The sequence below is a fragment of the Juglans regia genome, chromosome 13, assembly GCF_001411555.2.
Source record: "Juglans regia cultivar Chandler chromosome 13, Walnut 2.0, whole genome shotgun sequence".
Lineage (NCBI taxonomy): Eukaryota > Viridiplantae > Streptophyta > Magnoliopsida > Fagales > Juglandaceae > Juglans > Juglans regia.
This window is the reverse complement of record NC_049913.1, coordinates 31,750,256-31,822,344: the sequence shown is the minus strand read 5'-3', so window position 1 is coordinate 31,822,344 and position 72,089 is coordinate 31,750,256. Positions and strand designations below refer to the sequence as shown.

Below are 72,089 nucleotides of genomic sequence, written 5' to 3'. Positions count from 1 at the left end.
CTTGCAATACTTGTCACTCACATGCCTGGACATCTCTTTTGTGGTAAATAAATTGTCCCAGTTTATGCATAAGCCAACAACAACTCATTGGACAGCTGCAAAAAGGTTATTTCGATACTTGAAGCATACCATTTTCCATGGGATTCATATTCAAAAAAGCTCAACCTCCAACCTTACCACATATTCCAATGTCGATTGGGCAGGTAACTTTGATGATCGAAAATCCACTTTAGCATACATAAGCTTTCTTGGTTCTAATCTCATATCTTGGAATTCAAAAAAATAAAAGGGTTGTTGCACGATCATCAACTGAAGCTGAATATAAAGCACTTGCAAATGCTGCTTCTGATCCATTATGGCTCTTAGTACTTTTTTCTAAACTCGGCTTCTCCATTTCAGCTTCTCCAAAACTGTTATGTACTAATTTGGCAGCAACACAATTGAGTTTCAACACAGTCCAACATTCAAGGATGAAGCACATTCAGATTGACTTACATTTTGTCCGCGACATCGTGCAAAAGGGTACACTAAATGTTCATCATGTTAACACACAAGATTAGCTTGCTGATCTATTAGCCAAATCCTTGTCACGTCAGCGCACAGAGATTCTTAGAAACATGATTGGAGTAACTGATGGCAACTCCATCTTGCGGGGCATATAAAAGATGATTTCTCAAATCATGCTGAAGATCACACGAGTAGCAAATCTGGCAACAATCAAGGATGTAACAGCTAGAAAATACGCCCCGCATATCATTGCATGCGGGATGAAATCTGAAATTGTTGAGGAACCTGGATGGTAGACAAATATGGATTTTTTTTTCCTGCATATCATTGCATGCATCTCATGTTTATCATGAATCATGCATATCTTATCTCTGTGCAAGTTGGTTATTTAACTTACTAAGATTTCAAGTAAATCTCACCTTTGTGGATCCACTATCATTCCCCTCAGAATGATAGAAGTTGTGTCAGAACTAGTAAAGGAAGAACGTGAAGGACCGCTGGATATAGATGGTTGAAGAGGAGCTGGACAATGAGCGAAGACTAGATATAATTTTGATGCTCATAAGTATTGTTTCTTCATTCTTCAGAGTGTATGAAATAATTGATCTAACCATGTAACTTAGATTAAGTATTTACTATTAAGCAAATTCTATCCTTAAATTTGAACTTATGATGGTTATTAATGCTACTGGGATGTTTTAGTTCATTATGGCACGAGTTATAACTAATCAGCCTTATTTCGCTATGATTATTTCATACTGGTAGTTGCATACTAGGATGCATTTCATATTAACTGTTATGAACGAATGCTCCAGCCACCTTCCAAAAATGCATGCTCAATATTTTCAGTGATTTAATTGAGAATAGTTTAGAGATGTTCATGTATGATTTCTCTTTATTTGGAAGTACTTTTGAGAATTGCTTAACTAACTTCCAAGTTGTTTTAACCAGGTGTGAAGAGAAGAACCTGCTACTTAACTGGAAAAAATGTCATTTTATGGTTCAGTAGGGTGTAACTCTTGGGCATATAGTGTCATCTAAAGGCATTGAGGTCATCAAATCAAAAATTGACTTGATATCTAAACTCCCTACACCCAAGGCAGTGAAAGACATTAGGTCATTTTTAGGGCATGTTGGTTTTTATAGGAGGTTCATAAAGAACTTTAATTCCATTTCCAAACCCCTATGTAAGTTGCTCATGCATGAAACTGTTTTTTAATGGACCCCAGAACATCAAGATGCATTTGATTAATTAAAAATCATGTTCACTACAGCTCTCATCACGCAACCCCTTGATTAGTCCCTCCCTTTTGAAATCATGTGTGATTCTAGTGACTTTGCCATAGTAGTTGTTTGGGCAGCGTAGAAACAAGCTTCTCTATGTCATTTACTATGCTAGCAAAACTTTAAATGGTGCCCAAAATAATTACTCCACCACAGAGAAGGAATTCCTTGCAATTGTTTTTGCTTTAGATAAATTTCGAGCTTATATCCTTGGATCTCCTGCAGTTATTTTCACTGACCATGTAGTTTTAAAATACTTATTGACCTAGAAGGATGCCAAACCAAGGTTGATCAGATGGATACTACTCCTCCAAGAGTTCAATATCACCATCAAAGACAAAAAGAGGGTGGAGAATATGGTGGTGGATCACCTTTCCAGACTTACATTTATAGAAATGGAACCACACATTCGCATATCTGATTCTTTTTCTGATGCGCATATACTTTCAGTTGAGTCAGCCCCTTGGTTTGTTGACATTGTGAATTTCCTGGTGACAGGCAAAATAACCCTCTATTAGACTGCTCCGAATTTAAAGCAATTCAAAATAGAGGTTAAGTATTTCTTTTATGATCATCCATATTTGTTTAAGTACTATTTTGATCAAATTATCCGTAAATGTGTCTCAAACATTGATATACCCTCTGTTCTTACTATCTGCCATACTGAAGCTTGTGGTGGACACTTTTCTACCAAAAAAACAGTGGCTAAAATCCTACAATCTGGGTTATATTGGCCACACATGTTTAAGGATTCTTACAATTTCTGTAGAGTGTGTGAACCATGTCAGAGATTGGGTGGAATCACTAGGAGAAATATGATGCCACTACAACCAGTTTTAGTTCTTGAGATTTTTTACTGTTGGGGGCTTGACTTCATGGGACATTTCTTTCATCTTTTGGGTATTTGTACATTCTAGTTGCAGTAGATTATGTTTCTAATTGGGTAGAAGCTATTCTATGCAAAGGAAATGGTCATCAAGTGGTGCTTAAGTTCCTAAAAGAAAACATTGTAGCTAGGTTTGGCATGCCAAAAGCTATCATCAATGATAATGGAACCCATTTTTGTAATAAATCATTGGATATCCTCCTGAAAAAGTATGGGATCCATCATAAGGTGTCCACCTCTTACCATCCCCAAACAAATGGCCAAGCTAAGTTGGCAAACAAAGAAATTAATCAAACCCTTGAAAAAGCAATCAATCCAAATAGAAAAGATTGATTATTAAGGTTGTCTGATGCTTTGTGGGCCTATAGAACTTCTTATAAAACCATCCTTGGCATGTCTCCCTATAGGCTGGTTTATGGTGAGGCATGCCATCAACCTGTTGAACTGGAACACAAAGCATATTGGGCAATAAAAAAGTTTAATTTTGACACGGATCAGGCTGGATCTTTGAGGAAGTTTCAGCTTTTTGAATTAGATGAGTTAAGGAGGGATACCTATAAGAATTCTAAGTTGACCAAGGAACATATGAAGGTTTTGCATGATAGGAGTATTCTCAAAAAGTCTTTTGAGCCTAATCAGCAAGTCCTACTCTATAATTCTAGACTTCATTTGTTCCCTGGTAAATTGAGATTTCGGTAGAGTGGCCTTTATGTGATAAAAATAATTTTTCCTCATGGTGCTATTGAGGTTGTAAACCCTCAAAATGAAAATATTTTTAGAGTCAATGGCCAAAAACTCAAACCTTCTCTGGGAAACGTTTCACCCGAAGACACCACCATCCCTTTGCATGATCCTATCTACACTACAACCACCTAGCTCCTTACTTTGCTTGGTGCTTTCTTTTCTGCTGTTTTTTTTTTTTTTTAATCTCTTTCTTTCTTGTTGTTTTGTTTTGCAGGTTCTATTCCACCTTTCTCTCTTTCTTTTCTTATTGTCATAACCCTTCATATTCCCCCCCCAGGCCGGAACTACCTTGTCCCTATTTAGTTATTCTTTACTCATTGAGGACAATGCTTAATTTAAGCTGGGGCTTGTAGAGAAAATCTGTTTCTAAGAGTTCCCATGGTGTTTCTTTGGTTTTTAAAGATGCTTGACTGAACTGTGCAATATCTGTCTTCAAAAGTCTAAGCTTGAGAAATGGTTGTTTAGATCATGGGTTATATTAAGTTCCAATAGCTTAGGTGTAGCTTAACATAGAAGTTCATCTAATAATCTATCACTCAAGCAAGAGAAACGTTTAATTAAGTTTCAGGCTGCTAAACCCAACTATACACAATCTAGGACACCTTGGTTGCCTTCTTATTTTACTAAGTCTAACCCAATATTGCAGCTAATAGGAGCTCTAATAAACCATATCTTAATGGTTTAATAAAAAATAAAAAAAGAAAAAGAAAAAGAGAGCAACCAATGCATTTCTCAATTGAAAATGAGCAAAACACTTGAGAAAAGAGACAAACCAAAGATCAAGAAAAGTTTAGGGTGCTTTGGAAAAGGCTGCTTATCACTGGGGTTTAGAAAGGAAAAAAAAAAACTTTTAAAGTGTAATAGCGTGAAAGTCACCATTGCAATGGTTTTGAATTCGAGCAAGATCAGTTTTGATTTTTCTTGATTAAGCTGTTGATATTGGGAGTACTTAATAAAATTTGATAGCCAACTTTGGTATTCTTGCCACCCACTTATTACACTTGGTGAACTGCAGCCTTTTTACACATTTCCTTTGTTCAAGTGCTTGAGTATTTCATCAGCTTCTGTGAAGAGCTGTACTCTGATCTATCTCAGCTTTAATACCCATGCTTTTGAAAATCTCTAGTTTTGGCATAGATTTTTTTATTTCGGTAACTTTGGAAGGAAGTTAACTTTTTTGTTTTTCTTCCAGTGGCTCAATTTGTTAAAGACTAGCAAAAGACTAGCTGGTGGGTGTGATGAGATGATAATAATGTATAATTAGGCATTGTGAGTATTATACATTAGAATAGAGATAATTGCTTAAACTCAAGTCTGATAGCATTTTGGGTCTTTTATCTATTTTAACTTTTAAATTTTTAAGTGTGTTAGACCCCTGTGGTAAACGATAAGTGATAATTGAGCCCACGTGACTTCCTACTTCCATCGTGTGATATAACAGCAGGTTTCTAGAATGGAAAATGCTAGGGCTCCTGCTAGAGTTTAGTGTATTTTGTTATGTGTATTTTTTAATTTTTTTTATATAGATTTTTTTAATAATTTTAAATATTTTAAAAAAATAAAAAAAATTCATAATATTATTAAATAATATTTTCTTAATTATGAAGTAAAATATAAAATATTTTTTTATAATTTTTTATTTTACTTCGTGATTAAAGAAATATTTTTTAATAATTTTTTTTTTACTTTTTGGTTAAGAAAGTATTTTTAATGATGTTCTAAATTTATTTTATTTTTTAAAAATATTAAAAAAAATTTATATAAAAAATAATTTTAAAAAAAACACATACAAATACATGCTACAGTCCCAGCAGAAGTCCCCAACTATGAAATATGAGAGTAAACGAGTAAAATTGTATGTTTTTAAAAGGTGTGCAGGAACGAGAGACTTCTGTATAGAATTTTTCTTCTAGAATACCCAAATCTGTTTCTAACCTTACACCATCACTAATTTACACCTACCCTGCCACAGGGAGGCCTCGGCTGGAATGGAAAGGGCTGTAACCGAAAGGGACTTGGAGCTGAGTGGGAAGGAGATTGAGGAATATTTACACACTTCAAGCCTGACGGGAGAAAAACATAAAAGAGGAAGGAAAGATGAGATTGAGGATATACTCGGCTGGGGCATAAATTCCAAGAGAGCAGAACCTCATCCATTCTTCTTTTCCATTTCTTTGTTTTTTATGTTAAAATCTTATGCATTAGTTAAAGAACTTTATGTTTTCGTTATGCAAAACTAATTTCCGTGCCTAAGCTCGGGCATAACTTGGATTGGGTTGTGGTTTCTATAAGTTGAATTTCCTTTGGTTTAGTTTCATAGTCTAAGGGATTGTAAATCAGTTTACAAAAAGAATCAACATGGGTTCTTCCTTCGACCCTTGATTTATTGTTGACAAGAGGCAAAATGAATGCTTGGGTTGCAATGAGAATACATGGTTGTTATGTTTATTCCAAAACTGTTTAACAATTCAGTAGAGGTTTTAGTGTTGATTGAATTTGCATTTCATTGTTGAATCTTCCGAATGCTTATATCTCGACAGAGAGAGTATTTGAAGGCGTTAGGGAATCAAAATTTATTTGAGCACAATCCATGAAAAGTGAACCCGTAGCTTAGGTGTTTGATCTTTTGTCCCTTAGATACCAAATATTGCACACATATTTGATTTTCCGCCATTGTTCTTTGCTTTGACGTTTTCTTCTACTCTACAAACATCCTAAGAAATCTGAGTTGATATATTTATATTTAGCATACTTCACATTTGCTACATTTCATTCCTTTGAGTACATATAAGACTAATTACTTCGTTTTGAAGTCTAGATCAGATTTACACATCTAATTGTTACATAGCACATTTACACCATTTTCTGAAATCAAAAGCATCATCAAGCATTTTAAAACTGAAGTGATTTTCTGACCACTATAGTCCCTGTGGAATCGACCTTGGGACTTTCCCTTGAATCAACTTGACACCTTCTACACTTGGGAGGCAGCTTTACCAATGGATCATCAATATAGGGAATTTGCAGTAGTGAAAATGTATTTTCTACCTGCACTAGTGCTTAGCATTATCTGTCGATTTGTTATCCAATAATGCTAAGAAGGTTTAATTAATACATTCATCATATTTGCTGCTTAAAAGAAAAAAAAATCACTTGGCTGAAAAGAAGGGGCTAACATTATCCATTCATGATCAAGAACATGCAGGGACAAGCGCATGCGGCCTGAGTAATCATACAACCTAATTTGTTGCCGTTCCTAATTAGGACCTGAATTTTTCTGGTTATACGTTTGGTAAAATCTCAAGCTTTGTTGGTGTGTTGCTCTTTAAATATTCTTGTGGAAATCAAAGTAAGATGTCATGAGTTACTATCCCAATTTCAAGAGTTCAAACAGATCAAATGCACGTAATATGAATTTGTCAACTGTTTTATTTTGAGATTTATAGCTTGGGGATAAAGGTGATGAGGGGTCACATTAAAAGTATTCACTCAATATTTCTGATTTAGTTCAAGGGTTAATATACAATATTTTGCAATATATATGTATATATACATATAATATTTTGCAACTTCCTTCTGCGTCATTAGGTTTCTTAATTCGTATCAAATATTTCTGGAAATCTTTTAGATCTCATGACTTGCATGCCTTGTGTGAGTTGAACATATATATTGGATCCAAACTTTCTAATATCCGCCTAATTTTATGGCCATGATTAATGATCTCAAGGAACTTTCCTGTTGCATGTGTTGGTGGGTGGATTCAACTCAACGTGAATACTCATATATATATATATATATATATATATATATATTTCTATTATATAAGAGCCTATCTCAAATGAACAGGAATGAACAGTATTTTTCTTATTTTTCCGTGTGACATCCGTGTAGCACGTATACTGCTTTTTATATTTTGTATCCGTAAATGTCTTTTTATTATTTTAATATCTTTTTATATATAGATGTATCAGTATATATTATTTTAATTATGAAAAAGGATGAATTGTGTCAGTAAATGCTTGTATCAGTATAAAATGTCAGTAATTTTATATTCCCGGTATAAATTTTTTTATTATCTTCTTTTGTCAGTATATCATTATAATTATGAAGAAAATTACTTGTATATATATGTGTGTGTGTGTGAGAGAGAGATTAAATGAGATTAAATATTTTGTTAATAATTAATTAAAATATTATTTTTTAAAATAATTTTTATTTTAAAATTTAAAAAATTGAATTATTTATTATATTTTGTATAGAAATTTTAAAAAATTATAATAATTATATAAGATGAGATAAAATGAGATAGTTTGATTTTGTGTAACTAAACCAGTCCTAAATTTAATTAAATTTTAATTAAATCTTCTCAATTTTTTTTTTTAATTTTGTCAATCTTTATTAGATTTCATGTGTCCGTATACAAATTAAGTCTGAATGAAAAGCATAAAATTAAGATAAAAATAATAATATTAAGTAATATAATATAATAGTAAGAGGGTTGCATAAAGAGTATTAATAATTTAATTCCAAGATTAGTTATATATATATGATATATTATTGGCTTATTATCATTATATCCATTATATATGTTATCTAAAGTTTTTGTGTTAATTATTTTATTGGACGAATGCGGTTAAAAAAGGAGAATTATGTTGTAACATATTTTTTTATTAATTTAATTATATTTTTATGTGGAGGATAATTGATAGTGAAGTTTTAAAATCTAGTATATATATATGTATGCAAATCAGCCGTCGCTTCCAACCTCAAATTAGCCTGCATCGACCTCTGTTGGTCGTTTGGCTCCAATTGAATTTGGCTGGAAAAACATGTCAGAACTATGTGAATGGACCTGGGAGGAGAATAAAGTTTTCGAGAACTCTCTTGCAATGTACTCGGAGTACCTTGGGAAAGAAGAACTATGGGAAAAAATTTCTTTATTGATTCCTACCAAAACTCCCACTCAAATAAGCTTGCACTTCAAACATCTTGTTGAGGATATAGAGTTAATCGAATCTGGCGGCCTCCCGCCACTCCGATATTATACGAATGAGCATGCAGAAAAGAAAGAACAGAAGATGGATGAAGGTGACGAAGATGGCAATAATCACATGAGATCTTGAAGAGGAAGTGAACTCTTCTACAAGTACGTACAGTGGAGTGATAGATTTATGTCCATGCAGAGACAAGTTACAGCATATGCTACAATTTAACGAGCTTATATAGTTGCTGGTTGATATTGCACATGAGTATGTAACTTGTTTTCTTGTTTTCCTAGCGGTTGGACATAAGAATTAAGAACTACTACGTAAATTGTTGGATCTTAGATGTCTTCTTTTCTGTTTTATTGTTTTCTTTCAATTTTTATAATAATTGGATGATTGTTGGACGAAAAATATTGTTCTCTGTACTTGGCATCTCCCATCACACTAATGTGAGAGACATTCAGTTATTAAATTAAAAATGCATCACATCAAGTGTATGCATATGAAAACCTAAGATGAATAGTAACAAGAGAAATGATTTTTACAATTCTTAAGTATGCAAGCTCAATTTACGTTCTTTAAAAAAGTAGACAGATATGAAACCCACATAAAAAACTTATTTTTTAATGATGGTTTTACTTTTTTTTAAATTAAGTGCGCGAGACTTACATATCCTAAAACTAATATGTAACATTACTCAAATGACAATGCTTCAATTGAATGAAAAATAATATATATGTGTAATTAAGTTAACATGCTTTAATTAAGTCATTATATAATAAATAAAATTTTAAGAGAACGTCAATGTTAGAACCCATTATCTTGGTAATTGGCACCGTAGTCGTATCTAGCACAAAAGCAACTTAAGCGCCATAGCTTGTAGGATTTTTAACTCCGTAAATTAAATTCATTAACCTTTTATAACTTTAATTGGCTGAAGAACAAGTGGAGAGAATCAAAAGAAAAATACAAGGACAAAACTAAAAGACCATTATGTGGTCAATTTAGGATGGTTAGTGATTTACACAGAAAATTCCCACAAAACGAAATGGGTTTTATAATGGATACCTAAAAACCTTTTAGTTAAAAGGAGGCTAACGTCCCGATCCGCCCAAGGAGTCATTCTACAGAAAGCTCAACTGAAACCAGCTGACCAAATGGGTTTCCTATTTACTAGCTGAGGACATTAGAAAGCCTACCCCAGAAGCAGACTACAGCATAATTCCAATGCGATGTGCGCACTCACTCCCTCCCCAGAATGTTCAACCATCTTCCACCTCCATCAACTTCTACTCCCAACTCGCACTTCTTCAAACCACCAATCTGCTCCCTCACCTTAGACCTTACAAAGTTACAAACCCACCAGAACTCTCACAAAGCACAACCACTTTGTGTGAACAAGGCAGTCTCAATCAGTTTGTTATCTCCTGCTAGTCTGACAGTTATATTAAAGCCATCAGGAATAGACAGAAATCAAGTTTCGTTATAAAAAATAGTGATCAGCATATATTATTCAGAATACCACATTCAAGATCATAAACAGTATCGTTTGAGCCAATTAATAGCACCAAAACTACTAAGGCTAATTTAAAGTGATTTTTCTTTCCTTTTCTCTTTTTCCTTTTTTTTTTTTATTTTTTTTATACTGAGAATTTAATCTGTTAGACCACAAAAATTGTCATCTCATTGCAGGTAAGATTCCTATCTTTTCTGAGGTTTAACAGGTAAAACAGTAGTGGCAGACAACTGGTTTGACAGTAGGTAATCAACGACCACTTCCTTGCCTACTTCTCATCTCCGGGTCCCTGAAGTCAAATATATCCAAAGGTAAGATGGATCCAATTCTGGAGAAATAATTAAGATACATATATAATGAGTCAGACCTCTGAATGTGATCAAGAATTAGAAGTCTTGGTCCAGGAGGGATTTTTGCATCTCTAAGAGCACTGAAACACATCGCGGCCATTACAGTATAAATTTAGGGCTAAGACATCTTTGAGAGATAGACAGAAAGAGAGCTTAAAAAGATGCAAATCCAATTACCTGTCAGTGAGCAGAGGTAATGTGCTATCCGTTAACAAGCCTTTCTTGAAATTCTTCTCGAAATTCTGGAGGCCAAGGTTATACAACATGGATCTTGTTTTAATATAGAAGACATCTTCAACTGGAGGTTTAGAGAACTTTTCCCCTAGCTGCATAACCACATGGATAAGTGCTCAGCATAATAAGTGTGTGCCAATAGAACACTACATGTTACCATCTCATACCACAAAGGGAAAATCTAACGTCTTTTTTTTTTTTTTTTTTTTTTCTAACGTGTCACTAACCCCATTGTCACCCATTATAAATTAACTTGTGAGACTGTATTGATTCAAACCACTCACATCCATCCACTTTGAGAATATTCTCAAGTTCTCAACATTGATGTAGGGGAATGGTATTTATCTTTAGCTTTTTCAAATGAAAACTAAGGCCATAGATAGCAGAAAAATATTTAAATACATTTTATAAATGAAGATGGTCATATTTTCATACTTTTGATTTTTTATCACTCTCGGAAGGAGTCAATATATGCCAGACATCTAGAAATGCTAGACTTGAATCGGGAACGCCATGGAAGTTCATTGATGAATGACAAGCACAACTTGTTGATGTGATGTGTTTGACGATTCTACAATATTCATCGGTTTCGCAGTTATTGATGGTTAAGGTCTAGAATATAAGCACACTGTTGAATTTCAGCCACTTTTGAAATGATAATTTCCTTCCTCTAATTGCTCACCTTGAAAAGTCCACCTTGGACAAGAGCAAAAAAGAGGCCAGAAGTGATTGCATTTGCTGCTTGATTTGGGGCACCCGCGCCCATGCCACTCACCAATGTAAACATAGCTCCAGAACCAAAAGCTGCCACCATGCTGCAATGATAAACTCCACTAATAAGAAAGTACATGGAATAAAAATAAGGATAACACGCAATTTTTTTTTTTTTTGATAAGTAGGATAACACGCAACTAAAACACAATGGTGATCTATGACCCCAATATTATACAGAAACAACGCGTATGTCAAATCCATGGCCCCCAAATGAAAATAGAGCACTCTCCACATGAAGTAAGCGAGCCATTCCCAGTACCTCTTGTCAATACATCAGAGTTTCAATGGAAATATTTATTTATATCACCATCCAAGGTTGTCTTCCAATATACATTCAGGAGATTCTCGTATCAATTTTCAAAAAAGTAGACTCCTCAAGTTCCCTCAGATTCATAAAACATGAAGATCACATCTAGATTCAAAATAAAATGATATATAAAGTTAGAGTACATGTTAAATTGATGTCCGTTAGCGTTGTTTATATAAAGCCACAGTGCAGATTTGCTGCCGGATATGCATCAAACTACCAAGTGCATCCCATAGTCATTTATTCTCACTGTTCAATAGATGTTGTAAAAGTTGGTTTTCATGATTGCATCCTTATCAGAATTGAAAAAAAAAATTAGTAAAATCTGTTTGGGAAATATGTCCTTCATGAAATTACATGCAAAATGAATGGACTGACAATATCACATTCCACACTTGGATGATGTAAAATAGCTAACAGATCAAGCATAAAACTTCTGGTTCCACCCATGATTCTTTCACTTTAGACCCAAGAGCAAAACATTTCCAGATTGGGCCTCAACATTTTCAAATTCAAATCAAACAAGTGTAGGTGAACTACAATCTTCCCAGTAGACTATCAACGTTTACCAGTACCGAAACATGCATCCACATTGAAATGGTCCAAAGGCTCACATTTATTTTCCCTACATCATTTAAAAATAATGTAGAAACACATAATATGTAGCTGGTGCCATTAATGAGGCCACCTAGATTCATCAGAAATAATTTATCCATGGGTTACATTAAGGGAGGACAATCAGTCTTAGATTTACCACTTTAGTCTTCTTCTTATCTTATATAAGTGAGGAAAAAAACAAAACTGTTGCGGAAATGAGGACTTGAGTTGGTTTCTGATTCCAATAGTAGATTTCAATCTATAATCTCTGTGAAATATTTCCGACCTACCAACAAAAACAACAATAAAAGCTCAGAAAATGTAATTTTGCTGGAATAGTCTGTACTGCAACAGTAATAAACAGTAAATTTCATCTTGCAAAGAGAAGTCTCTACACCATAATCGATTACAATAATTGGATTGCTAATTTACTTGATATAAAGTATATGTAAATTGAGTTCTTATATCAGCTAGATCAGCGAACATCTAAAAATATCCCAACTAATAGAAGTACAATGAGTGAAAAACCACCTTCGCTCTAGGACGTATGATGACGAAAAAAAATTTTTGTATGAGCCTTGGACACAAAATTTAAAACTGGGTTTGGGGAATCTGGGGGCTCCCCTGGTCCCACAGCACAGCCCAAATATAAAATCTTTGCCTTACATCCTAATTGTCAAAATCCAGGATGTAGATCTCAGCAGCATCATTAATAACATATCACCAGAGAAGGACACTTGCACACTTAAAGGAATACCAGCTAAATTTTTCCTGAACATACAAGAAATTATTTCACATGAAGCCGGGACAGGGTAAAACAATGCAACAAGTTCAAGCTGATTAAAGTAAGTATGGATTTCATAATCACTAAAACAAGTCCACTAAGCACAAATTCCAGGTAGTGGAATATGCACATCCCAAAGAATACAGCAGAAAGAAATCGTAGAAGAAGAAAGGAGTAAGGAAATCTCACCTAGACTGGACATCCTCCTTGCCTCTAAGTCGTCTCATGACAGAGGTGATGCCAGCATTGACACCTGTTATCACAGCAAAGTTGCGAGCTTGTACCAACGGACCCCCAGCAAGAGACTTTAATCAAAGCAAACCATTTGTAATATTATCAAGGAAACACCATTTTTTCTATAAATCAACGAGACCCCTTACAGAAAATGAGAAAGTGTTTACAATGATATCACATATTATCTTTTAAGTCTTATTAGTAAGTACAAAGTTGTTATCCATAACTACAACCATAGTTCATAATATGGGTAAAATTACCAAACCCAACAATAAAAACAACATCAAGGCTTTAACCTACAATCGTTTGATTTCCTTCAACTTTACCCTAATCTACCAAGCCAAGAACCTTTTTTAGTACTACTACTACTACTCTGATATGAGAAAGCTATAATGAAAAGAGTATAGAAGAAAAATGAGGAAGAGGGACTTGAACCTGTGCTTGTTGGAAAGAGGCCATGGCTTGGGGGCTGCCCTGGGGTGGAGTGGCTAGGAGAGAGGAAGGCATGTCGTTGGTGAGAGTGCCCATGAGAGCGCCTATGGCAGCGCCCTGAGCGGCGCTGGTGGCGGTGACCAAGGCAACCTCCACCGGCAGCGACTGCTTGGCCAACCACCCCTTGAACTGAGTCTCCAACTCCTTGAAGCGCGCCTGTAACTGCTCAATTGGGTTCTGCTGCGGCATCATCTTCGCCACCATCACTCCCTCTTTTCCTTGCTCCATTCAGAGTATTCAATAGAATGGCTCTTTCTTTCTTCCTTACTCTTCGTGTATAAAGATTCTGGTGCCTCTGGTGCCCAAAGCCAGATGCTCTCCTGCTCCTATGGAAGTATTGTGGATAACCAACTACAGTGGCACCCTGTCAATATATTGGGCCATTGGCTTAGTTATTGTCGTTGTTATTATTATTATTATCATCATCAACCACCAAACGGCAAACCTTGCTCTTCGATTCTCTTGGGTGCAATAAAATCTAGGCCCGCATCTCCGAACCGGGGTGCCCTTCCTGCACACCGTCTTTGGCATGGGGTTGCCTCTTGGAATTCGACCACGCACTTCGTGGACGATGCCTCTGTCCATGAGCCGAGAGACGAGTTGGATCTTTGATCCGTCCTTCGCCCCCCCCATCCGGCCCAAATGGATCCCTGGCTCATTAGGCCCAGAACTTGTCAAATGGTCCGGAACAATTCTAAATAGCCTAAATTTAAAAAAAAAAAAAAAAAATTGAAAAACAATATGACAAAATGAAATACAACTTGTCAAAGCATAAAACATAAAATTCTAAGTTCTAACTAGTAAGATAGTAAATATTAAGTTGTAACTAATAATTCTAAACTATTATAAATTAATCTAAAACTATTATAAACTAATCTAAAAATATTACAAATTTTTAAATAATTTAAATGAATAAAAATCTTTCAAAAAAATAATAAATTGTACCAAGATGACATCCTTTGATATTGACTTTGAGTTTGAGATTGGAATTTGGGGGTGGTGGGCAAGTGAGCCTGTGAGATTATAAAACCTAAAAAAAAGGAAAACAAATTAGAATTACAAATAATATATACATATATAAAAAAAGTTAAAAACTGGAATCTACAAGTACAAACTAATGTGAGATCATAAACTTCTTGTAGGCATTTTTGTCAAGATTAGATTATTGGAGATTTGGGATTAGGGTTGGGCAAGTGAGACTATAAAACTTGAAAAATAAAGTAAAAAAATTAAAAAATACAAACATTATATAGATATGCAAAAAACTTAAGTACAAACCAAGATGAGATTGAGATCATTGGGATTAGAATTGGGCATGTGACAGTGAGACTATAAAACCTGAAAAAAAAAATAGAATTACAAACATTATATACATATGTAAAAACTACAAATAATTAATAGACAAATTATACAAACCAATGGCAAAGGTGGATCAAAATTATATTGCGGCCAATATAGACATAGCCTAATTTCTTGAAGTCATCCCTGCAACAATTGAATTTGAAATTAAGTGCGCTCAAATAAATATAAGTTATAACACAATATATTAAAAGCAAAAGCAAATCAATGAATTAAGAGCGATTATCAAATCCAGGCCGATCACCACCTTCCTCCTCGCCAGCCTCCTAAAAGTCTACCAAATCTGGAATATAAATTGGCTTCCCTTTATATTCTGAGTGCAAATCAATGCCTCCATAGTGATAGGAGACAAATGAACTCTGGAATTGATCCAATATTTGCCCCTGGTGCTAAGGTCGACTCTAAGGTTATTGTAGTAATAGGGATGGCCAAAATACTACAAGCTATATCTCCAAAGATGAGATACTTGACGGTATTGACTTCCACCATGATAAGATATCAAACTGCCACATAAATGGGTTAATCTTCGCTGCTAAGTATCTATCCAACTCTGATTGTCATCTATAGGCATCGAATATTGGAAAGGGCCTCATATATCTCAACCCACCTACGCCTTTTGAAACCCCCGACTTTAGAGTAGGGATCTTATCTCATTTATACTCAACATATCTCAACACTATTCACACATATCTCAAAAAATCTCATCTCATCTCTAAAAACAAATGAGGCTCTCGGATTCCCCTAAATCCGATTCCAACTCCAACTTTGTCAGAATTCAAATTCGAACTCTGACTCCAACTATAAGTCAGAGTCGGAGCGGAGTAGGACTTGGGCTTTCTTTTAGCTTCATATTTAACCCATTTTTTTAAAAAAAAAACGTAGCCTTTCAAATTTCAATTTTTCTAAAAAAAAATTAAACTAAAACTAAATCATTCACTACTAATTTACTTATATATTAATATCTAATTTATTTTTATACTATACTTCTATTATAGTGTCTAATTACATGTTATCATACCATAGTATTACATATTATTTTTTGTGTTTAATTACATGTTATTATACATTAGTATTACATGTTATTATAATAATATTTAACTTATTTCTATCTTAATTATTTACTAAAATTTCTAGTGTCTAATTGCATATTATTATACTTTAGTAAATTAGTATATGTGTTATTAATTTATTATACTAGAATTATTTAAATACTAGAGTCTAATTCATTTATATACTTGATTATATATGATAGTAATACTATGATATTTACATATACTAAACTATCATTAGTTTATTTACATTATAGTGTAAGTATATTATTTAATAATAATCAGCTCTTACTAGTATATTATTGAATTTAACTATATAAGTTCTAGTTATATAACTATATAACTATACTAATATGTATGATAAATATGTAAATAAATACATATTTTTATAACATATGTACAATATCGGAGTTGGAGCCAGAGCATAAAGTTGGAGTCGAAGTCAGTCTAGTAACACCTCCGACTCCGATTGAAAAATTAAAAAAAATTCCAAGTCTAACAACGTTTAGTCGGAGCTAGAGCGGAGCCGTAGTGGAGCCGGACTCAAAGTCAGATTTTCTAATTTTTGCGCAGCTCTAGGAGGAAGCAATGCGGTAGGTGTCGGATCAAGAATATTACCACCCATGAGTGCGGCAAACTCATCAAAGAATCTATTGATGGTTTCCTTAACCCTTGCCACAATATGATCCACCCATGCCTTCTCGTTGACTATTTCTAGTTCATATACCATACCATCAATTTTGTACTAGGGGTCAAGAAAAATAGCCACATATAGTAAAATGTTTATCCTACTGAAATCTACCCAATACTTGTCATATTTAGGCCGGGTTTGTTTTCACAAACTATCTCATCTCATTTAATCATTAACACTTTCTCAAACTTCTACACAAAATACAAAAAATAATTCAACTTTTTCAAATTTCAAAACAAAAATAATATTAAAAAATTATATTCTAACAATATTTTATTCAACTTTCATCTCATATTATCTCATATGTATAACCAAACAAGGCCTTAGTCCTCATGCTCATTGTCATATCCCGCAACCTACTTTGGTCAATCCTGCACATTTCATCTAATTGGTCTTTTACCTGATATACTTACTAACAATATTCATTGGATGTAATGTACAACCCGAAAATGGTGTTTGTCATAGAAAAGCCTAAAACATTCTGCATAAATCCCCACCACTGCCCAATCATCATCCCTAGGCCTCCCCAATGGCCCATCATCGTCAAAGTGTTTGACATATTGCATGTCCTCGTCAGCCAATAAGTCAAAGGCCTTTTTTTCTATACTGTTGGATCGTCTCCATCATCAAGAACGTTGAATTTCATCTTATAGAAACATCAAAACGCAATCCCTTCTTGCATTCAATATCTGCAGCTCTCACAACAATCTTGAATTTATCAAGCCTATTGAGTGAAAATCTCACCGCACTTCTAACCTTTACAACCGAATCATTCACATCTTTTAAACTGTTAGTTACAATAAGATTTAGGACATGTGCCGCATGTCTCACATGTAAACACACACCACTCATGATTAACTTATTGTCCTCTTTAAGTTTATTTTTAAGATACTCCAAAGCAATACCGTTAGAAGAGACATTGTCAACTGTTATTGTCACAATTCGCTCCAACTCCCACTCTTTTATTGCGGCCTCCAAAGCCTTTCTAATAGTCCCACCCTTATAATTTGCAATTAAACAAAACTTGAGATTTTTTTTTTGTTTAATTGCCAATCACTATCCATAAAATGTGCCGTAAAAAAATATAATTCAAAGTTTGGACCGATGCCATGTATCGGTCGTGAGGCAATTGACCCCTCAATTGGTTTCTCAATTGTAACGCACCCAAGTCACCGCTTGGGATGTAACAGAAACTTTGAGTGTAATAGAGACTTGGAGTATCGGGACATACAACACAAAGTTACATACCCCGTTCATGATAATTAATGCGCCAATACATTCTATTATGCAACTAGCAGTATGCAATAGTCGTAGCGGGAAAAAAAATGTGACTTTAGAAAATTTGTGCCAGAATGAACTAAACATCTCAAAATATTAATTAATCATAAAGAGGTACTGCCTCACAAAATAAAGCATAGGTTCAGACATAAAGATAGAATCTCCTCAATACAAAATACTACTTCCAAGTTCCATAATCAGATCAACTCTCTCATACGCTCTATAGTGTATAGAGCCATAGCTATGAACATTAAAATTAAATCCAACATTCGCTCAAGATCTGGCTCTTCTTCAACCATATGTATCCAACGGTTCATCCTGTTTGTCGTCTACCGGTTCTGATACAACTTCTACCATTATAGGGGAATGGTAGTTAGATAATCTATTTGCACAAAGATAAATTATGCATAATAAATGATAAACATGAAATATATGGAGAAAAATCTGTATTATTCCCTCATCCTGATCCAGGTTCCTCAAATTCCTTTAAAACACATTTTCTTATTGAGAACATTTTGAAACTACGAGCATACATCATGTTGAAACTACGTTGTTTGTGGACTCATTCTCAATGCATTAGTAACATAACATAACATAACATCATAATGTATGCACCCACCATCCTTAGGTGCTATAAATTACTTCGCTCTCGGGTTAAATTTTTACTATTTGCAATTCACCCCTAATTACCATCAAGTGGCAACCATGAATATGATCTTAGGGACATGGTTATAACTTAGATTCAGGTTTCACGAATTCATCCCAAAACTTATGCAATGATTAAAACCAAATCATCACAAAACCATCAAACCGAGCATATGCATGATATTTCTAGTTTTTTCTTGTCAAATAGAGGTTTAAAACCTAAATAAATCATGCATTCTTATTCTTATCCTGGTCACAAAACTTTTCTAAATTTTGAACTCTCATGCTTTGGAAACCTAGCCAAGATTTCATAAGATATATTTCAATTAAGTGAAAACCGAAACATGCTTAATTATCAACACAAGATATGGATTCATAACCCTATCATGACATGCTTTTTACCTTAGATTTAAACCTTTAAAAATTCTTTCAAGACATTAGTATAGCATACAAGATCATATCAAGACATGTCATGGCTAAAACTTTATCCCAAAACAATTTATTCAAGCAAGACTTCAAATCTAAACTGAAATACATATCTTCAAGTTAAACCTCATATAACTCAATCAAATCTTCATTCCCATGTCATAAATCAAAACCTAACATGTCATTCTAAAACTCAATAAAATGTAGAATAGGATTACTCACCAAAATGTGGTTTTGATGCTTCAAGAACAAACTCACTCCAAGAAAAAACTTTCAACCCACTCGATTTCTCACCTTTCTCACACTAAGAGTGTATAGCTCTCAAGAACACTAAGAGAATGCTTGAGGGAGTTGTGTGAGGAAGTGAGGAGTGAAAGGGAAATTTATAGGACTGCATGAAGGGTGAGAGGCAAGGAGGGGTTATTGTTTTGTTGAAGGGTCAGGCTTGTGAGTGGTGGAAGCAGGCAGTGGAGTGTTGAGTGCAAATTTCCAGCTTTTGTCATGCTTGGTCAGCTAAATAGTGGTCTACAGTTTTATAGTTTCATCATGGTTAGGTGCTAGAATGTGTTCATAGGTCCAGGTGTTGCCTTGGTTCAGAAATTGAAATAAAAAATCAAAATGATTTCCAATGTGAAATCATGCTAGTGGCCAACAGGTTGGGTATCAAAACTACCCAGTTCGTTTATCATCCTTTTTTCCTAACTTGTGATTTGTTTTGCAGGTATGATGACCTCCATTTAGTAGCTTTTCAGGTGAGGAAGAGAGGGGTGATTGGTTGTCATGTGATCAAGCATGAGCAGAAAATGAAGGAAGGTGAATTGGTGATGGTTTCAACCGTGTGACCTATGCATTCCTCACCTATTGCCAATTGATTTTGCTTCCTTCGGGAGAAAATTTGGACAAGCAAGCACTTGAGTAATTTGAAGCACTTTTTTAGAGTGAAATGGCTGAGGTGGTGGCATGGGGAAGGTGGTTGTTTTGGTGCAGAAAATTTCTTGAAGATGAAGGTGTAGTCGGCTAGTCAAGACCTTAAGTTCCTAGGTGAATAGTTATGTTTTTGGCTTGGCTTAGGGAACTGTTTTTGGCCTTTATTTAGGTCTGATTTTAGGGAATATAATGAGGGCTGAAAGTTACAGAAAATCCTTTGAAAAATTGTGGAAGAGGCATGGGTTTAGAGGTAGTTTGTTGAAGTGTTGCATGGTGATGCACCAAAGGTGTCGATTGATGGGTTGTGGTGGCATTGACATGCTTTTGGTTCATGAGACATGGGTTGGGTTAATTATAATCTTCAATGGTTGTCTAAGAGTGATGCAAAACAAGTATAAAAGCCAAAAATTTCAGATAAAAAATTATGAAAAAAAGAGTTTCAACAAAACTATGCAAATCATGATGCTTAGATTACTATTCATGGGTGAGATGAATAATGATCTTTAACTCAAGTTAAAAAAAACCTTACCATGATTGGGAGGGAACCCTAAGGGCGTGTGATTGAGCTTGGGTTAAATAGAAACCAATGGTATGGTATATGTGGGTCCCATTTGGATGAATGAAATAAAATATAAGGCTTGGGCTTCAAGGGTTGGGCCTTAATGAGCCAACTATTTAATCCTCTATGTGTGGGCTTAGAAGTGAATCTTTTAGGTTGTGTTTGGATATTAAAGTGAGTTGAGTTGAATTGAGTTGAGATGATAAAATATTGTTAGAATATTATTTTTTAATATTATTATTATTTTGAGATTTGAAAAAATTGAATTATTTATTATATTTTATGTTGGGATTTGAAAAAGTTGTAATGATGAGTTGAGATGAGTTGAGATAAGTTAAAGAACCAAACGAAGCCTTATGGGCCTCATGTCCAGATTTATTGGGCATTTCCTTGGCTTAAAAATTCTACTAAGTTGGGTCTAGACTTTGGGTCTTTCTTCAATTGGGCCTATAACCTTGATTCTTACTAAGTTGAGCCCAATAACCTTATGTTTACTATGTTGGGCCTATTTTCTTATATCCAATAAGTTAGACCCTTAGTCTTGTATCTAACAAGTTGAGCTTAAGTCTAAGTGTCTCTCCTTAGCCCTTATACCCAAAAAGTCTGGGCCCTTAGAGCACTGGCATTGGCTTACCCAAATGCCAGTGCATCTAAATTTATGGCCTTTTATCTCTTAAATTTGCTGCATTGGAGTAGTCATAACTTGCTAGCTTGACATTTGAGCTACAGTATATGTAAACTTATCTTCATCTTTGAAGGAATACTATTTATAGTCAAAAGAATATTTTATTCTAATAATTTAGGTTGAGGAAAAATAATAGTTGTGAAACAATAATTTACGGAAAAAATAAATTATTAATTAACATATTGTTAGTGTAGTTAGAAAATATGAAAAAAAATTTAAAAAAATAATAATATTATATTATTATTTTGACTAATCCAATGTGGAGTTATGGCTTGAATGGTTTTGAATTTATGGAAAACATATATTTTTAGCTAAATTTTGGAGATGACTTTGATGAAACCAATTCTAATGCTCTTAAACAACCAATCTCTTGGGTCTTTCCAATTCTAACTAGCATTCAACCCAAATTAGTTAGCTCATTAATGAGGCAAGCCTCCAATATGCCATGTGTCATTCCCTTATTGGCCTCTTGGCTTCTAATCCTCAAAATTAAAAAAATATTTTCTAATAATTCAACTAAACCCAAAGTGTACACTATTTTGCCTACTCAAGTTAAAAAAATAAATCAATAAATCTTACTGTCAAATAGCCCAACTCCTATTATGGCTACTAAGGTCATGGCCTAAGGGTTTTTAAGTGAGGTGTTACATCAACATTTCTCTATGTACATCATATAATTTAATAATATCTTTCCCCAATGTGTGGCGAGAAGAAATGTTCAATCTAGATTCCAAGTACTTAGAATATGCTTGGAACCCTTGACCCTCCACAAACTGAAAGTGTAGCTCGTGTATGATGACCACACGAGCTAAGTGTCTGCTACACTCCTTCAGATCATACTTTGTATACCCCTTCAACATCCCCCCCACTCCCATCTACTATTTTTTTAAATCAAATCTCTAGTCTAGATTGACTATGTTCTTATAAAAAAAAATATTTAATTGGACTCTTTTGCATTATTCTTCTAAGTGAACCTTCAATTGGGATGCACCATGTCTTTTGTAGTGACATCCATACACCTTACCACAATGGTTACACTTAGCTTGGGGTCATTAGGATCATGACCCTCTAATTTGATGAAGTGAGTTCACATAACTAAAGCCTGTTTTTTCTTTGGTAGGCCCTTGGGTGTAGAGGTAGGGGTTGGTGTAGGGGTAGTGGTATGAGTAAGGGTAAGGGAGCTAGCACTAAAGCTAAAGGTTGGACTTGACTCTTTATCCATTCCCGTTGACTCACAAATACTGAACATGATGAAAAAACCACACAACAACTAAAATCATGCAATCATGAACATCACACATGTTTTGGGATTTCAAAATTGGAACCTCAAATCATATTAGAAACCCTAACATAATTTAGAGTTTCGGATTGAAACCTCTAAATTAACATGCATACAATACAATCACAATCCATTATCCAATATAAACAAATCATAATCCGATCTCCATAGCACACAAATCACAATCCTAGCCTCCATATCTATTGAAAAACTAAAAACTTTTCTAGAGAGGTTTTGGATTTGGGGATACTTACAAAGGTTGAGAACTTTAGAGAAGTACTCGAAGACAGCATAAACTGCAGACTTGACGGCGACAACGACAACATGAGGGTGTGTGTGTGTGTGAGAGAGAGAGAGAGAGAGAGAGAAGGGTTGAGAGATTAGAAGAGAGAGTGAGAGAGGGTAGAGTCAGAGAGTGGGTTCAAGAGAATGGCAGTTTTGGGTTTATTGGTATTCCCAAAACAATGATGTTTTGGGAATACATCATGGTTTTAATATAAGTGTATATATATATATATATTAGTTATATAGTTATATTTATGCAGATGGACCGGGAGGGGGAAGATGGGGGCGGGCCTAGGCCCAGCCTGCCTCTACCCCCGTTAGCTGGATGGTTGTGGGAGGGCTAGGGGTGGGCTCCAACTCTGACAAAATCAGATTCATCAACTCTGAGCTCTGACTCCAATAAGAGTCAAAGTCCAAAAATAAGTCCAATTCTGACTCCAAGAGAGAGCTAACTCCAATTCCGCTTCGTTTGGTCAATATCGAAATGGAGTGGAGTTCCCATTTGGAGTTGGGTTTTTTCTTTCCCAAATTGCACTTTCCCAACATCTAAACAAAAGATTTGATGAGAAATTGAGATGGCTCTGCTTGTATCTGCACCCTGCCACCCCACGCCTAGACAACAACAAGAGCAAAAATCAGGATGACAATTGATGAAGACAAACATGAGAGACTCAAAGAAAGAGAGAGGATGCAAGGCTGAGAGAGAGAAGTTAGAACAAAGATTCAAAGAAGCAAAGGAAGAGTGAAAACAAAGTGGTTGTCGGCTGAGAACTGAGGAGAATGAATTGTGTAAGGTTTTAGCTAAAAGGAAAGAGATGAATGTATATAGGAGGAGAAAACGGTGTCGTTTTTTAAGATTTTCTTAAAAAAATATATAAAATAAAAAGTTGAACGAATTCGATCTCATGGGGGATCGAATGCAGGTTAATAGGTTTACAAAACACTGTCCCAACAGTTAGGCCACTTAACCATCTATTACTTATATTACGATGTAAATATATATTAAGTATAACTATCAGAGTCGGTAGCCTAGAGTCGTGCTCAAATCTGAATTCTGACTTCGAAACCGAGTATTTTTCACCCTTGAACTCTGACTCCAAACTCAGCTTTTTTTCGATGGAGTTGAAGCAGTTGTCGAATGAAGTCGGAATTATGGAGTTTTTGCCCACCCCTAATAAAACCTTCAAATTACAATTACATTAAGGGCCCGTTTGGGAATAAAATTGTTATCAGGTATTCTCAAATATTCTCAGATATTTTTTTTTCCAAATATCACTCAAACACAAAACACTTTTCAATTTCAAATCTTCAACTTTTTTATCTAATCATTACCTAATCATTACAACTTTCTCAATCTCCCAAACAAAACACAAAACCATATACAACTTTTTCAAACTTCCAGACAATAATAATATTTAAACATTATATTCAAACAATGTTTTAACTTTATAATATTTTTGTTCAACTTTTTCACTCTCATTTCTCAAAACTCAATAAAGTATCTTAATTCAAACTATTTTATTACTATTCACAAATCATTTCAGTAATATGATATTTTGAAATATTCTTAGTATCCAAACAAGCCCTAAAACCCTTCAACGTACAATTACATTAAAACCCTTCAACAACAAACCTTTGAAGCATTTTATTGCACTTGAGAGAGTCAAGAGGAAGGTTTGTCATTTTGTGGGTGGTGGTGGTGATGATGATGATGATGATAAAACCCTTCCCGACTCCGCCTAATAGGGGAGACACTTTTCAATCCACTTCCCGACCCCATCGCACACATGCGGGTACTCCTGTCCGGTCTCTAGGCTGACAAATGGATTTGTAACCCGCTCAAAATCCATCAAACAACCCAAATCCACAAACCTATTAACCATATCTACAGACCCATTCACCAAATTCACAGATCAAACCTCAACTACATAAATCCATCAAAAATAAAATCTTAAACAAAATAAATAAATAAAGCATCTAAGTAGACCACAGTGTGGTCGTGGTCTAAGCAAAGAACCACGGGCATGACTAGCTATTGTTCTACGCAAAGACCCACGACTATGCCGTGACTTGTGGGTCTGGGTAGAAAACCATGGCTAGTTATGATCGTTGGCCTGAGCGCCACGACTGGTTGTGGCCCATGAGTATCTCATGGAGATCTGCCTTGTAGAAGAAAAAGTGATGGTGAAGAAAAAGAAGAGGAAGAGATGAAGATGAAGATGAAGAAGACTGGGGCCAACGATGAAGGAGGAGATGAAGAAGACTAGGGACAGCGAGAGGGATTGAGAGAGAAGAGAGAAGTAAAGTGAGAAAATTAGGGATTTTTTTTAACTTATATACCCTATGCAGGCAGGCAGGTTGGGCTACCACCCTTACCCGCTTTTAGATTTTTCACAAAATCCCGACCACCCAAGCCCATTCAGGATGGGTCGGATGTAGCAACCCGGCTAGCAGGCCTATACAATGTCAATTGATCTCCAAATTTGAAGAATTATTGTTTAGATAAAATCTATTATGAAGCCGGTTTAATATCCCACACCACACACCGGTTTAATATGTTGCCAACTGGGTCTATTCACCCATTTAAAAAGAAAAAGTAAAAAAATGGGCTTGGAGACTCCCTCTCCCAACGTTGTTCTCTTTCCCCTTCTCTTTTCCAACTTTATTCTCTTCCCCCTCGCCTCTGGTTCTTTCGTCTGTTTCCCAATGGTGTTCTCTTCCACCCCCAATCCAACTCTATTCTCCTTGCTCTTTCGTCCATTTGCAAGCTTTCAGCCTCTGGTCCTAGTTTAAAGCTCTCTACCCTTGCACGTTTCAAGCTCCATTTTTGCAACGTTCTTCTCTCACTTCAATGCACATCTCATCTGAGTAGCAGGACTATTTCACTTCCCGGTCAAGTAATAACTCAAGATTTGAGAGAGACTCATGAGGCTGATGTTCTTTCGACAAGTTCTCCAAGCAAAATCATCTTGAATGAATTCCGTGTTGAGATCAAGAAGAAAGCTTTGCTGAGTTATGGAGGAGTTAGTTGCTAGTTAGGTCATATGTGGCAGTGGATGCCCACATTGAAGTTGAGTGAGATGGTGGTTGTCGACAGTGAGATTGAGTGAGATAGGTAGGAGATATGGAGTTGAAGAAATAGTTGGAAGAGTGGAGATCGCAATTGGGGGAGGTTGGGATTTGGGGACGACTTTAGATTTTTGGAGAGGCCGGAATTTAAGGCAGGGAATGAGATCTAATTTTGATTATTTCACATTTTGTATATTTTTAATAAAAAAAAATGACGTGGCATCTGTCATGCCCGATGGAGTGTGGTGCGTAGATAAAAGGAGGTTGCAATACAGAAGAATCTATTGTTTAACATCCTAATTTCAAACGTAAGGTGCATATGTATCGTTCAGATTTTCAAAGATCGTATCAAATCACGCACAAATTAGTGATTAGGTATCAGTTCTGATGGTTGACAGGGGTAAGAATAGCATCTCCTTATGTCAATTTCACTGACAGATTTTGGGATGGCAATGGTCATTAGTGCTAAATTTTATAATCTAAAATGTTGAGTATATTTTGTTATCATTTTCCTCTGTTTTGTTTGGGTTAATGAATTACTTGCTGTACTCAAAATACGTTCATTTGCTTTAGTTATCTAAATAATGAACATTTACTGGGCTCATTACCAGCTTGCCAACCTGATTACCCAGAAATGAACATTTTAAACTGATACAATTTGTAAAACTTTCAATAAAAGTTGGCTTCCTGCATCCTTCAATTCCAGGACTGTCAGAAGCATTGTCCAATTGAAATACATGGGAAAGGACATTTTGATAAAATAAGCACCGCTCATGCACCAGCTGAAAATCTACAAACGATAAGCCTTCTAGTTCTTTGTTTCTCCTTTTAGCAGTCCCCTGCTTGATTCATTCAGATTTCACTTCAAAGGCGTAAGTGAGGAGGTGTTAAAGGCTGGTAGACAAATAGTCTATGTTCACAAAAGCAAACTCAAGATGACTGTAAAAATGGGCATTGGAAGGGGGAGAAGGATGATTTACGAAGAAACCATCCCCACAACATCCCCGCCACTCTACTCTTGAATTGGAGCTGCAAATGCATCCTACAGTTTTTTCGTCCTGCATCACGAATTATTCTGGAATTTCAAGTTCTATGGTGTGAGTGGCAGCACATGAAATCATTTTAAGCAGGTGAGTTTTTCAGTATAAGGTTAGAAATTGTACCCGTCAACACTAGAATAGAAAAATGGCATGATCATTAGCCTTGCATGTAAAAGTGCTCGTCACATCGTCAAAAGCATAGCTCTAAGACCTTGGACATGCCCTCCTAAAAATTGTCATATACAATGAATGTGGCATGCCTTTGGGTTGGCAGACTCTCCACTGCAGCTGTACCGGTCCAACCTAAATGCCTATACTTCCTTATCCACATGCTTGAATTGGTCAGACATGATACCATTTTCTTCAGTTCATCAGCATTACCTGGTTCAGTTTGTCTCCCATAAAAAGGGCAGGATTACCTGGATAGCAAAGGAATAATAATCATAAAAAAAACTAATTATCATCACTCAGAACTTCTCAAACAGAAGAATCCATTTTCATTAGTTCATCAGCATTACCTGGTGCAGTTTTGTCTCCAAGAAATAGGGTGTGATTACCTACATGACATAGGAATATTGATCATACAAAAAATACTAGGTTCTATGACTCATGGAATTTTTAAAACAGAAGAATCGATCCATTGAAGCAACAAACACTTCTTAATCGCTCCGGTATAGTACACTCTTGAAACCTGCAAAATTAACAATCACTTCAGAATAACAAAAGTGAAGCAAAAACTAACAAAAAGAACAAAAATGAAATATGGGGGGGGGGGGTATAAACCAAATCATTCCTTTTCAACCTGCAAAGGTAGGCAAAGTAAGGCAACATAACTAAGTTAAGCTTTCTGTAAATAATAAAAGCATTCCATCAGAATACAGAATTTGAGAAAACTTTGTAGATGGATCTACCATCTATAGAGAATTATTAATATCAGAGCGTCAATATAAAGGTAATCTCATAGCTAAATATAATACATCTGAATACAAATTAAGTTTCTACCATGCAATTTACTAAAAGATGAAGAACCACTAAAAAGTAATCATAGAAAGGTAGGAAAAAAGTCAAATATAAGTACACCACAAGAATCATCACAGCAATTTTGAAGCAAAACCATGATTCAAGTGTCACAAAAGACCTGAAAGCTGCCTCTAGCAATTATAGTTTAAATCTCAGACCAGCAGAAAAAGAAACAAAATTCATTTTAAGTTAAACAAGTGAACAGAGGCTGTTTGACATCCCCATTCAATAGTGAAAGTACTGGAAGAAATAAATTGCATTAAATCAGACTAGATATATATAAAGTTCCGTAGGACACATCTGATCCATCATTGAGCTACGCAAATTAGATTCTATTATCCATAACTGTCTCATGAAAAGAGAAGAAACAATTTGAAGGAACATGATTAAGCAAAATGATAGAAGTCTTGTCAGTTATATTATAAATCTAGCTCATATCCATGCCATCTCCAACTTGGCTGCAGATTGGACTGACAGCAGAGAAGGACTTCTCAAAAGGAGAAGGATGGAACTGTGCATCCCGTCTACGCTTAATAGCACAGCTATGAGTGGGGGAATTCTCCTCCTCAGGCTTCCTTCGGACGCCTCTAACTGCCTGTTGCTCCATGGGTGTAAGGGGGAAAATTTGCCCACTTGCTCTGCAAAGGGAGCTATGATTATCATACAAAATTCTCTGGTTACAGTTTTTGTCACATATGTGAGTCAGTCCTGTTAGTTTACACCGGTACATATTTCCAAAAACATGTTCATTTTCACATTTCCAGTCACATTTGTGGACTGATACTGGCCCGTCTCGGCCTAGCATGGTTGACAGAAAAATAACTTTTGTGGGTCCAGCCACCATAGATTTGCCATATACCTCCATCACTTTCCACAAATTGACTTGTTAAGTTCAAATTTATAGATTTCAAACTCCAACACCTCTGTACCAAACACTCTGCAGAGCCCAACAAAACGGAAAACTCGTCAAATTTGTTGATGTGAAGAGATACATTACAAAACCAAGCTCTCTGCACGAAAATCTATCTAAGGTGGTCTTTCTCTCCATCTCATATCAATCATAACAAATACCAGTATAACTAAAATATATGTCCATCTCATACAGTAATCTCCCATAAAAACAGGATAGCTGCTCTAAAGCATTTACCCGCGTCTTTTTCTTTTTGGGAAAAAAAAGGGGGAAGGCATCTACCCACATCCATATTTTTTTGTGCTCCCTAAACTTTTCCTCAGATTTAATTAGCTAATATTAAGCTACAGAAGAAAATATAAGGAAAACAGCACATAATGCTTCACAAATTTTCATAAATTAACAAATTTTCTCTTACATTTAAATATTTCGAACAGTTAATAACTTAAATGTGTCATAAAATTACATATTTTCATCAACGAATCACCATGTTCAGGCAAAAGTAATTTTAGCAATAGATCTGAGCAACCGTCAACTGAAAAGATCTTAGCGATAAAATGCGACAACCGACAAATGGGTCGTTAGTTTATATGAATTGGGAAAAAACTAGGATATTTTATTCCCCAAAAACCATGAAATCAAATCAAAACCACACCCACTAGCTGGAAAAAATAATACAACTTTTGAAAGAAAAATAATAGCCAAAACACACAGATAAAATTATCTTTACAACAATAAACGAATCAAAACTCACTTGCTTGTCGTTCCAACGGTGAAGCAGGCAAGCCTCCTCGGAACCTGTCAAAGAAAAAAAAAAGAATAGAAAAGACACCTAACTGTAACACATGCCCTCTCTCTATCTCTCTCAACTGTTCCTGACTTTAAGGGAAATATAGGGGAGAGAGAGGTGCGGAAAGGGCGGAAATGAGGTTGGCTATTTAACTAGCTATTTATAGAGATTGTGGGCCAGACTGGGTTGGGTTGTTGGGAAAGACAGAGATAGAATCCACGTGAAATTTCACAGGCTTAGGTTGAGGGCTGAAAAAAAATAAAAACAAATCGGTCCAATGGATCAAATCCAACCGAATCAGCAATCGGGTGTAAAATCGATTCGGTCCAATACCAGTTTTAAATTTAAGTAAATCGGAAAATCGACTCGGATCCCGAATGAATAGGATCGGTTGGTCTAGTTTTGAATCGGTACGATTTGGGATCAATTATTATATTATGAAAATCGGCCGCATCCAATTCAATTTCAATTTCGTAATTTCCTAGATCGGACGATCCCGAACGAATAGGATCGGTTGGTCTAGTTTTGAATTGGTCCGATTTGGGATCAATTCTTATATTATGAAAATCGGCCACATCCAATTCAGTTTCAATTTCGTAATTTCCTAGACCGGACCAGATCGATTGAAAAAGATATATATAAATTAATGTTATAGAAAATATTTTTTATATATAAGTTTTATATATAATATATAATTATATATGAAATTTTTATATATAATATATATAATTATATATCATATATGAAAGAATTTCATATTATAATTTACAACATAAAATGTTAATCTTAAATATGAACATTTACAATTTGTTTGATCATATGTTATTAATATAAAAAATTTATATTATAATATTAATTATATTTTATGACCTAATAAATTATCAGCATAATATATAGTATTAGTATATATTAATATATTATAAGAGTTATAACATAATATAGTTAATTTATTGACAAGTTTACATTAAAAAAAAATAATTTTTAATGACCAATTTACATTTTTTAAAAATTAGAAAATCGGACTGGAAATTTGTAAAACCGGATGTACCGGTTTAGAAGGGTAATCGGTACGTAATCGATTTTTAAAAATGCAAAATTAGGACATACCGGTTCTAAATTTTGTCCAAAACCGGACCAGACCGGTTACACCCGCCGTAGTTTTAATTTTTTAAATTCAGTTTAAAATTGGTACAATTCTATATATGTTTTTTATAACACCGGATCGGATCAGACTAGACCAATTCATATATATAATTTTTTTTTATTTTTTATATGACTTTTTATATTAGGTGCCGTTTGGATAATGAGTTGAGATGAGATGAAATGAGATGGTTTTAGATGAGTTGAATAAAATATTGTTAGAATATTATTTTATAATATTATTATTGTTTTAGAATTTTGAAAAAGTTAAATTGTTTATTATATTTTATGTGAGAATTTAAAAAAATTGTAATTATGAGATAAGATGAGATGAGATGAGTTAATAGCACTTGTCAATCCAAACAAGGCTAGTCTTCTTCGTAGTTGCTCTATTCCATGCCCCATTTGGAACCTCAAAGAGGATTTATATAATTTTTTATATTTTATTATATATATATATATATATTATATGCTAACTTACTAATTAATATAATACCAAATTTTAAAATCTTATTATTCATGTCTAATAATCTAATAATATAACATTAATATAACATTTGATATAATATAAAATTAATTTTATAAATCTTAATATAAGTTATAACATATAAATTTTAGTTTTAGAACATAAAATATAAAAATTAATATAACATAAAATTTTAATATTAAACATAAATATTAATATTAAGTTATTAATATAATCTTACTTTTGATAATTATATATATATATATATATATATATCAAGAATAAATACATTTTATGGCGTAAATAATTAAATATGTATTTTTAGTTTCATATATAATTGGGCACAACTCTTGCTATCTTTATCTGCAATAGAAAACTTTGTGAGATTTTCATCATTAAAATTATACCGAAACGGATAGTTATTCTGCCTCTTTTTTCCAAGTACATTGGGACACTATTGGACTAAGGTGTGTAACATGGTGCTGCAATTCCAGAATTCTGGTACTTATTTAACCTCCATTAATCAAACCTTTATCACCCTTATTCTTAAGCTTAAAAAGCCTACTAAAATGACAATTTTCACCCTATCAACTTGTGTATTGTAGTCTATAAGATAATTTCCAAAGTTTTAGCCAATAGACTCAAAATTATACCCCCTCAGATTATCTCTACTCATTAGAGTGCTTTCATTCCTGATCATCGTATTTCTAACAATGTGTTGGCTGCATATGAAACAATTTATACTATGACTTATTGTTTGAAAGGGAAAGAGGGTTTTGTGGCTGTGAAACTTGATATTAGTAAAGCTTATGATATGGTTGAATGGGGTTTTCTTAAGCTTGTGATCGAAAAAATGGAATTTGGGCTGAGATGGGTTAGTTTGATAATAGAATGCGTTTCTTCTGTATCTTATTCAGTTTTAGTGAATGGTGAACCACAACAAACTTTTTAGCAGCCTTCAAGGAATCTTAGACAGGGCTTCGATCTACTGGATGTTTGGAAAAATACCTTGGCTTACTATCAATTGTTGGTAGAAACAAAACTATTGCTTTCAAAGGTATTGTTGATAGAATTTAGGTAAAGCTCAGTAGTTGGAAATCTAAGTTCTTGTCACAGGCTGGAATAGAAATCTTACTCAAAGCTATCATTCAAACCCTTCCAACCAATTGTATGGATATATTTCGATTGCCCAAAGCTCTTTGCTATCAGATTAATCAAATGATGTAGAAATTCTTTTGGAATCATAAGGAAAACAACCATAAGATACATTGGTTGAGTTGGAAAGAATGAGTACTACAAAAAGAACTGAAGGTTTGGGATTTAGGGATTTGGAGGCTTTTAACACAACTATGTTGGCTAAGCAATTGTGGAGAATATTGCAACTACAGAGATTCTCAAAACTAACTATTTTCCTAATGCATCCCTTTTTGAGGCTGTGTTGCCCAAATATGTTTCCTATGCTTGGAAAAGTATTTTTTTCAGCTCGAAATTTATTGAATGAAGGTCTATGATGGAGAGTTTGGAATGGTACTAGCGTTAGAATTTGGAAAGATAAATGGATCCCCAAACCTATCACTCATAAGGTTCAATCACCAATTTCAGTGCTTGGTGAAAATGCTTTGGCTGCAGAACTTCTTCCAGGTACAACTGAATGGAATAAGCCTATGGTGCAGACTGCTTTTAATGAAGTGGAACTGATATGATTCTTAATATGCGTCTTAGCCTATGGTTTAGACTTCTGTATGATGGTATTTTCCGAGCAAAAGCTACAATTTCTTTAGCTAGTGATTTTGTATTTCTGGACAATGTTCTAGATTGTATCAAACATCTTGTAATGTCTTATGCAAATCTATAAAAGCTTAGCATGAATTTCTCTCAAAACAAAAAAAAAAAATCAAAGGCGACATGCTTGAAAATATGTAGAATAGAAGTACTTCTAATTAATTTTTATAAAGAGATCTAGGAAAATGAAATAGATACAATTACTACTCCAATAAATTATTATTTTATAAATCCAAATTCATCAAAGTCGAAAAAAAAAATTCAATAAATTAGAAAAATTAATATTTTATTAAATAGTTGCGTAAGAATTATGTAATGGTTTTGTCTATATCATTTATAGTTAAGTTTGACTTTTGTTGGCTTTGCTTTTGTTTGAACTAGGAACTTTGAGGAACTTTTTTATTTGTTTTGAAATAACTTGTGAAGAATTTCTAAACTTTTTGGCTAAGTGCAAAATGTGTTCAGTGTGTTACGTTACAATATTTCATTAATTAATTGATATCCTTTTTAAATTTTTTATTAAATTAGATGGTCCAATTTATTCAAAAAACTGGACCATCCAATTTGGAGAGGATATCTAGCTATTCACGTTTAATTCACAACAGGCCTATACATATTAGCATGCAATTAGATTTTTTTTAAAAAAATCCTAAAATTCTTAAGAAAATTCAATATCTAAATTTTGGAGAAAGATAGGTACTATAACATAAGAGTCTTACAAAATTTAAAAGAATTCATAAATATTGTAAGACTCACATGCTATCTCTTCCTTCTAAGAAATTCAAACCTCTGATTTCCTTACGAATTTCTTTCTTTATACTAAGGCTGGTAAAAGTGCAGCCTTGAAGTGGGATGGATGACCTAAAATTGAGCATTACAAACTTAATTGTAGTAGGGCCTGGCCTGTTTCTCAACCAATGCTATTCCACAGATGCAAAACTAGTCTCAATTAGATAAAAGTTTTGGAGCTACCACTAAAGTTCTGTAGATGGATGTGGTGACCCACTGCTAGTTATGGTACTTGGATGATAGTTTGATCAGCAGTTTGATATCAAAAAGAAAAGCAATCTGATATCAAGAGCTTGGAGTTATCTGGTCTTCCTTCCCAAAAGATCCTAGAAGTTGCTTTAGGCTTGGTTTGGTTTGGTTTGGTAGATAAGATATCATCTCATCTTATATAATTATTATAATTTTTTTAAACTTCTACATCAAATATAATAAATAATTTAACTTTTTCAAATCTTAAAATAAAAATTATATTTTAATAATATTTTATTCAATTTTTAACTTTTATTTCATCTCGTGTAACCAAACAAGCCCTTATCATCCTGTTTTAGAGATGTTTCTGGTCTTGGAACTTCATTCTGTCTGCCCTGTATCCCGGCCCATGCCTCATGGGCATTGAAAAGTTTTCTAAGCATGACTCTTGATTTAAGATGGTTAGCCTTATTCCTATCCCTGATTGACTCCAATTCTGGTTTTGTTGGCCTTTCCTTATGGTCTTTATTATATTATATCGGCAATTTGAATGTAAAATAATTATATAAAATATTTTTAATGAAGTGGAACAATTAATTAAATGTGCCACATGCAGTACGTTGTTACACATTAAATTAGAGTTTTAAGGATATTATCATATTAAAACTCTAATTATTTATATGGTTTTAATATCTGAAAAATATTTAATAATGACTTAAAATATTTATCTAAGGACTTAAAAGGAAGTGTTGAGATTAATTTCTTAAAAATATTTAATAAAATTTGATTATTTATTTAATGATGAAATATTAGTATTTTATAAATTAAATTTGATAGTTTATATATGATTTGTTATTTATATTTTAATTATTTTAATTTTAAATTAGTTTAAATCAGTGTTTTAATAAGAGAAAATATTTATATATAAATTTTAACAAGAGAAATTATTTATTATAGTAATAAATATTACAGTTTTATAATTATATCTCTACATTTTAATAGAAATTATTTATATAATTTTAAAGTATGTAAAATCTGCACAATTTAAACAAATTTTAGGTCCCAAACATTTGATTTTACGGTAAAACCCCTGCCCCTCTCTCTTCCTCCCTCACTTTTCTCCCCCCGGATCTCTCTCTCTTCTCCCTCTCCTTTAGCGTACGCCGTACGCTCTCCCCATGCCCAATTCCTCCTCTGCCTAGCCCAGAGCCGCCGTGCGCCGGTGAGTCTCACCGCCCCTTCCACCGGCACCACCTCACTCCGGCGAGTCCTCCCACACCGGTCTCCCTCTCTCACGCTCTCTCTTCCTCTCTCTCAGTAGTGCACAGTCCGAATGGGCTTAATGTTGCTGCACCGCCGTGCGCCGTCCTCCGATGCCACCACCTCCACAGTAGCCTCCCCTGCCACCGGCCATCCTCCTCCAGCGAGCTCGGCTTCCATCTCCCTGCCGTTTGCCCCCAGGAAGTCCACATCTCTCTTGCACGGGTTCTCCACACCCACGGCGGAGCTCCACCTCCTCTGGCCACCGCACCACCACTGGGACCTGCTTTGACCACCGACCACCTCTCGTAGCCATCCCCACGTCCAGCCAAGCCACCATGCATGCTCACCTCTCTCACGCTCTCTCCCTCTCACACACGGCCAGTTTCCCCTCCACCAACGTGATTTGTCTGGTGATTTTTTTATTTTGTGGTGATTTTGCTGTATTTTGTGGTATTTTTGTGATGAATTTGTTGTGATTTTGTGGGAATTTTACCGTGGTTTTGCTTTGAGGATGCAGAGAGAGGGACGCGGTCTTGCCTTGATTTTGCCGTGGTTTTGTGATCACTTTGTAGTATTTTTGTGATGAATTTGCTGTGATTTTGTGGAGATTTTGCCGTGGTTTTACTTTGAGAATGCATAGAGAGGGATGCGGTCTTGCTTGATTTTGCCGTGGTCTTGTGATTACTGTTCATTACTGTTAATGTTGAATAATAATTTATAAATTCTTTTAAGTATAAGGCATATATGTATGATGTTGCTACCAGAGAAACCAGAAAGAAGCAGTACTAGTACTTGTGCAGCAGTAGGAATCAAGAAAGAACTTGTTTATATATAATTAGCTAGGGAGTCTCAATTTTTTTCAACGTACACTACTTGCCAAATCTCCTGATCAACAATCCAACTTTCAAAAGACTAGGGAATCCCATGTATAATCCTGTTATTTCATCAATTCTCAAATCCTCATTATTCGAAGCCTCGATTAATATATATTAAGATCATATCTCAATTTCAAAACCGACTTGCACACTATTATTACGTTTTATTTATTTTTACAAATTAGATGAGGTGAGATTAAAATTAAAAATTGAATAAAATATTGTTAAAATATATGTTTTAGTATTATTTTTATTTTAAAATTTAAAATAATTATAATGATGAGATGAAATAAAATAAGATGAGTCGAAAAGAATTTAAAAAAACAAAAAAGTGAGGAGTACCAAATTATGTCAGTTTGGTAACCACGCACATCATTCAATGAACTATAGTGGAAAGCATCCTCCATTAATTCAATTGCAACAGACGCCACATGCGTGATCGATCTTGCTCCATTATTTTAGTTATTTTTCGAATGATTAAAAAAAGAAAAAATGAAAAATATTACGGGACCCATAATGCTATTTGGATTGACTAATACATCACCCATCCTTTACAACTAATTATGAATCACATCATCTGATGCGATTACCTCGAACAACCAGACACAACACTGAATACGTACTCAGATAGATGCATTTAATAGGATTGATTTAAACAGTAAAACGAGTGAGATGAGTTGAATAAAAATTTATTAAAATATTAATTTTTAATATTATTATTATTTTAAAATTTAAAAAAATTAAATTATTTATTATATTTTATATAAAAATTTTAAAAAATTATAATAATAAAATAAGATAAAATAATTTTTATATCCAAACGATGGGATAGTAAAAATATTGATCTCATATTTGATATTAGACCACGTTTGTCATCAGAATTAAGTAGCTTATAATAATAACATTCAAAGTGGGGGACACGAGCCACAAAAGCAGATCCAGCATGCAGTAGCCATTATTCTTAGTATTACTATTCCTTAGCAGTAATGTCCATTATTAATTTGAATAAAACGAAAAGAGTACTTTTGAGGGTTGATTATTCATCAAAAAAGGAAAGGGAAAAGGCCGGGGGTTAAAAAATGCTAATATGGGTACTGTTGGTGGCCGCCCGGTGGGTTGGTAGTACTGTGGCTCAAGGCCAGAAAACAATGCTAGATGGGCAGATCATTCTGATCAGCCTCTCTCAGCAGCCAGCCCCCATATATACACGTGGATCCCATTTCACCAGCTAATTTCCTCCACCTAGCTTCCACGTAATTGGCCAGTGATAACAAGAATGATAAATTTATCACAGATTAACGTTAGAGCTACTATATTTATCACAGAATAAATTGAAAGTAAAATCAAATTAATATTTATTATACAGGTGACGTACGTGTACCAATTAAATGAAATTTGTAAGGTTTTTATGGATTCCTATGTGTTAAACCATATGATCCACAAAGCTGGTGCGTTTGAAAACCATGCCACTTTACCCTAGTTTTCCTCTTTGTGATATGAGAACTGCATTCCCCACTTTCTCAGTCGGCAGAAATAACAGTACTACCCTATTACGCTTATATAAGTCTCTGTCTCTCTCTCCCCGTCCTGCTCCTTCAAGAGCAGCCGAAAGGGTTGGTTGTACAGAGGGACAGATTGAGAGAACGATCACGTATGCTCGAGAGTACATCATTTTCAAATATATATCATGATAATGAAGGAAAAACATCTTGATTACTTGTTAGTTCCTACAGGCCTTACAGTAATGTTGGCATATCACATATGGCTTCTCTATCGAATTGTGCTGCACCCCAACAAGACTGTCATCGGCATCAACGCCACCAATCGCAAGTTCTGGGTCCAAGCTATGATGGAGGTAAATTCTTTTCTTGTCTTTCTCGTGGCATTTCTTAGTACTGTTACATGCAAGGTTGATCGATCATGATGATGCCGGAATTCTCAAAAACATAATAAATGTGATTTCAGTTTCAAAGCGATTGGATGGTGCTTGACCGTATATAAGATTACTTATATAATAATATGGTTATAATATGCATGCAGGACGCGCCCAAGAATGGTGTTCTTGCCGTACAGACACTGAGAAACAATATAATGGCATCGACCCTATTGGCTTCCACCGTTATAATGCTTAGCTCCCTCATTGCCCTCTTGATGTCAAGCAGTAGCTGGGAAAAATCGTCATATAATCTTGTGTTTGGGGTCAGAACCGAGCTTGGCTTCACCATAAAGTTCTTCTCCATATTGGTCTGCTTCTTGTTCGCTTTCCTGCTCAACGTGCAGTCTGTAAGGTACTACAGCCATGCAAGCATCCTCATCAACGTGCCTTTCAAGAAGGTGTCATCGAGTCCGCACTATCTTCATCTCACAGCCGAGTATGTTGCCAGGACTGTGAATAGGGGCGGCTATTTCTGGTCTCTAGGTTTGCGTGCCTTCTACTTCTCTTTCCCTTTGTTTTTCTGGCTCTTTGGGCCTATTCCCATGTTGCTTTCCTGCTTTGTCCTGGTTTTCATGCTCTATTTCCTTGATGTCACACTTGAATTTGGGAGTGCGGTTGCTTTTTCTGACAATGACCACGGCAAGGATCATGTGGCACTTGGGATGGAAACTTGAAGTTGGTCCCTCGTGTGGTTGGCTTATGGTGCCATTTTCAAGTACTTTAGCATGCAGGGAGGCATACCTTAGAATGGCTGCACGCTAAGACGAAAGACGAAGAGGGTATTCCAGCTAACTACTTAGGTTTATAGGAAGAAAATAAGCGCAGTCCCTATTCAACTCAAGTTGAATTAAGTTACGCATCCTGTTGTTATAGCTTGTAATAGTATCTTATCTTTTTGGCATGCTTTGTTAACTTAGTGCAGTACCTCCTTGCATTTATGTTCAATTATTTCCGCTTTCAGATTTGGATTGATGCAACAGAAAAAGAAACGATCGATCGGTAAGAGAAAAGAATGAAGAAACTATTCTAATCCTTCCCCCTTCTTTTTGATGAGAACCTTTACTCCTTTAATGGATATTAATTACTTGATTGCATGGGAACATTCCTTCTCAAAGACTTTGCACAAGGGAAAGATATATGCCTGCATATTAATCCTTGCGAGTCAATATCATAGCCCTGGTTATTATGACTTGGATATATATCATAGTCACTCAAAAACACTAGTTAGTACCTTGAAGGTTTTTTTTTTTTAACATTTGGGAAGGGAAAGTTTCGAATCCAAGACCTCCATTTTGGAGGCTGAGAGTTTATGTCAATCAGACCTTTAGCAGCACCTTGAAGTTTCTTAATTAGCAGTTGTACTCTAAAAAAATGACAACTAAGATCAAAATTGAGTTGAGAATTTTTCTCAGATTAGTATTAATTGTAATTGTGATTATTTCCAAGGGCTGGCTTGGTGGCAGAATTTAAAAAGTCTCGAACACATCAAAGTTTAAGAAGCAAAGTCAAAACAAATATGTATGATGGCAGCCTCCACTAGCTATATACTTAAATTGCACACAATTCATCCCAAAACTTTTAATTGGCCCCAACTCCCTCATGACAAGTTTTGCCCCAACTCCCTCATGACAAGTTTGTGATTTCACTTCAGTGACTCAGCTGGAAAGACAAATAATACCTATCAAAGATACTTTATATAGCGTCTGATGTTCATCCATTTGATCATTAATCAATCGGCCATTGTGATTGTCAAATTAGCCTGGAAGCAAAAGATAGTTATAATGCATCGCATGATTTGCATATTTTAAGTTGGAGAATTTTTGGGTCAGATAGTTAACAAAATGGTGTAAAAAACTGTAGTTATATTGTTTCCTTTGAGAAAAAGATGGAAAGAAACTGTTTCCTACTCACATGATACAAAAAGCTAACTTATACAAATGCAAACAACTTAATGCTGGTGCGTCTAGCTTGTATATATACAAGTACCATCCCAAATATGCATGAATAGGGATCTCAGTCATCCCCAACGAGAATTATAATTCTTCCTTCCCTCCTTTTCTTTGATAAATCTTTCCAGCAAATCGCATGCGCGCCTTACCAAAAATGCAGCGACGGTAACAAAACCAACTGTACCTGCATCCCAATGCAAATGTTCAGGATCTACAGTCACAAACACCAAATATGGCCTATGGGACGCTCAACAATCACACTTTTAATTTACAGCTTCAATCCATTTTCCAGGAAGTCAATAATCTCACCATCTAATATGAACTTTCCCGTCACATTTAACAAGATAGATCATTGATCATCTGATCTGAAGACCGACCAATGGGATAAATGGGGTAGCATTTCTAATTTATTGCTGTGACATTCTTTACATTTCTATTGTTCAACTAAACTAGAAATGAAGTAAAACAGAAGTATACTGTGCACCTTTTCTTTAGATCTCCGAGATGTCACAGTTTTTTTTTTTTTTCCTGATCTTGTGGAGCCTCCACTAGCATATGGGTTTGCATTGCCAAGGATATCTTTGCACTATGAATTGCCTCGTTGAAGTATTAAAACATCTGGTTTTAGAAATTCAAATTTCATTTCAGAAAGTTTCTGGCCATCTATCTAAAAGTTCTTCCAATGGTCCCGCTCCTTGAGTACACCAGATAAAAAGGGTATCCAACACGATCTGCCTTCCCATAAGGCTTGACATACAAGTCAGACGATACCTCCATGTGCAACATATATACATATACATACATACATACATACATACATACATACATACATATGAGTGGTAGAAAGAATATACATCAACATGACCAAGTTGCTGAGATCCGACAATGGGAGAAAGATCCAATTCAGAAAGGGTAGCAGAAATTCAAACTTATAGATCCATAATATCTTTGGAGCATGGCTGAAAATATGAGATACATGAATTCCAAAATCCATGGTGAGGGTCACCCTTTCCTTGCTGATAGATTCTGTTAACCACTTCTGAGTTGCTGACTAATTTATGGTGAAACAGAACCAATACTAGACCTGGCAATGTGGTTTTGCTCATTTGGACAGGGAATGGACACAAAAGGCCATATAAATGCTTTGCACTAGAAGAAAAAAGCTTACATATTCAGAAGGCTATTCACAAACCTTGTTAGTCATGTCTGAACATCATTGAGCTTTAACTTCAGCTTCATGTTACCACTTTGCACAACTATTTCATTTTTAGATGGCTCCACTCTTAAAACTGTCACCCTCCTCCCAAGAGAAGAAACATACACTATATCACCAATCTTAGGAAGCTGAGACTTCTCTGCAATATATATAGGTGAAAGAAAATCTATTCAAACATCATTAAATGACCTTCTTAACCAATACAAGATTAAGATAGTCTCATTCTTGGACAAAAAGCTTCAATATAGTTGGAAACTATTCCTTGCAAACATTTTTCATAGAAGCAGGGAGGATCTCATCAATTCTAAAGAATACCTGATGGTGATTTCTTAATATCTTCAACAAAAGATGCACACTTAGATGCAATAGGAGGTTCACTGTATTCTGCTGTGTTATACTGGCCATTAATTCCCAATGAATGCCGGCTTTTATCAGCTGGATTTGGCTGTGAAGATTGAATTACAGATGCACGATGCTGTCGCACTTTCCTGTGAAGAATAGAACGTGCCACTGCTGCAGCCTCGGATATTTCACGCATCTTCCTTAATCTTAGATCAGTGCTATGTTCCATTATCTTCCTTCTTGCGACCAACAGATTTTCATAAAGATCCTTTGAGAGCCTATGGTCACAAACACATAAATACCAAGTAAAGCATCCATCAGAGCATAGATTTTTCTGCTCTCAAAACAAGGTTAGCCATTTTAATAATGAGTATCAGTCATTAGGAAGCAAGTTTACCAAACTGGAATTATATTTATTTGAAATAAGTGAGAACCATATGGAAAAGGCCCGTTCTTGTACTGTTGTCAGAATTAGTGTTCACTAGTCCAAGAAAGATAAGCGTAAAGTACAGCAAGTAGACCTAAAAAAATATTCCTTCGTATTTTAGAATAATGGTTTATATCATACTCAATACATGTGATGCCTAAACAGTTTTGCCCATCAATGTCTCTTGGCAACCGTTCTAGATGCCAAAGAAATTTGATAATTGGGACACCCAATTGTATATCACATCAACTGTCAAAATTATCTATTACATTAAACAGGATGGGTTATGGTTTAATTAGCGGAAAAAAGTAGGATTTTAGAGGGGGTGGGGGAAGGGGATTTGGTCATGGCAATGGTCCTTGCATCACATTATGTATTAATAAGGGATTATGGTCTTCATAACCTTTTAAGATGTGAGCTTGAAATAGCATATATGGTGCTCACCACACTTCTATCTCTATACGCAAAACTGTGGGACTAGAGTACATTACTACTTTTATTTTTTGAGCAAAAGATTCTCACAGCACATGATGTTGCGCTTCCTCTAATTGCTCCTTGAAATCTTGCTTGAACCTTTCCATATCAGTTATGACCTGCATTAAAATATAACAGAAAGTAAATGGGATAGATGACATCTTGGTCATATACAGTTCAAAGAATTAGCTACAGTTATCTGGCATCTATAAATGCAATCTTGAAATAGTGGCAAGGGGCTGCAATTTTGAAATAAAAAAATATTAAACTTTGCATAACATAATTAAATTATGTCTGCATAATGAATTCAGTTTGATGATAAATCACGTAGCCCAAGCAAAATTCCACTTTTGAAATAATAAACTCTGCTGCTAATCCTATCCGGAACAGCAATCAAGTCATTCTAGAACTCCTTTTCTGTTACCAACAATTAAAGAACAGATGGGAATTATTTTAACACAGATGGGAGAAGTTTTCTTTAGGTGTATATTCAACGAAGAAAAGCCAAAACTACACTATATTCTGCAAGTTCAAAATAAGAATCTTTAAACTCTATGGACAAATGGAATTCCAAAATTAGAAAAGAAAAAGTATGAGCTCATGTGCATTACCTCATCTATCTCGGCACTAGCTGCACCATATAGTTCACGAGCATTGTCTACAATTGCACTGGGGAGTCCTAACCTTTCAGCAATATTGATTGCATTTGAACGTCCTACAGTAAAATACCACTTGTTGAGCTGTAGTCGGTAGTTTTATCATAATAATATGAGATCAAATAGAACACCTAATTGCCATTGGTTGCCCAGTGAGAAATTGGTCTGAAACTTTTCTAAGGCACAAGAAGTGGTTCACAAATTCACAGACGTTACAATTGTTTTAAGGAGTGGAAAGATCAATGCTCCAGAATTGGAAACCCTACATTGTACAAAATTTTTTGACGCATCAATTTAGCCCTCTCCACTCCTTAGCCATTCAACAGTACATGATTTGTTTCAAACTGCATTTCCTCAATTGCAATCAAGTTTCTAGTAATAAAATAAAGTTTCTATTTGTTGGTAGAACCTTCCGCGGTGTATTGGAGCTGATATTAATAATATTCGAATGTTTTTCTCTCTCCTCCCTCTCTCTTCGACGATCAGATATGGCTAATTCAGGGGCTTCTCGCCAGAATTAACCACGTCCTTTCCCTTTTCTGTCTCTCTATTAGTTTCTTTTTACTTATTTCTTGTGAGAGGAGGGATTGATGTCGAGTTCTAGGCATTTGAAGGTGGAATCCAAGACCTTCGTTTTTTCGAAGGAGGGAGGAAATTATATTCGCATTTCTGAGAGGAGCAGAAGGGTGGTCAAGTTTTTTTCTCTAGGGTGCCGGTGATGTCATGGAGTAATGCTTGGCACACCCATGGCGTGATAGGTTTTTCAGAAAGTTGTGGGAGGGTAATGGAGTTGTGATTATTCAGCGTCATGCTAATTTGAGGAGTCTTTTTTGTCATTGGTTGACTATGGGAATGGGAGCAAAAGGGGCTCTCTGATTATTCCCGAAGGATTGCATGGTAGAGGTTGGGAAGAATTCACGTTTAACATGTGTTTGATTGCTGGTTCTGAAGTCCCTGTTTTGGAAGAGGAAAATAGAGTCCAATATGCTCGGGATATTGATGTTCAGGAACGGCATGGGAAGGGGCCTAGCGGCATGTCGTCATCGGGAAGGGTCTTCCTCCCAAACGGTGCTTCATTTGCATCAGTCTTGAAGAAACCGGCATGTCCTCCAACAAGTAATAGCTTCAATGGCATGGAGGGTGATAATCGAAGGAAGGGGAAGGTGATTGGTGGTGAAGTTCAAAATGAATGGCAGTTCTCATTACATGTTGACAAATGGCATCATGAGGAGACATGTAGGGGTGGCAATTCGCATTTTGTGTATCTCATCAATCGGGGAAGTCGAAGGGATGTTGTGGGCAGCCAGAGCTGAGTTGTCAGGTGTTCTGGAGAAGATCAATGGCTCAATGAATAAAATTGACTCGAGCTTGGGCTTCGTTATGGGCTTAGGTAGCGTTTTGAAAGGCCCTTGTCACTTAAGTTCCCCCTCTGCCAAAGCCCATGGGCCTAAGACTGCAGCTGGTAGGGGTGATGGAACAGGCTCGAAAGATTATATTGGTGGCAATGGGCTGGGTCTGAAGCCCATTTCTCTATCATGGTGGGTCAAAGCCCATTATGGGTCCTCTTCCTCAGGCACGAACAAGAACAAGCATTGGACAACGCCGGCTCAGGGCACCACTCCGTCACCAAAAAACTTGTCGCCGGCAGTCGGTGACTCCCTTCCTATGTCAACGTTGATGGTCAAAGTTAATCCCGGTGCCTCTTCCTCGGGCAAGAATGCGAATATGTCTTGGATTTTGTCGGCGGTTGCTCAAGGGACCTCTCCGTCGTCACAGAACTTGTCTCCGGTCGCAAGGTGACCCTCTTCCTATGTCAGCACCGATGGTTAAAGCTCATCCTAGTGCCTCTTCCTCAAGCACGAACGTGAATAGGTCTCGGTTGTCGCCGGTGGTTGCTCAAGGAACCTCTCTGTTGTCATAGAACATGTTGCCAATTTCCGGAAACCCCCTAGCTCCTTTGCAAGTGCCAATCTCCACATCGCATGGTCTCCCTTCTCATCCCGACTGTCACCAGTTGCACACCTCTACTTCTGGTGTAGTCGTGGTTGATGAATCTGTGAGGGTGTCTCCCCATATTATCAATGAGGATAATTTTTCCAGGGTCTTGTGCACAAACAAGGACACAGATTTGGCGATTACGGATGTTGAGTCTAATGATAAGCACGATTTGTACTTGGTATGCAAGGGGACTAGGGTGGGTGTTTCTATTAATGGAGTGGAAGATATGGGGGATGAGCCTAGTCTTATCTGCTCTCTGCCTTCGGCTCACTCTTGGGCTAGTTTACATTCCGATTGGGTTTTACAAAAAGTGGATGAAATATGTGACTATGTAGGATTTCTTGTGAGGGTTTTGAATTGTTCTTCAAAACCCTCACAAGAAATACCTACACAGTCGAACGGGAGGGCATGGTCTAGGCTAGACAGATTTCTTGTTTCTCCCTCTTGGGAGGCGCATTTCCCTGAATTATGTCAAAAGCGTCTACTTAGATTATGCTCTGATCATTTTTCCATCCTTCTGGATTGTCTGGGTATTCATGAGGGGCGGAGATATTTTAAATTCAAGAACATGTGGCTCAAAGTTGATCATTTTGTAGATAAGGTGAGAGTGTGGTGGTCCTCTTATCAATTGTCGGGTACGCCCAACTTTGTCTTAGCTGGAAAACTCAAAGTTTTGAAGAATGACTTGAAGAAATGGAATAAGGAGGTGCTCGGGAACATTGGGGATCAAAGAAAGTCTCTTTTCGAGGAGTTGCATAGATTTGATGAAAAAGAGGCTCTAGGGGTTCTCTCGGTTGATGAGAAGGAAAGGAAACTTAGGGTACGTTTGGATAGTAAGAAGTGTTGAGAATATTTGTGAATAGTTATGAGTAGAGATTAGAGTAAGTTTGTGAGTCCCATTGAGAATATTTTGAGTTATTTGGATGTGTGAAGTATGTTGAGTTGTTGACTTTTGAGTAGGTAGTTGAAAAATGTGGGTCCTATAAATATTATAGTGATTTTATTTTTAGTAATAAATATTATAATGATTTTATTATAGTGATTTTTTAATATTAATAAATATTGTAGTGATTTTATTTTACTTTTATATATAATAATGATAAATATTATAATGATTTTATTTTTAATTTATATATAATAGTAATAAATATTATAATGATTTTATTTATATATATATAATAGTGATAAATATTATAGTAATGTTATTTTTTATTTATATATTATAGTGATTTTATTTTTAATTTATATATAATAGTGATAAATATTATAGTATTTTATTTTTTAATTATATATAATAGTGATTTTATTTTTATTTTTTATTTATATATAATAGAGATAAATATTATAATGATTTTATTTTTTATTTATATATTATAGTGATTTTATTTTTTATTTATATATTATAATGATTTTATTTTTTATTTATATTTAATAGTGATAAATATTATAGTGATTTTATTTTTTATTTATATATAATAGTGATAAATATTTTTTATTTATATATTATAGCGATTTTATTTTTTATTTATATATTATAACGATTTTATTTTTTATTTATATATAATAGTGATAAATATTTTTTATTTATATATTATAGTGATTTTATTTTTTATTTATATATTTTAGTGATTTTATTTTTTATTTATATATAATAGTGATAAGTATTATAGAATGTTTGTGAATAGTTATGAGTAGAGATTGAAGTGAGTTTATGGGTCCCATTGAGAGTATTTTAAGTTGTTTGGCATGTGAAGTATTTTTAAAAGTACGAGAATACTTGAAAAGTGTTGAGAGTAGTTTGGTACCCAAACATACCCTTAGTGTTGCAATTGATCTAGAAAAAATCACTCCTATGGAGGAGATTTCAAACTCAAAAGTCTAGGGCTCTTTGGTTGAAGGAAGGAGACAAGTGCACCAGATTCTTTCATAGAGTTGTTAATTCTCATAGAAGAAATAATGCAATTGAGGTGCTCCACTCAGATGGTAGTGTTCTTACAGATCATTCAACTATTAAGGATCACATTGACCTTTTTTATGAAAAGCTTCTTATGGAGAAGTATTCTTGGAGACCTAAAGTTGATGGGATGGGCTTGCTTTTGATTCGATTGACCAGCCTAGTGCAGTTTGGTTGGAGAGAATGTTTGAAGAGGAGGAGGTGCTTAATGTGATAAGAGGTATGGTCAAAGATAAAGCACCAGGTCCCAACGGCTTTTCCATGGCATTGTCCCAACAGCTTTTCCATGGCATTTTTTCAGGCATGTTGGAACATTGTCAGGGAGGACATCATAAAGGTTTTTCTTGAATTTCACTCATTTATGAAATTTGAGAAAAGCCTTAATGCTATGTTCATTGCATTTATCCCTAAAAAAGTTGGGTCAGGTGAACGATTATCGACCCAGTCTTGTTAGTGGTGTGTACAAGATTATCTCGAAAGTACTCACTAACCGTTTGAGTATGGTTATGGGGAAGATCATCACAAAGTCTCAAAATGCCTTTGTCAAGGGTAGAAAAATTCTTGACTCCGTTCTCATAGCTAATGAATGCTTAGAGAGTAGAATTAGGGGAAGCATCCTTTGCAAATTGGATATGGAGAAGTTTTTTTACCATGTCAATTGGGATTTTTTTATATATATCCTTGGTAGGCATGGTTTTGGGGAAAAATGGTATAATTGCATTTCTTCGGCTAGATTTTTAGTTTTGGTTAATGGCACTCCAGCTAGTTTTTTTAGCAACTCACGGGGACTGAGACAAGGGAAACCTTTGTCCCTATTTCTCTTTGTTTTAGTTATGGATGTGTTGAGTAGAATGTTGAAGGTGGTGGGGGATAGGGGTTTTATTTCGGACTTCTCGGTGGGCAGTTCCGTTCATGGCAGCATTAATGTCTCTCATTTACTTTTTGCGGATGATACTCTAATCCGCTGTGAGCCAAATTCTGATCAAATCTGTTCATGGAGGGCATTTTTGTTATGTTTTGAAGTTGTTTCTGGTTTAAAAGTCAATTTGTCTAAATCTGAAATGGTCCCCATAGGTTTGGTAAATAATCTAGGGGATTTGGCTGATCTACTTTTTTTTTTATAAGTAAAAATATTATATATATATATATATATATCAATAGGACTAACCAAGTACACTGAATGTATACAAGAAAACACATTGCCCATATTAGAAAGCCCCTAATATATGGCTGATATATTGGGTTGTAAGGTTTCTTCTTTGCCTATGAAATATCTAGGTCTCCCCTTGGGGGCACCTTTTAAATCAAAGGCAATTTGGGATGGGGTTTTAGAGAAAACTGAATGTAGGTTGGCTAGCTGGAAAAGGAACTACTTGTTCAACGGTGGTAAAATCACCTTAATCAAGAGCACTTAATCTAATATCCCAACTTATTTCCTATTTTTATTTCCTTTACCTGCAGGAGTGGTTAATAGAATGTAAAGGATATTCCGTGACTTCTTGTGGGGTGGATTGGGGGTGAGAAGAAATTCCACTTGCTCAAGTGAGATAAGATTTGTTTTCCTTTATATTTGGGAGGTTTGGGGATTAGAAAGCTGAAAACTTTTAATAAGTCACTTTTAGGGAAATGGTTGTGGCGGTATCATCAAGAAGGGGATGCTCTTTGGAGGATTGTTATTGATGCCAAATATGAGAGTATTTGGGGAGGTTGGTGCTCAAATGAGGTTAGGGGCATATGGAGTGGGAGTGAGGAAATTCATTAGCAATGGATGGGGGAGTTCTTTAGAAATTTCAGATTTGATGCGGGTAGGGGTAACCGAATCAGTTTTTAGCAGGATTTATGGTGTGGAGACATGGCCTTGAAGATTGCTTTCCCTTCCCTCTTTAGGATTGCTTCAAATAAAGGCGCTTTGGTAGCTGATTGCATGAGCAACACTGCTGGTTTGACTCAGTGGTCAGTCAGTTTTATTAGAGATGCCCACGATTGGGAGGTGGGGGCTATCACTGATTTTTACAGCTTGCTCTATGCCTTAAATTTAAAATTTGGAGGGGAGAATAGATTAATCTGGAATCAGCTTGGTAATAAGAAATTTTTGGTTAGATCTTTGTACAAAGTCTTGGTGCCACATTCTTCTATTATTTTTTCCCTTGGAAAAATATTTGGAGATGCAAAGTGCCACTCAAGGTCTGATTCTTCAGGTGGTTGGCTTCTCATGGGAAAATCCTTACTATTGATAAGCTGAGAAAGCATGGTATCGTTGCAATGGATTGGTGCTTTTCTGCAAAAGGTGTGGAGAATCGGCGGATCACCTTCTTCTTCATTGTGATGTGTCGAGGGCTTTGTGGGTTGAGGTCTTTGTCAAGCTTGGCATTTCTTGGGTGATGCCTAAGAGTGTGGGGAATCTTTTGGCCTGTTGGAGAGGGATTCAAGGAAAACGTCAAATAGCAACTGTTTGGAAGATGATTCTTGTTTGTCTTATGTGGTGTATTCGGAATGAGAGGAACAGTCGTTGTTTCAACAATTGAGAACACTCGGTGGATGGGATTAGGGCTTTCTTTTTTCATACTTTGTTGCACTGGGCTTCAGTTATTGTAATGGATGGATTTAGTTTCAATGACTTTCGTGTTGTTTTTCAACTTTTTTTTTTTTGATAAGTAAAATAAGACTTTATTGAATTACCAAAGTAACATGATACAAAGAAAATGCCCTGTTTATGAAGGCATGTTGGAAACTAGGAATTCATGAAGGTCCATGCCATTTAAGTCTATAGCAATGGCCCAAGTACAAAGAGTTTTAAAAAATAACAATTTTAACTCCTCCACAGATCTCTCTTTGTCTTCAAAAGTCCTCTCATTTCGTTCCTGCCATAGACACCACATAATACAGGTAGGGATCATCTTCCACACTGCTTTAATCTGTCTCATCCCCCGGATAGAATTCCAGCAAGCCAATACATCCAAAACTGTTTCCGGCATCACCCACGCCATATCCATCCTTTTAAACACCTCATCCCAAATAGTCTTAGCTATCTCACAGTGTAGAAGTAAGTGATTTACCGTCTCGCCCCCTCTTTTACACATACAGCACCAATCTGCAATAATTATCCTTCTCTTTCTTAGATTATCCGTAGTGAGTATCTTATCCAAAGACGCTGTCCACACAAAGAAAGAGGCTTTGGGAGGAGCCTTATGGCGCCAAAGCTTTCTCCAAGGAAACTGTATCTCTGGTTCTTGTGTGAGAACCTTATAGAAAGAGCGAGCTGAGAATACCCCTTTCTCTGCAGGATGCCACCACATCTCATCTTCCTGCTGAATGTTCGGTCGAACAGAATATAAGAGGCTATAAAATTCTACAAAACTTCCCATCTCCCAATCCTGTGCCGCCCGGTTGAAGTTGATGTTCCAATGAATGTTTCTACCTGTGACTGAGACTTCCATAACTTCCGCCACTGTGGCATCTTTGTTACTTGCAATCAAGAAAAGAGACGGAAACAGATCTAAAAGTACACTGGTACTACACCATGCATCCTTCCAAAATTTGATCTTGACACCTGTCCCCAAGTGCAATCTAGTGTATCGCTGGAAAACCTCCCATCCTCTTCTAATGTATTTCCATAACCCCTTGCCCGCTGTTCCTCTCACTTCTCTGGTACACCACCCCTCCCCTAGATCACCATATTTGCTTTCAATCACCGTCTTCCATAAGGCCTCTGGTTCCTTGGTATATCTCCACAACCATTTGCCTAGTAAAGCCCGATTAAAAACTCTCAAATTTCTGACACCCAAACCGCCATTGGAGATAGGCCGACATACCATCTCCCACTTAACTAAGTGGAATTTAAACTCCTCTCCCAAGCCCCCCCACAGAAAGCCTCTCTGTAACTTCTCAAGTCTACCCGCCACACTTGCCGGTATAGGAAATAAAGATAAAAAGTAGGTGAGAAGGTTAGAAAGTGTACTTTTGATTAAAGTAGTCCGACCCCCTTTCGATAAATACATTCTCTTCCACCCTGCTAATCTCCTTTCTACTTTTTCAATTACTGTATCCCAAATCATACGAGACTTCGGTGCTATACCCAACGGCAATCCCAAGTAAGACATAGGTAAAGACGCAATTTTACACCCCAGAATGCCCGTCAAATCCCTTATGTCTTGAACTTCTCCAATCGGTACCAACTCAGATTTATCATAATTCACTTTCAAGCCAGAAACTGCTTCAAAACACAGCAGCAATGCCTTCACCGCCCTCAACTGAGCGTGATCAGCCTCACACATGATAAGCGTGTCATCTGCAAACAACAGGTGAGAAACAGTTGCGATACCCCTACTCGGTGATCCAATCTGGAAACCACTGATGGAACCATTAGACACTAAGGCTGAGATCATCCTACTCAATGCCTCCATAACAATGACAAAAAGTATAGGAGATAACGGATCCCCTTGTCTCAAACCACGAGAGCTAGGGAAAAAACCCTCTGGGCTACCATTAATCAACACCGAGAACCGTACCGTAGAAATACACCATCTGATCCATGACTTCCACCTCTCACCAAACCCACACCTACCCAGTAAATAAAGAAGGAAATCCCAATTAACATGATCGTACGCCTTTTCCATATCTAATTTACACATAATCCCTGCTTTGCCCATCTTCAGTCTACTGTCGAAGCATTCATTAGCAATAAGAGCCGCATCAAGAATCTGTCTACCCTTAACAAAAGCATTCTGTGGTTTGGAAACAATTTTCCCCAATATCCCACTTAATCGATTTGCCAGCACTTTTGCAATGATCTTATAAGCACCATTCACTAAGCTTATAGGCCGAAAATCTGTGATCTCAATGGCTCCTACCTTTTTAGGGATTAGTGCAAGAAAAGTCGTGTTAAGACTTTTCTCAAACTTTCCTAACAAGAAAAACTCTTGAAATACCTTCAAAAGATCTGCTTTAATCACCTCCCAACACTCTTGGAAAAAACCCATAGAGAAGCCATCCGGTCCGGGAGCCTTATCTTTTGCCATCTTTCTAACCACTTCAAATACCTCTTCCTCTTCAAAAGCCCTCTCCAATCTGGTAACATCCCCTGGTTCAATAGTGTCAAAAGCTAGACCATCTAACGTAGGCCTCCAACCCACCTCTTCCGTGAGAAGCTTTTTGAAGAAAACAACCACATGGTCTTGAATAACCTCTTCTTCTCTATTCTCAACCCCTTCAATTCTCAGGACTTCAATGTTATTATTTCTTCTATGTGAGTTCGCAATTCTATGGAAAAATTTCGTACTCCGATCCCCTTCTTTCAACCAAAGAGCTCTTGATTTTTGGCGCCATGAGATTTCTTCCTGTAAGATTATCCTTTCAAGATCAGCAACCAACAAAACTTTTTGTGCTTGTTCCTCTTCATTTAGTGGCCTCCCTTCTTGTAGTCTTTCAAAATACTGAATTTCCATCAACTTGGAATTTTTGTTCTCCTCCACATTTCCAAAAGCTTGTTTATTCCACTCCTTTAGATCCTTTTTTAATGCTTTCAGTTTGTTTGCAAAAATGAAACTGGGTGTACCTTCAAATTGATACGACGTCCACCATCTTTTAACCCTTTCCACAAAACCTTCTGACTTCAACCACATATTTTCAAACTTAAAACACCTTCTGCTGTTACGTACACCTCCACAATCCAGAAGAATAGGCCAATGATCCGAAGTTATACGACTCAAACGCTTTTGCCATACATCCGGAAAATGGCTTTCGAACTCAGAAGAAATCAGAAAACGATCCAAACGGGACCATGTCTGATTATTTGACCAAGTAGCTGGACCCCCTGCTAATGGAAGATCTACCAAGTTTAAATCAAAAATAAACTCAGAGAACTCCAGACTTGCTGGTCTCAATCTTCTATTTCCCAAACTTTCACTCTGGAAGCGCACCACATTGAAATCCCCCCCAATACACCATGGGAGGTCCCACCAACTTTGTACCCCTACAAGTTCATCCCATAAAATACTTCTATTGACATCTAAGTTAGGTCCATACACTCCAGCAAATGCCCACAAGAAATCATCTGATACACTTTTAAAAGAACACGCTACCATATATCTCCCTATGTACTCCTCCACTTTCTCTACTACCCGTCTATCCCACATTATCACAACTCCTCCCGAAGCCCCTGATGAGGCCAAATATACCCAATCCACATAAATATTACTCCACAAACTCCGGATAATCCTCCTACTAATCATCTTCAACTTTGTCTCTTGTAAACAAACTATGTCCGCTTTCCATTCACGAAGTAGACGACGAATCCGAAGAGGCTTCTCTACCTCGTTTAGGCCCCGGACATTCCAAGATAAAATCTTAGGCTTCATTGGAGAACATTCAGCCCCTTCCCATTTGCCTTCTTCCTACTAGAACTTGCTTCCGAGTTCATCGACCACATTAATCTTTTTAATTCCCTACTCTTCTTTGTGCTCCCCCTCTTTTCTTGATGATGGCCAGCTTCCATAGCAGTTAACAAGGCTATAAACTGCTCCTCATACCCAACACATTCAATTCCCACAACATGTTGAATTTCTTTAGCTTTATGAATAACCCAATCTGATGCTTGATCTGGAAAATAATAATTTAGTGGGGTAGGGTTTCCCATTTTATTATTCTGATTCTGAAATTCACTTCCCATAGAAAAATCCTCCAAACCACATGGGATGAAAAGTTCATCTTCCACAGAATGCATGAAGTCATCAGAATCTTCTTCTACCTCAGCCAACTCTAGGTCTGCTACTGGTCTCCCCGACCCTTCCACTGGAAAGAGAGACATCCCAGCCTCCCCCAAACGCAAGCTCTGGTTCTCCTCTGCCGAAGGAACCCTAGGTTGTACGCCTAACAGAGGATTTCGGACACAAGCCTCCGGCGAGACCACACCGGCGACTTCCACTACCTCCGTCGGCGCCGTCTGTTGCTCCTCGCACTCTGTCGGCGTCGTCTGTACCCTGTCCGGCGTGAACCCGAGCCCATGAAGCTCGATGGAGTGTATTGGGCTAGAACTCGGTTTCGCGAGTTCTGAAGACCCGGATCCAGACCCGTTTACTTGGGTCCTGGATACCGACCCGCATGAATGGGCCTTAGGCTGTGGTCCGTAGCTTTGGGCCTTAACTTGAGACGGCCCAACCCCAGCTTGATCTTCTGCTTTCGACCGACGCCAGACATTCCATCTTTTGCTGAATTTTCCTTTCTGTTGAGCCTTTTTTCGAGTGAATCTCAGCCCATCCACCTCCTTCAGCTTATCATCTCCCTCACAATCCTTTAATGAACCGACAAAGGCTACGATAGTAGCCATATCCTTCTGCAATGCACGTAACTGCCCCTGCATTTCCAACAACTTCCTTTGCATTTCCCATGTCTGACAGTCGACAGAGGCCCTGCCATGGGCATGGTTCACCCTACCTTGCCAACGTCCCTTACCTTTGTCCAATCCCTTCGCACCAGCCACAGCAGCCACCTCCTCCTTCGCAGCTCTCGGTGTCGACGTCGCAAGAACCTCTTTATACGATCTCTCTAAGTGTTTCAGTTTCCCTCTTCCTTCCTTCGGATTGGCTCCTCCATGCAGACCACCTTCCCTTGTTCTTTCTTTCCTTTGTTCTAACAAAGCCTCCCTCATCTTCCTCCATCCCCAGCCATTCTCACCTTCTGGGATACAAAGCATATTTCTTCTTCCTCCCTGAGCATACTCTGATATTTCTACATATCTTCCTTTCCTATTTTCACAGCGTTGGGCAATAAAACTACAATAACCCTCGCGTGTTGCCGAGTATACCTCCTTTTTTCTGCTCAAGCTCTCCTCTAACACCTTTCCAAGCCAATGTATAGAGGATACACCCATCAGCATCGAGTTTTCTATCTTCCAGCTTCTCTCTGTAACTCTCAGTCCACCACCTCCACATAATGCTATAATAAAGCATTTGGACTCAATAACTAGTTCTATAACACGAGCCATCTAACTAAAACCAATCATCCCACGTTGGTAAAGCTAGATTAATCAAGAACTAGACCCCAGACCCAATATCAAGAAACAGACCTGTAATTAGGTGTTTTCTCTTATATACTTCCTGTGTACTTGGGCTATGCCTAATTACGTGGTTTTTAATAAATTTCTTACTTATCAAAAAAATAATAATAAATAATTGGAAGCTCTTTTTATATAACTAGAGATTGCAGTATTTTAACAAAGTACCGCTGAAGGTAGTTTTTTTTATTTCTAATAGTACAGCTAAAGGTAGTAACAGGCTAAAGACTAAGGTGCGGTTTGGATAGTGAGATGCGATGAAATGGTTTTAGATGAAAGTTGAAAGTTGAATAAAATATTGTTAAAATATTATTTTTTAATATTATTATTGTTTTGAGATTTGAAAAAGTTGAATTGTTTATTATATTTTGTGTGAGAATTTGAAAAAATTGTAATGATGAGATGAAACACTTTCACTATCCAAAACGAACCTAAGTAATCACATTTTTTTATTGGCACCGGGTGTCCAAGAACAGCGTCCTGACTAATCCCAATGGTGCACAAGCCCTCGGCAAGAAGTTTCCCACAAATGCATGTCAGGTAATTTAAGGGGAAAATCCCCTAGTCCGATGGCCCCTAGAGATTGTTTGCACTTAAGGGGATTTGAACCTTAGACTTGGGGGGAGCATATCTCCAAGCCCAAGGCCTTTACCACTTGAGTCAAGCCCTAGAGGTTGACTAAGTAATCACATATTTTTTTTTATAAGAAACTAAGTAATCACATATTAAAAGTAACTAAATTAGTATTTGCCATTCATAACACTGCACTATATCATCGTGCTTTTGGTAGTAGTCACTGTCAACATAACTCCAATTTAGGACCAAATCCCATGCATAAAACAGTCTCACAAACTATTGAGACAGGAACATGATTATGATTCAACTTCTTGATACAGATCATATATGATTTGTAATAAAAGTCATTATGCTATGTGGAACAAAAACATTATCACTGTTTTTCACCAACATTGGAATGTGGTAGAAAGTGGCTGGGGTCACTTCGTTGAAACATAATAAGCCATTTCCTACATACATGAGGGCTTCCATTTTGTGGAAAAAGACATTGACGTGAAACTTTTCCATTAATATATCAAACACAATTTTTTATAAAAAATAATGAACATAATGAGATTTGGAACTTTGCATCAGTTTGGGAATAGTTCTTACCTTTTTCCGTCTTTTTAACACTTAAATCAAAACCAGTTTTGAGAAAAAGAAGGAAAAGGAGTAAGCAAAAGGAAAAAGTAGCAGCATGAATGACAGAGGTCCAAAAGTGACGGTAAAAACCTGGTACACCCCAGAGAATCTTGAATGTTGGTTTCAAGTTGACTTCATCGAACTCCATGCATGCGTTTTCGAAGGCGTCATTACTGTTAAAGCAACAATCTCAAGAACATGATTCCATGAATTTAGGGCAGTCAACAAGCACGACATTGAGGCATAACTTACTTGCAATTAACTTCAACAAAACTAAATTTCCTTTTTAAACTAGACATGTTAAGCAAATGAAACTTGATATTATCAACATGTCAGCTTGATCTTTACACAAACATTAAGTACCTGTATTTCAGGGTTTTGAGTTCGCCATGATGTGTCGTAGCTATTGTCAACAAAGCACCAGTTTCAGCAAAAGACTCCAGTAATGACATCCCCAATGCTGCACCTTCAAGAGGATTGGTTCCCGCACCAACCTTACAAATGCAAAAGGAATGTAATCTATATAACCTCATCATAAAAGTCAGTTTCTTATTCTTCTCATGTTTCCTTTTGAAGCAATTTTTGCACTTACTTCATCTAGTAGCACCAATGACCGACTTGTTGAGTGCGATTGAATGTCCTGCAAGATGTTATAAAGAAATTGCATGTGACCTTTTCATATGAAAAGGTAAATAGTGTATTATATCCACAAGGAAAATCACCATCACATCCTAGTATTTACTCAAACTGCGTAAACAAGAGTCTATTGACTTAAACAGCTGTTCGAATTAAAGTTCATTATGCCAAAATAAAATCATTATTAGAGCTCTCAATTGTTACTGGGAATTGTACATCCTTTCATAACAAACTGTGAAGAATAACAAATTATTGTTCCCAAGACTAAAATGCCGATCAATGTAACAAACTCTGAATAGGTATAGAAATTTAAAATAAAAATAAAAAATCAAGAATAACAGAGGCTTCTATCTCAATTACACACATGTCTGAGTTAATCAGATTTCCAGAAATATGAAGTATAACTTATGAAAACATATTCTTAATAAGATAATGAGCTGCATGTCGAAAAATAAATAGACATGCACAAGCAACCTTGCAAATTCGGTAATGGAAATAGAACTGTAAAGGGATCATAAGAAACATGGCAATGGGAATAGTATACCAGCATTTACAAATAGAAACAAAATCAACAAGAAGAATGTATTCATAAAATCATGCTATGAACCTTTGTAGCTAATGGCTTCATGGCAATTAAGTTTAAAATGTACACTAACTAAAGAAAATTCCATGATGAAAAAGTCTATATCATATGAGCATACATGTGGAATCAGGTTGAAAAGTAACTGATGGTGAACAGAAGATGTAATCTGCTGACGAATTACATTGAAGAAGAGGCATATATCGAATCTTAAGCAACTTCTAAGCATTTATAATCTCTAGCTGGTAATGTTGATGTCACACAACATTAATTCGAAGAGAAAAGAAATGTGCTTTGAGATATATTATCCTTACACTTATTCGCTTCAAGTGGCCAGAGAAGGTAGACAAAGACTGGGACAGGGACTGTTCATCCCCAATGTCAGCAAAAACAGCATCAAACCAAGGGATTTTTACAGATTCAGAAGCTAAAACGTGAAGACCTGCAACAATAGAAAAATGATTATGACAGTGAGAGGTGGTAAAACTCTAAAAATGATACAAGAAAAACAGACTGTATAGTAGAATTATTATTGAAATTCTTCCATTGGTTCTCACTAACTTAACATATTTAAATTCCTCATGAGATTATTCATGAGCCACATGGCTGGATTTATGATTGCACAAGTTTCTACTGTCAACATTAAGAATGAAATTAGTGAGAAACTCAAAGCAAACTTGGTATGTGTAACTGGAAGTAGCATTTTAGACTCAATAGTTTAATGCATGAAAATTCTCGACCTAGATCTATGGCAAGCTGTATTTATTTTCTGTAACTATATCAAGCTTACCATAAATGTCTAAATATCAAAACATTTAGATTGAGGAAAAAGGAAAAAACTATAGAAATAATATGCTTTAGTCCCTGCATATTAGTGAGTTATGAGACTTGTATTTAGAATTCCATCGGCATTTTAACCGTTTTTCGTTTAATAAATAAAATTTATTAAACAAAATACATAAGGTGCATCCAGGTATGCATGATGTATATAAGAGAGTCCCCTCTCTAGAAATATAAAATGATACAAGAAATTCATGAATAGTTAGCCCACTAGATTCTATAGAGGCTGTCCAATGGAAAAGGGTATCAATGCATATAATAAGAACTAATAAAACTAAAAGAAACATTGCATGAACCTGATTTAGCCATCATAGCCGCCAATCCAACAGTCTTTAAGCAAATGGTTTTGCCTCCGGTATTGGGGCCAGTTATGACCAAGACCCGAGTTTTATGATCTATAAAAAAGTCAACTGGAACTGGTTGAGCTTGTTCTAGAGCAGTAACCTAACAAGCAGAAGGGAATTTTTCTTGAAACAAATTATCTGACTATCATTCGAGATGCAAAATAACAAATGAAAAATACTTTAGGAAACTGGTAACATGAACTTCCAACCCATATTAGTGAAAAGTTACCTGCATTTCTAAGGATAAAAGATCTATATCTGCATCTCCCTTTCGTGACATAATCTCACCTTGCTTTTGCCTCCTGATTTCCTGAGGAAAAGAACGTTAACTAATAATATCTGAGACATCAACTCTTTGCATAAACCAAAACATGAAGGTGTAATGACTGGTAGCAACAACCTGAAAATACCTTTTTCCAACAAAGTCAATGATTGAAGCATTTTAAAATAGAAAAATTCTAATCTCAACACGGAGTACTTTACAGTAAATTCATACACCAAACTCTTAATTCAGGAACAAACCCCCTTCCCCCAACAAAAAAATAAGTAAATAAAAAAAGTAAGATAGAAAAATAACAGCAGTGGCTTTAGAGTATAACTTACATTAGTAGCATTACTGACATCCTTCCTGGCCTTCTGCAAAATTTGCCGGTGCTGCTGAAGCAACAAAGGGTTATAAGCTTTTGGCAGATACAATGTCCACTCCCTCTTAATCGGGTAAGCTGCCTTTGAAGATTTGGTCCCTGATATGGATGCAACAGAACCAGAAGTGCCGTTGCCTTCTGGGAGAAATAAATCAGGACACGTGCCTCCAAATGAAAGACTATAGGTTGCTCGAGCATTGACCTACATGTTAAGGAATCACCCATCTTTGAGGAATCACCAGCTAGAACAATCTGATGGCTTGCGTGTGCACACACCTATCTTTGAGGCACTAACCTCATACCTTTCTTTTCCCAAACTTAAGTCTAAAATTCCTTAATAATTGCTGAATGAATTCACTACTTGACTTAGTGGATTCACAACTTGACTTAACAAGACCATGGCTCAAACTTTATAAGCTGGCTAAACTGCTCTCATTTTCATTTTATGCAACTCATGGCATTAAGAAAGAAAGTGCATAAAGTAGAGGAGTTTGTTTCTTCTAAGATCGAGAGAGAGAGAGAGAGAGAGAGAGATAGGAAGGGAGGGAGAGGCGAAGAAGAATGGTATCAGACACCTACCACATCCAGCCGAATTATAATGTCCAATAACTGTTCAATTTCATCAAGATCCATTTGCATCTGTGCAAGAAACAGCGACATGAAAACACAATAAGTAATGTAAATATTTGCAAATGAAAATAATTATCATACAACAAAACAAAAACCTTTTCTGATAGCATTGAGAGTACATCTGCCTCAGCCTTTGCTGCTGATGCCCTTGCTTGCTGCAGTTCATCATTCAAAGGAACGGCAGAGAGTGGCTCTACAATGCTTCCTGTGACTGAACCACTAAAACAGTATACAACTCTCAGGAAAGGGTTATAATGTACGTGGATTATTTAGAAAACCAGGATTCCTTGTCATCAAGAAAAAAAAATTAAAAAGCAAACCCAAATTGTTTACATGTGCAGTGTTGGCTGAAATTTATACAACAAAATTTTATGGACCTGGATAACAGTAGACCCTTAAAACTTGTCAGTCGATCAGCCACTGATTTTATACACCACCGGCCGTCAATGTTACTCACTTCCTGAACCAGTATTACTCGATTCAGTAGGAAGACAAGGGAATAACGAAGATAGAGAGAAATACACTTCTGATCTTATGGTTGTTACCAGAAACGATGCTTCACTCTTTTCATTCCTAATTAGGCTCTCCATTAAATGATATATCTGAACAGAGAAGACAACAACAGATTCTTAAGATGAAATTGTTGATAACAATCTAGAGAAATGCTGTTTTTAAGCTGTTGGCCAGAATGATAACAATGAAAAGTTGCTTGCAGGTCCTGCCAACTACTTATATGCCTGAAAATAGGGCCCAAAGGACTGTCGAGCCCTTAAGCAGGTGAGACAGGCACTGCAGAGTTCCCAATTTGCCTAGCAGAGTTCCCAACAAGCTGCTTGACTCTTGCTTGGGCCCTTGGATTACCTAACTATCCATAAACCTTAATCGCTAACAACAGAAAGATGAATGATAGAAGAGCTCCCCATCTTCACTACAATGAAAAATCTAAACTCAACTCAACCAAACTGTTGGAAGCAATATTAAAAGTTTCAAGAAACCACCATTGGAATGGGTGGTTCTATGTTCAGGGGCAGGATGGTTAGATATCTTCTGGCAGATGGCTGCACTAGACTTGCTTTATTAAGCACTACACTTAGTATGCTCATTAAGCACTACTCTTGATAGCCCTCCTCAAATAATGGCTGGTGACACCTAGAAGTTTCTAACATTTGGAGAAAATATATGACAAAAAACTGGATTTTACCTTTCTCTCAAGCATCCTCACTCGATCGCGTGCATGTTTCAGCATTGAACTCTACAGTGAACAAAATTTGAAAAACAAAACTAATAAGATTACGGAAATACTGAACACTTATGAACCAATAATAATTTCATCAGGACAAATGACAAAGAGAACCTATCAAAACATGTATCGCAGCAGAACAGAAAATATTTAAGTTTCAAAAAATTTTTGCAACAAAAACACAGTTTGGCTAAAAAATTAGAAAGACATCACAAAATCTATCTCAACTATAATAATCAATAGAATTGCACCACCGAAATATGTATAATGGCAATGATGGAAATTATATGAGGTAAATATGTACAAACCGCGGAGTCTTTAACCGAGCCATCTTCATCAATTACTTGCAATATGAATTTCACTAATGATCGATTTATAACCAATCCCATTATCTGCATGCCGTGGAAGGGAGAAGTAAGGCCATGAAAGCATTCAAAAGATAGGGAGACAGTAGGTTCTTAGGTTCAATCTTAAAGCTCCAATAGTCCAATTACATCTTCTGTGAGAGGCATGAAGCGTCTGTACCAATCTTCATCTTCCTTGATTGCAGCTTTTAGATTAAACTGCAGAGTATCAGCAAGCTGTAGTAGAGCTGCAACCGCCATCGCCTTATTCCCATCCACCGGTAAACTTCTCCGTGCTTGTAGGATAGCAGATTTCACCTTCACGGACAACATAGCAAACACTTGGAGGAAAGGCATGAATGATAAAAAGGGAAGACATTCACATATTTTTTAACAGAGAAATAAGGAATCTTTCATTTGCAAATGTTGAAGAGTTATTCTGAGAAGGTGTTTTGATTCATGAAATTAAATAAAGAATCTTTGGTTCTTTGGCATTCATTGCTTTCTTTTTTATAACACAAAATAAATAATAGAAAATGAAGATAGCCCATTATTAAATTCCACAAATACTAAAATAATCGTAACGGTTTCTCAACGAGCTAGAATGAACCCAACTCTGGACAAAAGCTGGATAAGGCCGTGCATGTATTCATTAAATTTGTCACTACATGTATGACCGAAAGCCACAATGAAAAAGCTGCCTCTAAGAACAACCATTTTGTATCTGCTCAACTGAAACTCAGTAATACTAACATATCATCTGTGAAGAAAAAAAAAAAAAAGGATAACAGCGAAATAAGAACAGTGCCCTCACGAGAACTGCGTCGATGCCACCGAAGTCCAACCTGCAACCACCGTGCTTGTGCATTTCAACGGCCGCATTAGTCTCCTCCAGAAGCCTCAGGCTTTCCTCGTACGTCTGGTTCAGAGAGCACAGCTGGGCCTAACACAGGGCAAACAGAACCAAATGCAAAAAAAAAAAAGTTGTCAAACAAAGCAAAAGAATAAACATTGATGACGTAATAGACAGATGGAGAGAAAGGGAGAGACTTTGGTAGCTTCGCGGCCCAAGGAAGTGCCGGCAAAGGATGCGACGGCGTCGCAGAGACTGCCCCATTCGAGAACTCTGAGACTGTCGTGGTGAACCGAGGATTTCTTGTTGGTAGCTTCGTCGTCGTAGGTAATAGAAAGGTTTGCGGAGACGGGGGCTTGTCTGAGGAAACATGGGTACTTGAATCTAACGGATTTGATAATAGTAATCGGAAAAACAGAGACTGAGGTGGCGTTGGGATTTACAAACAATGCGCAGTAATCCATTCCCGTCTCTCTTTGGGCTTTAGCTACAGAAACCGTTGGTACGTGGAAGAGAGACCTGGATAGAAAGCACAACGTGTGGCTAGATTTACGGTTTTAGAGAATTTATTAAAATATAAATCATTAATTGATCACCCGACGGTGGTCGCCGATCAAACTTATGGTAATTTGCCGTGCCAAAATAGTCGTGACAGTGAGATGATTATAAATGATACGTGAATAATAATAAAAATAATTTTTTTTGTCTAGAGTTTTTTTATAGAAATGTTTTAATTATAAAAAAATTTAAAAATAAATAAATTTATAGACAGATTCATATTAGTGTAATATATTAAATTATAAAATTATTTTTATTATAAAATAGATTTAACGTATTATATAAAATTATATTAATTTATAAATTTATTTTAATAAAAATATTTATAATTGTAGCTTTCTCCACCATAGAAAAAAAGTTGAGGGTCGAAAAGGCTTCTCTCTTTTCTCGGTGTACATACTCGGAAGCTTGATTTACAAAGAGTTTCGAGGTGTCAACCTTCCACTTCCCCTTCGAGATCACGCAGGTGCTTTCTTTTACCGTAAAATAGCTTTTGTCCACCTACTTTATTCGGGAATACATAAGAGAGTAATATGATATATGAGTTTTGCTATACAACTTCCACAACACTTCACACTCTATACTTTTTTAAATTTTTTAAATTTTTAATATTTTTTTTAAATTTTTTTTTGAGTTTATTCTTTTTAAATTATTTTAAATTATTTATTCATTATTTATATAATAAATATTTAATAAAAGAAAAAAATAATAAAAATTAAAAATAATGTGAAGTGTGGAGGTTGTATGAATAGTAGGAGGTTGAGTAGATTTTTTGATGATGTATAGTCGTGAAGTATATAAATATCATACAGTCATTTTAAAAAAATATATAATTTATTAAAAGTTTAATTTATTTTTATGTGAATCTTGTATTTTTTTTTTTTAAATGATTGCTTAATATTTACATATTTATGACTGTAACTATCATTTCTCTACGTAAGGTATGGGATTGTATATCTTCAACTACTATCTCAGACACTGTTAGTTTAAGAACTCGCCTTTTTCTGTTGTGGGAACCTCCCGTGATAGATGATTCAATGGTTGGATTTACTCCATAACTACCATTTACGACAGCCAACTATGGAATACATTAGTTTTTATTTTAACTAATGTACCTTTAGAAGAAAAACAAAAACCCAAGGAGAGAATGTCCATTGCCTTTAATCTGGTTCACATTGAGAACCATATTTTAAATGAATAATCTCGAATTCTAATTCTCGTCCATCATCTTACCATTAGGAGAGCTTGTACTTGAATCATGTGTCTTTTAACCATAAAAAAAAAATGTTAATGCTACTAACCATCATTTTATTGTCATCATTATCTTATCATCTCATTATGTATTATTAAATAATTAGAAATTATTTAATATGTCCAACTTATGGGCCAATTATTCGATGTCATGTCATTATATTTTGAGATGAATATGGTCAAATAGACGATAAATAGAACTTGTCAAAGACAAAACATCATATATGAGTTGGTACATGTATGTAGAGCTAGCAATTTGTGTTCGCAAATCATATTTGTGTCATGTCAAGTCATGAGTATTAGAGTATATGGATCAACCGAACACGATCCATTTAATTAAACAGGTCAGGTCCTAAAAATCTAATATGACTTATATAAATAACGGGTGATACAACATGACCCACTTAACCCAGTTAGTAACTAACTTCTATTGGGTTAACCTGGACACAACTCATTTAACCATTTTCAACCAATTAACCCACTTTAACCCGTTCGTTATCAATATCCAAATCAATAATATATAAGAAAATAAATTTACATATTAACCAAACAAATTTAATAGTTTAAGATATGAAGTAGTCAAATACTAATATTAATATTATATATTCTCAATAACAACAAAAAGACATATAAGACTAAATATTTATAAAATTTGAAAAAATAATTTATTCGTATTATACGGGTTGATTGTAGATTTTGTGGGATGACTCGTAATTGACCCGTTAATAATCGTGTCTTATTTGGCCAACCCATTTTAACTTAAATTCATTTATATCAAATCCAAATCTCCTTATTTCATTTTGTGGTCGTGTTGAGTTCACATATATTGTCACCCCTTCTTATATAATCACGGAAAATTTCTTTAAAAACGAAACATTCAAAAGCGAAACAATACAACATCAAATACATGTATTTGGTTGAATCCTCTAAGTGGTGAGTAGCCCTAAAAAGAGCCCTCTCAAGCAAGCTTGGTTGAATACGTACATCTTTTGGAGAGAAACAAAATGAGCTCTAGTGATATCACAATTGTCAAACTCTGAAAAAATCTGACTGAACTAAAAGTATTCTTGATCTTGTTGCAGATATTCATCATGTTTATCCTTTAGCATGGAGATGACCAATGTGGATGACTTGGAATTAAATGGTTCATTCTTAATAGATGTCAGGAGATTTGTGGTATGGAAATGAAAAAGAATGATTCCAATAAAAGATGATTGCCAAAATCAAGCAAAAGTCAAAACTAAGATTTAAGCCTTCAATTCTATCATACAGAACATTTAGAAGTTATTGTACAATGTTGTAACTATTGTATATTCACAACCATGATTTTTATGTATTTCCTAAATTAGTTTTGTGATATGTTTATATAACTTATATCAACTACTGAATGAAAGTGTGAGAAAATTTTCTATTCAAACTTGCAGTGAAATTCTTTATATGGTATTAGAAGAGTCAGTCTCTAACAAGCCTTCAATTCCTATATTCACCATGTCATCTTCCTCAGCCCAAAATGCCCAGAATCCCAATACCCATCATGTTTCCTCCACCGAAATCCCTCTCATTGCTCTCAATATCACTGCTCAAATCAATGAAAAACTCACTCCCTCCACTTTTCCCCGATGAAGAGCTCAATTTGAAGCTCTCCTCATAGGCTTATGACCTACTTGATTATGTCACTGCATTTCTCAATGTTCAAATCCGGACAACAATTTAGTCTCAACCTTACAAAAGATCCATTGGGTTCAGCAAGGCAAGCTTATTCTAAGCGCCATTCTAGCCTCTACCTCTCATACTATAACTCCTCTTATCGCTACTGCTAAAACATCACATGAGGCATGGAAGAAACTAACATGTCTGTATGCAAGTAGGTCATGGACAAGGGCTATGCAGCTCAAATAGGAGATTACCTTAATTTAGCATGGAAATCGGTCCATTACTGAGTATTTGCATGCTGTCAAGGCCTTGGAAAATGAGATTGCCATTATTGATCATCCCATTTCTGATGATGACCTAACTTTGTATGTCTTGCATGGTTTAGGTTCTGATTTTCGCGAAATTGCAGCGCCAATTCGAGCAAAGGAGAACTCACTCGCTATTGAGGGGTTTATGACCTCCTCGTCGGCCATGACAACTACCTGCGAAGGTTAGATGCTGCAACTCAACAACTGGTGGCTACCGCAAACTATACAACCTAGAAACCTGGTTCGGCTGGAGGTTCTGCAAAGAACTCCTCTAAATCAAATGGGCATAATCGAAATAATGGGCAAGGCCGTCACTCTCAACATGGATCTTGTTAGTCCAATAACAATCAGCGGCCCTTTAAACTCAAATGTCATATATGTGATCAGATTGGTCACACGACCAAAACATTTTGTCAGTTATCTCAAAACGAAGTCATTGTAAATTGTGCCGCCATTTCCAAGGCAACTGAACAAAAATGGCTTATTGATTCAGCTGCATCTCACAATATTACTGGTGATCTTCAAAACTTGTCTATTCACTCTGAATATGATGAAACTGATGAAATTGTTCTTGGTAATGGTTCAGGTCTGGTTGTCTCACACATTGGTTCTTTAGCCTTCCATTCGCCTAAACGCACTTTTATCTTGAAAGATACTCTTTGTTTCTAACCATCAACAAAAATTTAATTTACGTGTATCATTTTACATCCCAAAATAGTGTCTATGTTGAATTTTACCCCTCTTATTTTCTTGTGAATGATCAGAAAATGGGGGCGATTCTACTCAAAGGTGCATGTGAAAACGGCGTTTACATTTTTCTGGAATCAATGATGGGAACTCCTTAAAAAATGATTGCTAATGTGCATGAACGGATCTCGCTTGATGGGTAACACAAGCGTTTTGGACATCCATCCTAAAACTGAAAAAGTTTTAGTGACGGTGACAGTGACGCCATTCGAAAACACCGTCGACGAGGCCCAACCTGGCTTTCAGGAAACCCAAAGCCCACCTTCACACATGGCCTCTCCTTCATCCTCGCATCAGTGCCCTAATCCTTTCATTTTATTTTCCTCTCCATCCATGTGAGTGCCTCTACCGTTGTCTTCATTGCCACAACCAGTGCTGACATCGCCATCCACCACGGTTCCGAAAGCTGTTTCCGCTACTGCCGCATCACCTTCAGGTAACCCCTGTTCTGCACCTTATTCTTCCTCTGCACCTTTATGTTTACACAACAGCTTAGATGCATCTCACATTCACTCCAATTTGCATCTTTCACATGAACCTCTCTTCCATGAAAATCCCCCCTCTACTCTAGGTCAGATTGAAATTCCACCCCCACCCAATGATGAAATTGAGAATCATCGAACCCGCACAAATACCACTCAGTCAATGATCGATAGAGAAAAAGTTGAATAAAAATATTATAAAATTAAGTTTTTTTTATACCATACATTTTTCATATGACAATACTAGAGTGCCTACCAAATATGCCTGCAAAATGTGCACGCTAATAGAAATGAGTTTTTTTTTTCTTTTAAGTATTTTTCAAACATCCTTAATTATTAAAAAAAATACAAATTCACTAATAATCACTTCTTTAACCATTAAGAAATATATATATATATATATATATATATATATATGAGTGGGCACATTTGGTTGACATATTTGTTAGTCATACTATCATTTTCATTTTTAATATTATTTTTATTTTAAGATTTGAAAAAATTAATTTTTTGTGTTATATTTGGAAGTTTAAGAAAGTTATAATTATTAGATAATGATTAGATGATAAAATTGAAAATTTGAAATTAAACATATTATGTTTGAGCGATGTTTAAAAATGAAATGAGATAAATAAATTTTGATATGAGATGAAATAATCTATATTTCCAAACAAGCCCTAAACTAATTAATGCATCATAACAGTTTGAATTCTGAGAGCTGTCTGGATGAGATCATAACTACTAGATAATCAATCACTCATTCTTTTTTCAATCCTCCAACAATGCTCTCCATCTGGTGTCAGCACTTAGCCATTGTTTGAAAATTAAAAGGGTCAACTAGATTTGTGAGTATTGAGTGATTGTAATTTTCCAGTTGGCATTTCGTGGGATACATGAAATCTTTGGCATTTATGATACAGATGAGATGTATCTTTCGTTGCATATAGAATTTCTTGCTAGCTAGGCAATTGATGATCAGCAGTACTGACTACTGCATGCCGGAAAGCAACAACTGGGCTTTGGAAGGTTCCTCATGATTGGACTCTTGGAATAAACTACACATCACTAAAATAATCATATTGTTCATGATTTTTCTTAACTTTCTTCACTATTATGGGCAGGGGAATTTTTATTTTTTATATTTTTATACAAGTAAATATATCAAAGGTTTTTCTATTTTGCCACTACCAAAGGTATTAGTATTGATTTTTCTATATACATATATAAAATTATATTTTTTAGAGATTGATTTTGCATATCAAGAAAAATTTTTACATTGAATTATACATCTTTGAGCTAAATAATACTAAATTATTATTATTTATTTTTTTCCTAAAATTATTTATTATTTATTATATTTTACAATTAGTACCATTGCAAAATTTATCATTTAGCACCCACTAGAATAAATTATATCCGTTGGTGGAGAGAGAGAGTGGGGGAGAAGAGCGAAAAAAGAAATAAAATAAGATTTGGAGAGTGAACAATACATCTTCAAATTTATAGAAAACTATTCATAACTATGCAAATTTTTAAATATATATAATCCAATGCAGCTTAATTTAAGGTCATATTATGCAAATATATAGATGCATATGCATATGCAGATGCATAATCCAATTCTAGTACTCTGATGCTTTAGATACTTGTAGTTCGCTTAATATTGTAAACGAGTCGAATTTGAGTATTTTTTTTGTTATATTATGGGCAGGGATTTTTGTTTTTTATATTTTTATACAATGAAGGATATAAAAGGTTTTTCTGTTTTGCCTCAGTAGATACTAAAGATTCTCCCATTTCAAATTGAATAACTTTTGATCTAAAGTTCCTCTTTGGGTCAGTCCGGCTGATGTTGGGCATTTAACAGCCTCCAATCACAATATGCCACGTATGAAGTTTTACATTAGATGTAACAAATATGATTTCATCCGATTAAATCACATTATTAGTAAGAAATGAGTGCCTTCCTTCTTTTTATTCGAAACCCAGACCACCGCCACTGCACAAAACCCAAACCATCGCCGCACCAAATCGGGTCTGTCGCCGACACATCCGAACAACGCCGTCGCACCCACCAATTTTCATCATCCCCATGTAGCTGTTTCTCCCCCATTTCTATCCATCATTGACGATTGTTGCGCCTACCCCTCCTCGATTCCTTCATGTTTTTCTTGCAGATCTCTTCTGGATCGCTTCTCTGCCATGCCTTTTGTTCTCAAATATGGCTAGATCGCTTCGAGAGATACACATCGTCAGCTTCAAAAGGTTGAACCGATTGACTCTGCAAAATATTTGGTTTGGCTATCCCTAGCTTGGGAATCTTCATTCCGAGAGATTTGATTGAAGGTTTGGGAATCTTTATTTTTCTTGTTTTTTCCAGATCTCTCGAGTAATCGCTTCACTTTTGAAGGCTTGGAAATGTTTCCTCTCTATTCAATCTTATTTGACTTTGAAAATTATAAAATTCAAGAGGAGATGAAAATGTAGGGACGTCAATATTTTTTAATACCAGACTTGGTGTCCCAGAAGACATCAACAACTTTACTTTCAACTATAAAGCATTTTGAACCTTGTTTTCTCCATAAGTACTATGGCTTCAGCTCAACTTTGCAGGTATACTAGCTTTCTCTGTCCAGACTCTACACTGAAACTGAGAGGCCATGGAATAGCAAGTTTTTACACCATAAAATTGTGATTAAGCAGCACTAATTCGCGATCTTTTGTACTATATATGGACACGAAAACACTCTGACCAGACCTAGTTACAGTCGTGTGTTCATCTGATATTTTTCTGGCTGGATGAGAAGCAAGCAGGAATTCCAATAGCGTCTTGCATGGTTGTTGAGAGATAATCGATTTCAATGGGTGAGGGTTAGATCTTTAACTAGTAAATGTTCTAGGAGAGGGGGTTGCGAAATGTTTAGGGATTTCGGGTGGGAAATGGGGATGCAAACCAGAGAGGATTTGATGCTATTCAGCTCAACAATTCATCCATATAACTGCCTACGTGTCACCACCTGATTGGTGGGCTGTTATCTCCAAATAATCAATCCGACCGGTCTGCAGGTTTTTTCTTTGATCTGTATTATACTCCAAATCTTTGCAAGTGGACGGACGGGATCATTTTTTGTTCCAACGGTTTTCATGTTATATGTGGTCTTCCTAATATAATATGTAACTGATTTGTCTTGCTAAGTTGTATTTTCTTGTTGTCGGGTTGAATTAGTTGTTACTATTAACGTTGTTTTCCTACCCGCATCTTACCTCGGGTGACTGAACTATGTCCGCGTCCACAGACAATATATAATTATATATTCTATTGACAGCAAGTCAGCGGAGAATTAGAGAATTGACAACTAGTGTTAGAAGAATCTTTTCCTCGATCATGATTCTTCATAACTTTTGGATAATTTCGCAACAAAATTTATTATTATAATAATAATAATAATAATAATAATAATAAAAATATTAAATCTATATAGAAATTTTTCATCAAAAAATTTACACGTTAAAGTAGTTTAACGTAATTCGTCATATTATAATTTCTTTTATTATAAAATAGATCTGATATATTATATTAAGTCATGTTAATATGTAAATTTTATTTTGTAAAATTTTTAATTTTACACAATTTCTTTGAAAAAGCAAAAATAATCATAAAAGTTTTCATGAAGGTGGGTGTGCCACATTTTTTTTTAAGAGTTTTTGAGAATTTATTCATCATAAAACTACATAGACATCTTTTTTTAAAAAAAAAAAAAAAACAATTGAACATATTCCCGTTTTGTGACGGATGCAGTTTTGACTTTTGTGGCCGGCCGGCCGGCGGTAATTAGGCTGTCATTTTCTTCTTGGAAGACTTTTTTAACTATGCATGAGAGCTATGAAAATTACATGCAGTGATGATCCAAAATAGCAAGCCGAAAAAGAAAGGGAATCTTTGAACAGACCCAAATTCTGTGTTTATTTAAGTCCAAGTGGTGGACCTTTAATGGGTCCCATACCACATACCAAACACTGCTTAAGGCGTGAAAAAAATCATTGGATTTTATTTTTTAGGAAATCACACAATATTTATTGAATCTCTTTAATTGTATATAAATAACACAAAAGAATATCCATACATACAAACAATCACATGTCTGTTTCAGAAAGAAAAAAATCACATGCCCCGAATCCGATATGAATAGAAGGGTGTTATTCTGCTGTCTAAGTAACACTGTTCGTTTATATCATTAGTTATTTTTTTTTAATTTTGAATTTTGAATTTTTTAATATATTTAAATATATTTAAAAAATAAAAAAATATATCAATATATTTAAAATTATTTTCTTAATTATTAATTAAAAAAAAATATCAACCAAATATGTAGCGGTCCACTATGGGTGGCATACCAATTTTTTTTCAAAAAAAATGTCATTTTGGTTTGCGCGCGCGCGTAAAGCTAAAGCTAAGCACGTCCCCATCGAGCACAAACAAATTCACTCTTTTTCGTGAATGACATTCCACTCCACGTCCAATACAACGTCGCCGCAACTCACGAAATTGTGTTTGAATCCACTCACAGCC

The 72,089-nt window shown here is 35.7% G+C and overlaps 4 protein-coding genes across 11 annotated transcripts; 1 reads left to right on the top strand and 3 right to left on the bottom strand.

Annotated features, from left to right (window-relative positions):
• Positions 1-9,869: 9,869 nt before the first annotated feature.
• On the bottom strand, positions 9,870-14,055 carry LOC108996624 (chloroplastic import inner membrane translocase subunit HP30-2-like). Its single transcript, XM_018972619.2, has 6 exons — positions 13,638-14,055; positions 13,158-13,273; positions 11,189-11,321; positions 10,450-10,598; positions 10,290-10,352; positions 9,870-10,211 (listed from the first exon to the last, which is right to left on the bottom strand). The coding sequence occupies exons 1-6, from the start codon at positions 13,920-13,922 to the stop codon at positions 10,172-10,174; spliced, it is 786 nt and encodes a 261-aa protein (XP_018828164.1). The 5' UTR covers positions 13,923-14,055; the 3' UTR covers positions 9,870-10,171.
• A 12,435-nt stretch (positions 14,056-26,490) lies between these two features.
• Positions 26,491-29,836, bottom strand: LOC108996629. 6 transcript variants are annotated; one of them, XR_001997050.2, is made up of 5 exons: positions 29,671-29,820; positions 28,866-28,943; positions 27,505-27,677; positions 27,110-27,405; positions 26,491-27,004 (listed from the first exon to the last, which is right to left on the bottom strand). XR_001997050.2 is itself a non-coding variant. In XM_035683929.1 (5 exons), the coding sequence occupies exon 2, from the start codon at positions 28,869-28,871 to the stop codon at positions 28,434-28,436; it is 438 nt and encodes a 145-aa protein (XP_035539822.1). In that variant the 5' UTR covers positions 28,872-28,943; positions 29,671-29,820; the 3' UTR covers positions 26,491-27,004; positions 27,110-27,405; positions 27,505-27,543; positions 27,641-28,433. The 6 variants fall into 6 exon arrangements, 3 of the variants coding, with proteins under 3 accessions (XP_035539822.1, XP_035539821.1, XP_035539820.1); XM_035683929.1 differs by having other exon boundaries at positions 27,505-27,543; positions 27,641-28,943; XR_001997051.2 differs by lacking the exon at positions 28,866-28,943 and having other exon boundaries at positions 26,491-27,021; positions 29,671-29,836.
• A 7,948-nt stretch (positions 29,837-37,784) lies between these two features.
• Positions 37,785-39,114, top strand: LOC108996611. The gene is made up of 2 exons (XM_018972598.2): positions 37,785-38,065; positions 38,251-39,114. The coding sequence occupies exons 1-2, from the start codon at positions 37,898-37,900 to the stop codon at positions 38,818-38,820; spliced, it is 738 nt and encodes a 245-aa protein (XP_018828143.1). The 5' UTR covers positions 37,785-37,897; the 3' UTR covers positions 38,821-39,114.
• An 879-nt stretch (positions 39,115-39,993) lies between these two features.
• LOC108996610 (endonuclease MutS2) lies at positions 39,994-63,056 on the bottom strand. 3 transcript variants are annotated; one of them, XR_001997040.2, is made up of 22 exons: positions 62,718-63,056; positions 62,482-62,610; positions 61,818-61,985; positions 61,632-61,715; positions 61,285-61,335; positions 60,629-60,685; positions 60,461-60,543; positions 60,179-60,302; positions 60,033-60,092; positions 59,413-59,655; positions 59,039-59,119; positions 58,762-58,909; positions 57,940-58,067; positions 57,002-57,049; positions 56,773-56,903; positions 56,500-56,582; positions 43,166-43,269; positions 42,603-42,673; positions 41,627-41,931; positions 41,288-41,450; positions 40,580-41,179; positions 39,994-40,279 (listed from the first exon to the last, which is right to left on the bottom strand). XR_001997040.2 is itself a non-coding variant. In XM_018972595.2 (21 exons), the coding sequence occupies exons 1-20, from the start codon at positions 62,982-62,984 to the stop codon at positions 41,296-41,298; spliced, it is 2,520 nt and encodes an 839-aa protein (XP_018828140.2). In that variant the 5' UTR covers positions 62,985-63,056; the 3' UTR covers positions 39,994-40,279; positions 41,288-41,295. The 3 variants fall into 3 exon arrangements, 1 of the variants encoding a protein (XP_018828140.2); XR_001997039.2 differs by having other exon boundaries at positions 40,580-41,450; XM_018972595.2 differs by lacking the exon at positions 40,580-41,179.
• Positions 63,057-72,089: the final 9,033 nt, after the last annotated feature.

Coding starts and splice junctions, on each gene's coding strand:
- LOC108996624 (XM_018972619.2), bottom strand. CDS start 13,922: ATGGAGCAAGGAAAAGAGGGAGTGATGGTGGCGAAGATGATGCCGCAG. Junction 10,599..11,188: donor TCCAAGGTGGACTTTTCAAG/GTGAGCAATTAG, acceptor GTGGTTATGCAG/CTAGGGGAAAAGTTCTCTAA. Junction 10,353..10,449: donor TTACCTCTGCTCACTGACAG/GTAATTGGATTT, acceptor GATGTGTTTCAG/TGCTCTTAGAGATGCAAAAA.
- LOC108996629 (XM_035683928.1), bottom strand. CDS start 28,871: ATGGAGGTATATGGCAAATCTATGGTGGCTGGACCCACAAAAGTTATT.
- LOC108996610 (XM_018972595.2), bottom strand. CDS start 62,984: ATGGATTACTGCGCATTGTTTGTAAATCCCAACGCCACCTCAGTCTCT. Junction 60,686..61,284: donor TGAGGATGCTTGAGAGAAAG/GTAAAATCCAGT, acceptor TTCTCTGTTCAG/ATATATCATTTAATGGAGAG. Junction 60,544..60,628: donor AGAGTGAAGCATCGTTTCTG/GTAACAACCATA, acceptor ATACTGGTTCAG/GAAGTGAGTAACATTGACGG.
- LOC108996611 (XM_018972598.2), top strand. CDS start 37,898: ATGATAATGAAGGAAAAACATCTTGATTACTTGTTAGTTCCTACAGGC. Junction 38,066..38,250: donor GGGTCCAAGCTATGATGGAG/GTAAATTCTTTT, acceptor ATATGCATGCAG/GACGCGCCCAAGAATGGTGT.